At 38.1% G+C, this 72,089-nt stretch overlaps 1 protein-coding gene across 1 annotated transcript; it reads left to right on the top strand.

Annotated features, from left to right (window-relative positions):
* The first annotated feature begins 16,417 nt into the window (after positions 1-16,417).
* LOC129737907 (leucine-rich repeat-containing G-protein coupled receptor 4) lies at positions 16,418-45,228 on the top strand. Its single transcript, XM_055729074.1, has 3 exons — positions 16,418-16,471; positions 20,065-20,550; positions 44,369-45,228. The coding sequence occupies exons 1-3, from the start codon at positions 16,418-16,420 to the stop codon at positions 45,125-45,127; spliced, it is 1,299 nt and encodes a 432-aa protein (XP_055585049.1). The 3' UTR covers positions 45,128-45,228.
* The last annotated feature ends 26,861 nt before the right edge of the window (positions 45,229-72,089 follow it).

Below are 72,089 nucleotides of genomic sequence, written 5' to 3'. Positions count from 1 at the left end.
TTCTAAGGAGTGTGAAAATCGCATGTTTTTAGAAAATTAAAAATAACTGAGGAAACCAATAATTTTTTTAACTACGCCAATTTGATGCCCCAGCATTCTTAAAACTTTTGAGGCATAAAGGATGCGATTAACTGTGAACATAAGTTTTTTAGAAGCCATTGAAGTTGAAAATTGTTGCATGTTGCCCCAGTTGACGGTACTTGTTATTTTTCCGCGAGTATCCGAGCTGGGCAAATTCAGCCAATTTTATCCTAAAACCTTGCAAAATTAGGGCATATTGTTTTAAAGTTTTCTCAAAAATCTGGCCAATATGCAGGCAATTTTTGGAATTATTACATTAATATTATGAAGAAAAACACATGGAAAACTGTTTTTTTATAAACACATCAGTAGATTCAGAATCATATTTAGCTTCCAACAAATCGTGAATGTTTATTTTGACAAAATTTGTTGAAAAAAAGGATCTGGACACAAGATACATAATTCTAGGAACTCAACTGAAATTTTCGTTTGACTTTGCAAATAGGATTCGAAAATCTGGTCAAAATCCGGTAAGCTTATTCTAACTTTATTGAGATTATTATTATCAACAAGTGAGAAATTTTTTGAAAAACTATTGTAAAATTGTGGACCTGGAATGAGATTTTTAGGTTATGGAGTCGAGATTGTTACACTATTGTTACTCTTGAATCATTTTCGTTGTTCATCAACAATTGATTAGATTTCAGATTTTATGTTCTTGAAAATAAAATTCACTTGGCATTTTTCGACCTTCATGGGGGGGGTTTAACCCCCAAAACCCCCCCCCCGTTCCTACGGCCATGTCAGAATCTATCATCTTATATGGGAACTGGAATCAAAATCTGACATTTCAAAATCTTAATCCGAAAAATGAATTTATGTTTTGAATCTGAAGGATCATAAAGAAATACATGACATTTAGTCAATCCTGTCTTGAGCAAAAGAATCTTTTTATTAGGTTTTGACTGGATTTGGGATCATTCAATCCCAGGCAATCATTATGAAGTGGTATGATACGAACAACGTTCAGGCTGAGGCCAAAGACATGAAGCTAGCATGCGTAAACTCGATCGAAAAGCATTCTGTTATGAAAAATACCAAAAAAATAGAAAAAAAAGTTGCATGAAGAACTTCACTGAAAGTTTAACCCCCTAAAACCGAACCCCGCAGCCTCTAGACGGGGGTTATGAAAATCAACATTAAACCAAATCCATTCATTATTTTTTTTGGGCACCTGTCTGACAAGCAGTTGTCAGAAGCTACAGTTACTTAATTAGTTAAAAAAAAAACGTAATAAAACTAGGAATGGACCTAATTTTTAGAAAAATTATTAATTTCTCTTCTTCGGAAACTCTTGGTCCATGTGATTTTGGATCTTAAAAATAATTGACAGTAAAGTCTAAGGGTTACAGCTGGAGATGTGCCGAACACCGGCCGGCCAAATTGCTCAAAATTTAAGGTATTTTAAATGGCAAAACTTGCAGCCAGAGTGTTGTTTTAGTCCAATGTACCCTGTTTAAATACCGATTCCGGGAGAACTCAGTTTCGTAATTTTTTCCCCTCCCAGGGGAAATGCTTTTCCTGACTGTCCGTTCTAAGCCGCCCTACCCGTTTTTGTAGGTAAGGTACCAACATTGTTTCATTGCTCTTTATGGAAAAGATATGTTCCATGCTTTGCGCCCCCCCCCCCCTCCACCCTCCCTCGATTCCATGATTTTTGCTCACCGTTATCTTTCGTTGGCCTCTGGAATGAATTTATATATGTATGCTTCATCAAAAAACAACAATCATTCAAATATTTGTTTTAAGATATAACCTACAGATTGTAAGGTTATAAATAGGTACGGCACAAAAAAAGACAATTCGCTTGTCGCTAATTAGTCCGCAAACTTTTTGTTAGCGAAAATCCGGATAAATCTAAGTAGAATTCGGTGATAATTAAAAAAAAAACTAAAAGACAGTGACTGCCAAAAAATTGTTATTTTTTATGGAAACACGCCAACAACGTTCACGTCTCTTTCAAACTCCCAAAAGAAAAAAAATACAAATTGGACAAAAACAAGCACAGATATTTAAGATAAGTTAACCAACGTTAATTAATTTTGTAAATTTTATTTTTCGGCATATCGGTGAAAAGTAGTTCTGAAATTGATAAAGATGGATAGAGAAGTGAGGAGAAAATTTACGGATGTTGAAAAGAGCGAAAGAGCATTTTTGCGAGGAAACTTATTAACGTACACCAGTGGTTTTCAAACTTTTTTCTCTCAGCGCCCCCTTTTGAAAAATTGTCGAGCTAAACGCCCCCCTGGGCAAATTTTAGAAAATCTTTAAAAAATGTTAATCTTAATCGTTGAAAAACCATTAGCTTTCAGCTATATGTTGTTGCAAGATTTTACTCAAAATTAATTCCAATTTATATGAGGCCTCCAAACATAACATACGCGTTTTTCTAGAAATAAGCTTTTATGCACTCATACTCTTTTTCTCTAAGGGCATCATATTGCTTAAAACCTCCAGTAAACAGTTAATTCCATGTTAAGTTTCCTCGACAAATTTCTATAGTCAACATTGATTTGAATTATTGAATACAAACGGATTACTGTTAAGCTGGTGGAATAACGTAAAAAAAGTATTTTTTCTTGATATCTGAATTTCAATCCTTTTCAATTTATGCAGAATTCACGGTTCTTTAAGTTTAAATTAGATTCTACTAACTGAATTGCGTCAATGTTAGTGATACTAATATACTAATAAGAACTTATAATAAAAATTCCCTTTCCTGATTTTTTTTTTCATTTTTTCTTTCAAAAAAATATATCATTAAATCATAAATTACGCCTTTTAACTTAGATTTTTTCGAAGGTTTAGCAGATTTTTAAGACAATACATTTTAAAGATTATCAAGCTTTCTAAAATTAATTAAAAATCAAGCCATTTAAAATTTATCCTTTTCAGCATAACCCAAAATAATCTAACAAAACCATCATGTAAGAGCGTATACAAAATCTGTGACAATTAAAAAAAAATATTTTAAATGCATTTTTAGACATTAATTGACATTATTGAGATAAAGGATCAAACATTTGCTTGCAGCTTTGTGAAATTATAGATATTTTAGTCTTGAACTTGATGTTTAGTTCTTTAACGTAATTTCGTTGTTTTGCATTGAATTTACTCATTGTTATTTCAAATCAACGTTGTTCTGTGATTTGTGAAAATGGAAATTACGACCTCACCGCCCCCTTGAGCCCTTACACCGCCCCCCAAACTTCAAAATTGAGCTCACCGCCCCCCTGGAAGCTCTCAACGCCCTCAAGGGGGCGGTAGGGACCACTTTGAAAACCACTGACGTACACCATACTTTACCCTGCAACATTTCATTATTTAGGAGAAGTAGTACCGGGATAGAAGTGGCACTACCTTAACCTATACAATGAAATCTGGTTGGTCCGAAGTCTACATGTGGTGAACACGTATACTCCGGACGGGCAGTATACGTGTTCACCACATGTAGACTTCGGACCAACCAGATTTCATTGTATAGGTTAAGGTAGTGCCACTTCTATCCCGGTACTACTTCTCCTAAATAATGAAATGTTGCAGGGTAAAGTATGGTGTACGTTAATAAGTTTCCTCGCAAAAATGCTCTTTCGCTCTTTTCAACATCTGTGAATTTTCTCCTCACTTCTCTATCCATCTTTATCAATTTCAGAACTCCTTTTCACCGATATGCTGAAAAATAAAATTTACAAGCACAGATAAATAGAGTCTAATTTAAACCTTAGTTTGCTTTATTAATCCACTTTACCTTGAAAACCCGGGATGTCCGAATAAATCCGGGGAATCTCGAATGCATACCCTACAATAAATAATACATAACTTTCTCTTATTTATTTAAAAAATTAAACATTCCCAGAGATTTCAGCGAGTCAAGTATTATGTTCTGATAAGGAAGTAGTCTCTCGTCATTTAAAAAAAACATGCAACGGTTATTACGGAGGATAGATTCACTGTCCCTAAGATAAGTCTAAACTAAAAACAATTCAGAAATTATCAGTTTTGGAAAGAAAACCTGCAAAAATTTGAAAAAATTAAAAAAGAGGAGAAAAAAATTAAAAATCTCTTAAAATGGGAAATTTTTTAAGGGCTTTGTTGGGAATTAAATTAATAAAACCAGGCCATCTAGAATGCTCACTTTATGAGCATAAGTATGCGTATAAATAATGCAAAATTAATGTTAGTTTTTCGATCATTATTGAAATTTACGTTGATTAATGCACTCTATTCATTTTAATTTAAAAAAAAAGCCCGAATTTCATTCTTTTGATTATGATGTACTTTTTTAAAATTATTTTGTGCTCAAGAGAAGTACCCCAAATTTCGCATACCATTTGCTTAATGAACATTCTAATCGCGGTACCCACGTTTACATCATCACACGGTTAAGCAAGACTACTTAAATTGGGTTCGTAGTAACACAATAGTGTTGCCAGATATTCTGGGAAAGAGTTTCAAAGTACTCATTCAGAAATGAGTACTTTCCCGGTTAGGGAAGATGATAATGGAGAGTGAGACAATATCAATCGCTAATGAATTGTATAGTTATGTAATGACTAGACTGACGAAACATGAATACCTAAAGATAACTCTATTCCTCCTTTGAAACCTGCGTTTTCAACAGGTTATGGGCCAAGATACGTCTGGATTGGAAATTTTCGAGTTAGTTCGAGAGGGATACTCTCAAGTATTTAACTTGCGTTAGCAAGTGGACCAGCCAACAGCCAGAGGACTACCAGACAACCAGCCAGCGCCGAGACCGCCAGCGGTCGAGCCCAGGAAGGTTCGCGGATTGATGCCGTCACGAGCCACACTCCGGTCAGCATGCGTGAGCTCACGTCAGACGGCCGGGAGGAGTGCTTGAATCCGCAACTAGGCAGCGCGAAAGTCGGAAGGTTCACCTTGAAGAACACCCCGAAATACTGGATGGAGCTGTTAGCCGAGAGGGTTACTCTCGTACTCTGGTTGTGCGCTGCTTTTAGCATGCCCGAGCACAGCTGGAAGCAATTTCTGGATTCCTCGAGGAGGTGGTTTGGGCTATGGATAGTTGTCAGTGACTTCAACCACTCCATGCTGCTGAATCTTGAGGTTTCTCAGTGTCATCGGAATTCTACGATGATGGCTAAAAAAAGTTTGTTCCTCTGGGGTTACCAGAAAAAAGCCTGCTAGAAGTTGCTAGAAGTTGGTCTTCGATAAAACCAGCGTTTTTTAGCCAGTGCGTGGCGGTGCTGCGCCAGAGAAGGGCATCGAGAAGCCTGTCGAGGACCCACAAGAGGCCATCACATTTGAGCGGTTAGTCGATGTGTATGAGCCAGAACAACAGCCAACATCCGAGCAGCCAGTCGATGTGCGAGCACCCGAAAACACATTTGAGCGGTCAGCCGATGTACCAACAACAGAAATCACATCTGAGCGGTTAGTCGATGTGCCTGCTGATCCCGATCACACTTTGGTTGTTGGCGATCACGGCGAGAGCGATTACGAGAGCGAAATTCCAGGATGATGACGATGATAACCTATATTCCCTCACCCCTGAACCGGCCCTGAGACGAAGTCAGTGAACAAGAGGAACTAGACAGCGCTACGTGGCTAACGTAGCCGCTGTTGTTGATGAAGAGCTACCTCAGAACATCACTAAATTAAAGCAATTGGGACGATTGGGATTCCTGGAGGGTCGCCATCGACGAGGATATGACAGTCTGCAATATCTGGCGACATCTTCGAGACCAGATATCTGTGCTGCGGCTAGCGCACTAAGCAAGTACCAGGCCAGACCGGCTGATGAGCATTGACAAGGCCTGAAGCGTATTTTGCGATGCCTTCGAGGCACGGCCGATAAGGCGTTGGTATTTCGCAGAAACGCAAAATCGGAACCATTCATCGGATATGCCGATGTAGATTTTGCCAACGTATCTGTATCAGGCAACACTTATATAATCTTCGGGAATCTAGTTTCGTGGTCAACGAAACGTCAGCAGACGGTCAGTCTGTTGTCGACCGAAGCTGAGATGGGAGCCTTTTGTCATGCAGTCAAGAAAGGTTTGTGGTTAACAAACTTCCTGGATTAATTGGGTGTGGTTAGCTTTCACGTTAATGGAGGACTACATTCCTTACATCCAGTATCCTGAAGAGGCGCAAACCCATGAGCGGATGAAGCATCTGGACGTTAAGTATGCTTTCATCAGGAACATCATAAGAAGCGGTCAGCTATCTTTGCGACACATCTCCACTGAGGATCAGCCAGCTGATGCGTTCACGAAGGCGTTACCAAGGGCGTGACACGCAAAGCTGTTCAGCATTCTCAATCTACGAAATGAGGGGAGGTGTTGATAATTGCGGTTTCAGCCTATTTCGGATCCTTAGCGCTCCCACATTGCTATCAATTGCAGCAGATTCAAAACGATATTTGTTTTGGTTCTCTGCATGCTTTGTGACCAATTCGCAATCGAGAACAATAGATCAATGATTGCTGATGACAGGTGATGATGGTAAACGCGGTACACAATTTACATCATCACACGGTTAAGCGAGACTACTCAAATTGGGTTCATGGTAATACAATAGTGTTGCCAGATATTCTGGGTAAGAGTATCTGTTTTGACCGTTTTCCGAGGTTTCGGATTATAATTAAAAAACTGAGTTTTGGTTCTACTTTCGTTTACTGAGGCGTTAAAAAACTTTACAGGATGCAATATGATAGTAACTTTATTGCAACAGAAGACGGGAATCATTCAAACTACGGGATCGAAAAAACAACTGTTCGCGACCGTTCTTAGTGACCAAAAGTACCTAAGACTCGACAAGGGGGATGCGCGCAATAGATGTGGCGAAATTTGGTGTGGCGCTATTCGCTATTACACCCAGAACTTCGGTGTCTAAAAATTTGTGCGAACATACCGGCCGCCTTGAAATACTAGGGAATTTCAAAAAAAACTATGTACAACAAATCTACACTTTTGAGATTCACACGGCTGCCTGTTGGATACTGGGATGGTTGATACTGCGCAGACTGCTACTTATACAGGAACAGGACAGGAAGTTCCAGCTCGACGATCCGACACCTGTTCAGAAAAAACGGATAAATGTCCGAACTGGACGTTGGAATTTGACGGGTACTTAACAGATGGCGGTGGTGGGGTGACAGGTCCGACCCGTCCGATCGCGACCGCGTCACCCCCGATTGCTTTAGAGCTGGATCTCTGCTCAGACAGATGGCGTCTGGATGCACTTCTGCAACTGATGAAGTGATGCAAAAAACTGGATGAAACGCTACCGGTCTACACCGGAAGCACTTATGGCTTGGAGATGATGATGATGATGATGATGATGGGATAACTAATAAGCTGGTTTCCGCCGTTGTTGCTTTGTACGACGAGCTCATGATGATCACAGGATAGGGAGTTCCAGCACGACGACCGCAACCTAAGACGTTAAAACGGGTAAGTGTCCGTGATGGACTTTGGTATTGAAAGGGTACTTAACTAAGGTTAACGGTGGGGTGACAGGTCCGACCCGTCCGATCGCAACCGCGTCACCCCTGAAGGCTTTGGTGCTGGAACCCTGCTCAGACTGGCGTTGTCTGTTTGCCTCTTCGCAAATGGTGAGACGACGGAACTGAATGGAATTGTTACCGATGTGCCGGCCCAGGGAAGCTTGCTCGATGACTGCGCTGAATTTTCGATGCTGTGTTGACTTTGCATCCCACAAACGGTGACCTCCGGCAAGACGATACCGGGCCAAGTGAAGAACTGGCTTACATGCTGGATCAACATCGACGGAAGGCAAACGACGAACGGGAACGATACGAGATTTTGGAGGAATATCTTCAACAGGAAAACAACCAGACAGGTAAGATGAAGGTGTGTTGCAGCTGCTGTCCTTTGGTAATTGAACCTCAAACTCGATGCACTGAATGAATCCAAATAGAAGAGAGCACGATCGTCTACAAGATGCTCGAGTTGTGATGACAGAACTTCAGCTGAATTCGAGTTAAACTTTTTCAACATAAATCCACTGGTTGCTGCTAACTCGACCATCTCAAGGGATGACTTTGTCGCATCTTCGACTAAATTCGCTTTTAACGAATTGTCGACATACATGTCGTGCTTCAAAGACGACGCTGCTCTCGGATAAAGCTCATCTCCTCCTTCTGCTCCGGCTCTTAAACGTCTGGTGAACTGGTTTTGAATCACTGCAGCTGAACACGCTGTAACTGCCAGTGGATGGGAATTCTCTCGATCGGGAACAGCCACAATCCAACCAAAAACTGAATTCTGGAGGCTGGGACCATCATCTGACACCTTGAAACGACCTTCAGTGAGGATGTCGAAAAAGTACTCAGCACCAATGATGAGATCAATATGTCCTGGTTCGTGGAAATTGGGATCAGCAAGCAGTACATTGGTTGGAAAACTATAGGGAACACGGCTGGCTGACAGGGTCGTTGTGATCTCCGGAAGCACGTTAAACGTCATCGGAGAAACGAAGGTTGAAATCCCTGAACAACGGGGAAGAACTGATGCCAAAACTTGCTTTTTTGTGATCACTGTAGAACCACCGATCCCCTGAACGGTGACATTTTCGGCGGAACTTCGAAGGTTCAATCCTTGACAGAATGCGGTGGTCATAAAGTTCAACTGGGACCCGGAGTCTAGCAAGGCTCTGGCAGACCGAATGTTTCCTGACTGGTCTTGGATGCTTACGACGGCCGTCGACAGCACTACTTGGCGTGATGGTGTGTGTGTTTGTGGGGGCATTGCGATTGTGTGTGGTGTGACTTCAGAGAAGTTTGCAGAGTAGTCTGGCATTAGTGTAACCGGAAACGATGTGGATGTTTGTGGGCTGGAAAGTGGAATGGTGGAAGGGATCGGTTGGGATGATGGTGACGGTGGTGGAGATTGCGGAGCTTGACGTACGGACGGCGGCGAATTCCTACGGATTTGCGAGACGGAGGATATAGGATCTGGATGCAGCAACGAATGGTGACGCGATCCGCAGTGATGACAGGAGCCTTTGCTGCAGACACGAACCATATGACCGGGGGATAAACAGTTCAGGCACAGTCGGGCCCTTTTCACTGTTTCACTGCGTTCTTCGACTGTAAACTTCAGGAATTTCAAACACTGGAAGGCAGAATGGAATTGTCCACCGCAAAATGGACACCTGGGAGAAGACTGAGTACTGGCATAGCTCACTCCGAATCTTGACCGTTTGACTTGGGAATCCGCAGCCGTGGGTTGATGCGCTAGTGTTTGTAGAATTGAACAGTGGCCTTTCAAAAAACGCATCAATTCATGTAACTTTGGCACCTCTCGGGAGTTGTGGTGGGTTTCCCAATGTCTCAATGTCGATGGATCCAATCGAGCACAGACCATGTGGACAAGCAATGTGCTCCAGCCTTCGGAAGATTCACCAATCTTTCCCAACATTTGAAGATTTTTCTCAAAATCGCCAATCAGCTTACTCAGCCCGTCGTAGCTTTCTTTGCGCATGGCCTCGACATTGAACAGGGCATCGACGTAAGTCTTTACAATCAACTTGCGATTCTCATACCGATTTTTCAGAGCCGCCCAGGCTACTTCGTAGTTGGCTGCCGTAATTTCAATTGAGCTCACTTCCTGAAGCGCATGCCCCGTCAGCGCGGAGCGTAGGTAGGTGAACTTGTCTATCGCGGTCAGTTGGTTATTCGAATTTATGAGGCTGTCAAATGTATCGTGAAATGTAATCCAGAGTTTGAGTTCTCCACCGAAACTTGGCAGACGAATCTCGGGCAGCTTTACTCGAGCCAAACTCGCAGAAGGTCTGATCGAATCCTGGGAACTGGTAGTTGAAGTCTGTCCATCATTTTCCGCTCTGCTGGCTAACGACTGGAGGCGTAACAGCTCACCCTTCAGGTTACAGTAATCGTCCTCTTTTTCCGTGGTAATGTGGTAATTATCCTCAGCTCGTGCGTTGATCAGCGACAGCTCTTCGTCAGGATCATCCACCCCGGTCACCTGGTCGGTCTGCAGCTCGATTTCTGCACGCACTAACTGAAACTGCTTGAACGCATCGTCCAGGCGTTCAATGCGTACACCGATCAGTTCACTACGCACAGCACTTGTGTTCGCATTCGAAATAAACCGTCGCACTGTCTCAAAAGTGCGACACAGGTTGGCCTCTAGCTTGTAGAGTTCTCTCAAATCGCGCATAATTACCACTTATCACTTAACACTTCTAGCAGTTTCAGTTAGGCGGCTACCACTTTGCACTTTTTTGTTCACTTTTTCCACTATGACAGACCGAAATCGACTCGACGTCTCGCAAAAAGTTGACAGCTCAACGCAATCAAACTGGCTGATCACAGGGCCAAATATCAGCAAGATTCAAACAACCGACCCACTTCAATTCGCACGGATAAAGGCTTTCAAAATTCCAACCACTTTATCCGGAAATCCTAGCGAAGTTAATGCCAGACTGTGGAGTTTCATGCAACTACCCTCCACAGACTCTCTGAACACACAAAAAAAATAGCAAAATGGTACTTATCTGCCCTCTTGGTTGGTAACTGTACTAGCCAGCGATGATCCGAACTGCAGCACAAGCCACACAGTATTGCAGCTTCAAAACAGCTGTTCACAACAGCACACTGTACGGGTTCGATCAAACCACACAGCGCTCGCCAGGAACTGTTGGTTTGAAACACAAAAAACGCACTTTTTTGACCAATTTTTGGCGGATTCTACCAAAGAAGCAGCGACAGATCGTGAGGGATATTTCACTTGCCACAATGGCTCACTTTGACACGGTTGATTTGCCTTTAATTAGGACTTCACACACTCGCCCACGGTGGGGAAAATGTTCGTCGATACAATCCACGGTATCAAGGCACAGCAGTTAATCAAAGAGCACTTAATTAGTGCGAAATTCACTTCACACGGGTGACGAATTTCACTGCACAGTTCAATTAAACCCAAGCCAAGCCACGGGACACGGACGCGCGCTATGCGAATCCTTTGTCCGTTGTTTCTTTTCACTGCACGACTATTGTTAAACTGCATTGATCTTACGGAACTATCGAGTCCCGTAATCCGGCTTTCCGAAGGACCAAATGTTTTGACCGTTTTCCGAGGTTTCGGATTATAATTAAAAAACTGAGTTTTGGTTCTACTTTCGTTTACTGAGGCGTTAAAAAACTTTACAGGATGCAATATGATAGTAACTTTATTGCAACAGAAGACGGGAATCATTCAAACTACGGGATCGAAAAAACAACTGTTCGCGACCGTTCTTAGTGACCAAAAGTACCTAAGACTCGACAAGGGGGATGCGCGCAATAGATGTGGCGAAATTTGGTGTGGCGCTATTCGCTATTACACCCAGAACTTCGGTGTCTAAAAATTTGTGCGAACAGTATCAAAGTACTCATTTTGAAATGAGTATTTTTCCGGTTAGGGAAGATGATAAATGGAGAGTGAGACAATAGCAATCGCTAACTCTATTTAATTTTTTACCCTAGAGGAAGGCGCCTTTTTTGAAATTTCATAGATTATAAGTATAGATGTTAAAAAGGTGACTACAGGAAATTTGAATAAACACTTTATAATTCACCCCACTTGGAGAGTGAATAAAAATAGCTGTTAGAAGATTGATAGTAAAAATACTTACAACTTTCTTTTTGATTGAGTTTTGTTCTGTCGTGATCTGACGTGTGACGTGACGTGTTTGTCATTTTTAGTTTTCGCCAATAAGAGCGTTTTTCTCTTTTCCCCTATTCTCAACTTCTCTGAGACTTTTCATAAAATGTTATCTATATACAATATCACGTTTCTTAAAAAGTCCCGGAGAAGTTGAAATTGGGGAAAAAGAGAGAAACACTCTTAGGCCGGAACAAATATCAATTTCTTCTATTGTCAAACCACCCCCCCCCCCCCCCTTGAAAATTTCCAAAAAACCCGAAGGGGGGAATAAATGAAGTTTGAAGTATTTCATGGAATTTTTGGTAAATTTATCAAATATCGAATAGATTACTAATGCAAAAACCAAATTGTTCGAGATGGGAATTTATAACCTTTTATATTATTGTTTTATTCGATGATGATGATGATGATGATGATGATGATGATGATGATGATGATGATGATGATGATGATGATGATGATGATGATGATGATGATGATGATGATGGCCCTCCACTTTCCCCCGTACATGGGATCTTGGGCTGGATTATCTTGTAAGATATTTTGTACAGTCTCCTCATGTTTGGTCGATTTAAAAATAAAAACCTACTTGATTTATATGTTTTGTCCTGTTAGGGGAGATGAGGGCATAACGAGCACCCAGGGCACCCAGCACTACTCTTTTCTACGAAAGTACGTATTTTCTTAAATAAATTTTCATGAGGATTTGTTTCGTACTTCCTATAGTATTAATTTTTCACAAAAAAAGGAATCTCCTGATCATCTTTACAGAGATATTTTAAAAAAACTGGCTTGGTTCTCAAATGACGAAAATATTATAATTTTTGAACACCACGAAATAAGCTCTTATGATCTTAAAATAACCTTGGTCTATAATGTACGCACTGCAACATGATGTACACATTGTTTCTCAATTTTTACCATCATAAAATTTTTGATTTTTCACTTTTATCAATTGTAAAACACGTTTTTACTTAAATTTGTTGACTAGGGGCATATAGAACACCATATTATCGAGGCATAATGAGCCTTTTCTGCCGTAGAATCTAGCAGCGAATTAAAATTGATTTATAGCGCCACACCTTGACTAGTTTTCATCCGACGATTTAGCCTATTGGTAAGGTGTCGGAGAGGTAATCAAAAGACTAGCGTTAGATTTCTGTTCGAGGTGATTTTTTTCCATTTACAATTCATGATCGATTTTTTTATTGTTACATTATACGGCTAGTAGCATCATCCTCCGAACAAAGCACATAATGTATGAGCGTGCGTGAATTGTTTGTATTCTACAAACAGACCTAGATTATTTTTTGATGAATCTACGACTCACCTGACTTCATCGAATTGAATTCGCTGCTATAATCCCCGGCAGAAAACGCACATCTTGCCCTGATTAATGGTGCTCATACTGCCTCAGGGGGGGTTCTCATTATGCCTCCACAGTGGCTGGTTTTCAGCTTTTGGCAAAAAATTTTAAAATGCATTTTTTAACGTTTTCATCTAGTTTTTCACGTTTCAGCCCGTGAGGGAATAGGCTTTTCAAGTGTCTGAACACGAAACAATAATGTAACCTCCATATTATAGCTATTTTCTATGGTTAAATAACCGTTTTCCTTAAGGTGGCCATTATGCCCCCATCTCCCCTATATAGTATGTCATTTTGTTGCATACAAGCTTCCGTGCAATTTATTCCAATTTATTTGTTTTTTGCATTATTTTTTATTATCTCCCCCTCGCGATGTTCCAACTCCGAGTGACAAAAGAAGGATTTGAAATTTGTTCCAGCCTTATTGGCGAAAACCAAAAATTTTAGAAATATACATTCGTCACTATGGCAGATCACGGCAATGTTAAGGTCCACTAAATATAATTTATCAGAAATATTACGAAAAAAATCCGAAATCTGCACCGATTCTCCCCATTTTGCGGTATCAATCCAATTTCATGAAAATGAATAATCATTTTCCCTCTACTTACATGATCATGATTTTTTTGAACATCCAAAGGCTCGACGAAATTTACGGGTCAGCTAGATTAGATATAAAATATCTGATTGCTTTTTACAAATTAAATTCTAAAATCAGCATTGCATTTTAGTCCGCATGAATCACAGTCAACCTAATCCGAGTGAGTTTAATAAAAACCTGGCAAAATCCAGGCATTTCTTTTCAAAGATTTTCTCGAATCTCGGGCAATATCACGGTCACGGTCAATTCCAGGATAATACCCAGGGATAGTTGAAAAAGCCCTAAATGATGGAAGACTTGAACGTAGCAAATGTGCGTCGGAAATAATTTACGTTTCAAGTGTTTTTCTTTAGCTTCCGTTGTGATTTTTTTTTCTAATAACTTTTGGAATCAAACGCTCGGGTTTTCCCTACCCGGGCAAGTGTGGGGATATATTTAGATGGCCTATATTCGGAACAACCTAGAAATAAAAGGGGGAGTTCTGAAAATAGTAAAAATCCCATAATTTAATATGATCTGTTTGTATGAAGCGTTAAAAATGTTAAAAATGTCTTTGAAAACGCAATTTTCTGAATAATTTTTACATTGTACCCGTAAGTGTTTCAAATTATCCAAATCGACAGCGATTGAGGGGTAAATCTTTTTTTTTATGATACCACTTCGAAAGGTCACAAATTTGAACACATAAAAAGCAGAGCAAATCAAAATTGAAGCATCAATATAAACTTCGTTCACAAAAAGCAAAAAAAAAGTGGAATGAGCAGATATTTAATCCTATGGTTCCATTCAAATTTCCTTCTTTCTTGATTCTCCTATTTCCACTCGATAAGTAAAAAAAGTAAAATAAGGAAGAAAAGCAAAAAAAACGGTTCACACCAGAAGGGAAAACTGTTGCCCATGGCCAGGTATCGTTATTTTGCCCTGAATAATAAATGATCCAGAGCTAAATCGGATAGCCTTTTTATCGCCTTTATGAGGTGAATTTCTTCCTTCCTGGCTTCATTCATACTTTTCTGACTAACTTGGCATCTTTCGGGACGAGTGCCGGATCACTTTTCGGGAGTTTCTTGAAACTGATCTAAAGTGCTTAGGAAAAATGGTTGGCTGCTCTGGCACATTCTGGGCGGGGCAGCCAGTAGCAGCAGCATGATGGACATGAAGACCGTTTGGACGGTTGGAGAGCACACAAACCTTCCGACCTACACACATTTGGACTTGTGGATGTTTAAATGGAAAAAGGGTTTGACCGGTTGCTTAATGCAGTTCCACAGTTTGAAGGAGTCTGTAGCGAATTGGGACATTTTAAAGCTTTTTTAAGCAGTGGAAACTACTCTTACGATTGTAAATGTACTCTAATGTACACATTTAAAGGGACTTCATTCAACTGACAGCAAGTTTAATTTACGATAATGGAAATGAATCATTTTGAAATCCCATCGTATACGAGGAGAAAACGGAATGGAACGTTCTATGGCAAAAGCGTAAAGATCCGAGAAGGTTGTGACATTAGAAATTTGATTAACAAAATCTAAATGATTTGATTTAGATTTACTGTTTACTAATATGACTTATGATATTGAAGTGTTTGAGTAACTTACTCCTCTAATGCAGAGGTTGCAACAATAAACAGTTACTCTACAAATCGTGTGACCTACATCTTTTTTTTTGTTCGGATTTAAGCTGATAGCGTTGGAGATGAATGCTTAAATCTGATCAAAAAAGCTTAAAGCTGACCAAAAAAGCTTAAATCTAAGAGATGTTCTCAAAACGACTTTTATATGGTTTATTTAGATATAAAATATCTTATTTTGATTGCTTTTCACAAATTAAGTTTCAAATGAGCATTCAAGATTTTTGCCCGCACGAATCAGAGTCAACCAAATCCGAGTTTTAGAAAACCCCAAACCATCAAAAGTTCAGATAACATTCCTCTATCAGGTTTGATCTGCTCAATCGTGTATTGTACTATAACTTCTTTTGAGCTCAATTTTTGAGTGGCTAAACAAACATCAATGTTTGAAAGAAAGTTCGCATAAGTTGCAACATCTAACCAGCTTCAAAAAGCACTTTTATAAGCAGCACAAAAACAGAAAAAATCCTTTTTTGTTTCATCATATGCCGTTCTCAAGTTCACCAATTTGATTCATATTAATCAGCCATATTTGTTGTTACTAATTCACATTTCAAAAACATGTTCTTACCAAACCTCGAACCCGAGCCTACCGGGCTGTCGTTTTACAAGAAAATATATGTTTGTTCATGCACACATAGGTTGAAGTTCGAAACAAGTAGCATTAAGCTTATGATTCTACTTCAAAGCTCCTATATTGCGAAGTTGCTTTTGAACGCCCATTGGAACTTATTAAAAACGTGTTCGAACTAAGGCAAATCTATCTTATTTTGTATTTATAAAAGACGTTTAATTTATTCCGACGTTTCGGTGTTTATTGACACCATCATCAGGGATCCTACAATGTTATTTAATAATGAAGTGTATTGTTTGTGCTGATTGTCCGATTTTCAAAGCCTACTTACAAAGTTGTCGTTTATTAATTGTTTTTTTTTTGTAAAAATGTACTGTCCGAATAATTTTAAGCAGAATCAATTTCAAATTCAAAATTTTTCTTTTACCCCCATTCTGATACATGAGCAGCTAAATCGTGAATAGCAAAACAACTTTGTAGAAACCACATAATGCCAAAGTGGATTATCACAACCTTTTGGCTGGCTGAGGTTAAGGAGAAGCCGGTATGGATAACGACGATAGTGAGATTGAGACAGGGGCGGTCCTAGAGCTGGCTGGGGGGGGGGGGGTGATTTTCCAATTTTCAAAAATCAGTCAATATAAAGGGACGTTGATATCTGGTGAAAACACCATCATTAGAGTGAGTGAAAGGAGGGGGAGGGTTGGGGGTGGGAATGATCAGCTGCACACTGCTCTCCCTTTCCCCATGAATTTCACTGAACAACATGTATTTAAAAAAAAGTATGAATAAAGAAATGAATAATGAAAATTTTGTCAAAGTTTCTCTTTATACTCATTTCAATATCCTTCTACACAACTTACACATCCTTTTTTAAAACAACCAGCGAAACTATAATATCCTCTGCGAAAAAATGTTGACAATTTTTTTATTATTCGTAGGTATATCTGGTATTTTAAAATTGTCACTTTAAGAGCTCTTATAGAATTTCTCGTTATAAATGTATTTTTTCCAATGAAAAATAATACACACGTTGTTGAGAGATGAAAATGTAGAATTTATTTTTTCCTAAGCTTCTAAATATTAGCGCTCTGATATTTTATATTTATTCGGAAGTATTTTACTTTTCACCGATAAGGTCGTTAACAACAAACATAGCTAACGGGCATTAAATTCTTCATTGGGGTATTTTACTGAATGTTGATTTGGAAATTTAGTATTATTATCTACAAATTTGGAAACACAATATATAAAATCACCACTTAAAATAAAAATTAAAAAAGAAAATACGATTATCAAAATCATTTTCTGAATATGAAGCTTCTGGAGCCTAATTTAATTTAATTTGCTCAGCAGAATCGGTGACATATTTGCTGTAGATCTTGAAATCTTGAAAGATCTTTTGACTGTTTAGCATGATAGATTGCCTTGTTGCCGAAAAAATAGTGGAATGATAAGGGGATAATTTTTATTCACTAGGGAAAAATTTAAACCGAGGTAAATTGATTTTGGATGATTTTTGCGTCCCAAACTCGATTTTTTTAGTCAGATTTTTTTTTTCCCTTCTTATTTCCTGACATGTAGGAATTTTAAAACTAAACAGTTTAAAGTGAAATCGATCAATGATAATTGATTTAGTAACTAACCAACATAAACAACAAAAAATGTGTAAAATCTTTTCATTATCTTTTATTCATTAAACGATACAGATTAGAGGGAAGAATGCCAAAAAGGGATAGATTCCCTGAAAAAACAATACAGATATGTCTAGATAATTTTTGTATTTTACAAAATGGGGAAACATATTTACATCTATAATTTTTTCTCATGGTAAATTACTCACAGTCTTCATGAAAATTGATCATTAAACCTTTTTTTTCCAAATCTTTTTGATATTTTACACTTTTGCTAAGAAGTGCACAATTTTTTTCAATGTACTTTCAAAATTTATACCGGAAACAAGATCTGATAAAAAAAATACAAATTTGCATTTAGTGTTCCTAAATAAATCGATAGCAGTTTTCAAATTCGTCGCACCTCGGAAAATGTGAATTTCGTTTCCTTGCGTTAAAGTTTTGAATGCTGATTTTGGGTTCTGGATATGAATTTGAATCTCTATCGCCAACACCAATTCCTTCATATTGGAACAGCATTTATAAATACCTTTTTGTTCCTTTTGGGCTCTAAAAACTTATAGGGAACGCAAAAGTCATAACACATAATCTCATTTTTCAATTTATTGTTGTTGAAACCTCTTGAGAAGTTTTTGTTTTAAATTAAAACTCTTACTATGAATGTTTTATATTCGATTTCTGTTTGGCAGTACTTGTATTTTTTTTCATGGTCATTCATAATATGAATGTTTGATGTAATGCATTTCAAACAGAATTAAATAAAATCAGATCAGAAATTTAATTTTTTTTTAAATTCCATAATATAGGTTATTTATTTTAAGTTTATAATTCATATTCGAATGGTGGAAAATTAGGGGTGAAAAAACACGCGAAAGAGAATCTTTACTGTGATTCAGAATCTGAATTATTATTTTGCAATAAGTCATGAACTTCCTGTAAACGCAAGTGAAAATAGCACTACTTTAGATTTTAAAATGAGGTTAGCATTACACATCTGATATGACTTTATAAAGATTACAAATTCTCAATAAACCAGCTGTAAACAAAAGAAAAAAACAGAATTTTAAATTCAAATTTTTTTTTAAGAAGAGATTTCAGATAGTTATAAGTTTTTTATTCTTAAAGTAAAGTTTTATTTGAATGATTTTTCCTAGTTCTGAATAAAAATTTTCCATCGATTTAAAAAATATTTTTGAAACACAAAAAAATCCTAATGAGAAGCTTTTCGATGCTCAAAACTTCATCAAAAATGAATTTAATGCGGCATCAACACTTGTTGTTTATTACGATTTAATTGGTTTAGTGAAATATTGGTGACTAAAAGACAAAAAGGAAAATTAGAAAGTTAGACGGTCAATTGAAGTCATACGTTTTTTAATCGCCTACTGGAAAACTGGAGTGATCAGTTTGGATGGATAATTTGACTAAAATTAAAATTCTTATAATAAATCCAATTTACACTTGGAGGCCAAAGGTTTTTTTTTACTTCTTAGAACGACCAGGATCTGTTAATCCATTATACATGGTAGAAATTTCTAAAAATAAAAAAAATTTAAAATCACACGATTTCGTATGTTTATACTTTAATGATTTTTTTATTGTTTCCTTCTTAATCTGAGCAAGTAATAAAGAAACTGCATATTCAAGGCAATAAATGTATGACGACAGCAGAACAAATATTTCAAGTATTTCAGTGTTATAACCATATTCACCCCCCTATGTGACTTTTTCCATTTTGTCATTTCTTTAAAATTCAAACAAAAGAATTTAGAAGCTCTGAATTTGAAGCAAATATAAAATTTATTACGATTTGCTCGTGTTAATTTAGGCATATGGCGGAAATTAGTGATAATTTAAAAAAAAAGTTGTTCTTAGATTTCATTAATGATGAATGAAATCATGTTAATAAATGGTTCCATCAGAGACACCGTGTTCTACCTCGATTTTTATTTTGCCCGAATCCAACCATGGCCGAGTTAATTCAGCCAGCCTACTGGATATTTGTAACAATGAACAAAAGATTCTTAACATAAGTTTTTTTTATAAGACATCAAATTTAATTTGTTTCAAAAATTTAAGTGAATTGGGTCTACAATCAACGGTACTGACATTAATCACTGGTTTCAAAGTATCGTAACCAATCAGTTTTAGATAGTTTTGAATAGTAATTTTAAATTATAATTTTGAATGGTGAACCAGAGTTCACCATCCTCAATTCAGTTTTTTCTTTATCTGATTCAGATGTTGGGAAAGTTGAACGTCCAGCAATCCACGATGCTTTGATTCTTAGGTCATGTTACAAAACTTGATTCACTATTCGCTCAAACTTATCATCATAATAAAAACACTTCACTTAAGATTCACGAACCTTGAATCCATCCAAAATAGAAAGTTAAAATTTTCCATCCCAGTTAATGTGCTGAAGCGGAAAAATGAAAGAACCCCATAATGCTCAACCAAGCAAATAATTTTCTTTCATCCGTTCTCCATTGTCCGTCCACAGGTTATGTGTAACAGCGGCGAGCTTCGGGAAATTCCACTCAAATCGATGCCGGTAACAGTCGAGGCGCTTTCGTTGCAGAAAAACATCTTCCCCATCATCAAAAGCGACGCCTTCCTGGGGCTAAAGGCGCTCCGGAAGTTGTCTCTGGATCGAAACAACATCACCACCATCAAGCCGTTTGCCTTCCGGGGATTGCCCCGGTTGAGGGATCTCTCGATTCAGCACACCCCACTGGCCACGGTGGCATCGTTTGCCTTCGCCGGGCTGCAGAATGTGTCCCAGATCCAGCTGGCGCACAACAAAATCCTCCGAATCGAAGCGTACGGCTTTGCCGGATCCGCCGGGATTAGGTTGCTCAATCTGGCCGACAATCCAACGATTCTGGTCGACACCAATGCGTTCTCGAGCCTGAGCATGGTTGATCGGCTGATTCTGCCGTCCGGGATCCGCAACATCTCGCAGGATGCATTTTTTGCGCTCGATACGGTAAGTTTTACTTTTACAATTTACGGTTGCCTTCAAAAAAGCATGAAATCGCTCAAAGCAGCGCACAAACTTCCAACATAGACATACTGTCATTTCTTTCACAGTTGATATTTTTTAAAGAAACTTCCACTTAAGCTAGCTAAACTTATAAACAGTGTGCATTCATTACGTTTTGGACCTTCTGCGAAAACTAGTAAAAGGGATACAGCTATTTTAATAAACACAAAAAAATTGTGATTGCTTCACAAACTAAGCTGTAACTTTGTCAAATTTTACGTGTTTATTTCAAAATTTGGTGAGATAATGTTCAAAAGTACATTCCAGAACGTTTCCAAATAAAATCAATGTCAATGTCAATCAAAAAATTAAAGCGGTTTGACTATGAGGTTGGTTTCCTATATTCAAACGGCTTTAATTTTTGTTCGTGTTGATCAAATTTGATAAAATTTTACCAGATACTAGAATGTACTTTTTTACATTTCACCAAATTTTGAGATGAAACTATCAACTGTGGAAGAAATGGCAGTCTGTCAAAATTGAAAGTTTCTGCATTGCGCTGAGCGATTTCATCATTTTTTGAACGCAACTGGATGTATAAGACTGGTCCTTAGTTGTACGCGATGATTTTTATAAAAAAAAAATTATAACGTGGAACCTTCCAGATTGGTGCCATTAGGTGAAAAAAAAAATCTTTTTAAAGTTCCAGCTCAATGGAAAATCAACATACTGTCACTTTTTATGTTCTCAAATATGCCTCCAGTATGCTACAATCCGGCCGTGACCAAATTTCAAAGATGCCAAAAGTCAAATAATTCGGTTTAAGTTGAAACTTTCTCTTTATAAATTACATTAATCCTGAATTAAAATGAAGGACATGAAATCCAACAAAGTGCCTGGAATCGATTGCATTCCTGCTGAAATGTTCAAAGCTGATCCTGCCTTGTCAGCACATATGTTGCACCGTCTTTTCGCTGACATTTGGGATACTGCAACATTCCCAGCCGACTGGATGCAGGGTATCCTCGTAAAGGTCCCAAAGAAAGGAGACCTAACAGAGTGCGGTAACTGGCGTGGCATAACTTTGATCTGTACAACCCTTAAAGTACTCTGCAAAGTGATCCTGAACAGGATCCAGGAGAAAATCGACGCTACACTCCGACGGCAACAAGCTGGATTCCGATCCCGACGATCATGTGTGGACCACATCACAACGCTACGAATAATACTGGAACAAATCAACGAATTCCAGGACTCTCTTCTGTTGGTGTTCGTTGATTTCGAAAAAGCATTTGACCGACTGAACCACGAAAACATCTGGGCTGCTCTTAGACGACGAGAAGTCCCAGAGAAACTAGTCCATCTCATCGAAGCACAGTACGAGGCATTTTCGTGCAAGGTCTTGCACGACGGTGTCTTGTCCGAACCAATCCCGGTAACTGCTGTGAGACAAGGATGTATTTTGTCACCGCTGTGACACTGCTGTGACTTTTGTCGTCAATATCGGAAAGACCAAGTCGATGGAAATCAATACAGAAAATCGTTCCAATTTCGTGGTAGCTGGACAACAGGTTGAGACAGTGGAGTGCTTCCAGTATCTTGGTAGCCAGATTACGCCTGATGGTGGTACCAAGAAGGACATCGAAACCCAGATCAGAAAAGCCCGATTTGCGTTTGCGAGTCTCCGAAACATCTGGCGGCCACGCCAGATCTCTCTACGAACTAAGATCCGAATCTTCAACTCAAACGTCAAATCCGTATTGCTGTACAGGTGTGAAACTTGGTGCACATATGCGGTGACGACGCGAAAACTGCAAGTTTTTGTGAATCGCTGCCTGCGGAACATCGTTGCCTGCGGCGCTAGAAATCGAGATTCGGGAACGTAAGTGGAGATGGATTGGGCACACGCTGCGAAGAGATGAAAACGAGATTTGCAGAGAGGCGCTTGACTGGAATCCAGATGGGCATCGAAGAAGAGGCAGGCCCAAAAGCTCGTGCCGGCGAAGTCTAGCCGCTGAAATCCGCACAGTTGACGAGAACCTTGGCTGGCAGCAAGTGAAGACGCTGGCTCCGGATCGCCAGCAGTGGAGATCTTTTATCTCAGCCCTATGCGCCGGTCAATCGGCGCTGGACCCTTAGGTAGCTAGGTAGGTGAATTAAAATCTTACTTGTGAGTAATGATATGAGACATATGTTGACCTCAGTTGATATTCGTGGTGATCAAAATTCCGATAAAAACAGTGATACATAACAAATGCATATACATAATAGGGGATGACGAATTGCAACTTTTATCGAATTTCAAACGCCTGTAGCCCACACAGTTTATTTTTGGCCTAAACAAACATCAAATTTTGGCAGATTTTAAAAATGAGATTAAGATTATGGTACTGGGGATTTTTTTTTGAAACCAGCACCTCTGGCAAGCGAAATTTTCGAGCGAGAAAGATATCAATCATGTCAGGTCTAACAATGCTGGCAAATAGTGGTGCCAGTTGCATTGGTTGACTTTATTAAACATTTGCCATGATTCTTTCTCTTATATCTCACAGTAGGGTTGATAGTATTAATTTTTCATCAAAAAAGAAATCTCCGTATCATCTTTATATAAATATAAAAAACCAACAAGGTTCTCAAGTGACGAAAATATTATAATTTTCGAGAACCGGAAAATATGCTCTTATGGTCGTTAAATCATCTTGATCTTTAAGATACGCATTAAAACATGATATAAACATTGTTCCTTAATTATCACTAGCATTATTTTTTGATTTTTCTGTATAATCAATTTTAAAACCCGTTTTTTACTTTAACTTGTTGACTCAGGGCGTGTAGAGCGTCATTGATCGGGGCACGATGAGCATTTTCTGCCATAGAATCTAGCAGCGAATTCAATTCGATGAAGTCAACTGAATTATAGAGCCACAGCTTAACTACTCGCTAACTTTCAGCTACTCAGTTCAGAGTGGCGGTTACTCAGTTGTCGCCAAAACCGCACCTACTCAGTTCTTACTAAACGGCCTTTACTCAGAACTGACTACCCAAGCAACCAAAAGTCTCATATCTACTTAACTCGTGCCTCCAAAGTTCGAATTTCGCTGAACAAAGGATCCAAACGGGTTTTGGTGCCAAATTTTCTCGAATGTGAGCATGAAAGTTACAAAAGGTTCCTCAAAAAGCCTTCTATGGACTTGAAGTTCCAAAAAGTTCCTCAAATAGCTTTTTTGTGACATGTAAATCGTATCCACACAGCATAAAAGTTACAAATTAGGTCTCAAATAGTAATCTGTGGACTTCAAGTTTCAAGAAGTTCCTCAGATAGCTTTTTTGTGACATGTCAATCGACCCACACAGTATAGAAGTTACAAATTAGGTCTCAAATAGCCTTCTGTAAACTTCAAGTTCCAAGAAGATCCTTAAAAAGCTTTCTATGAACTTCAAGTTCCAAGAAGTTCCTCAAATAGCCTTTTTGTGACATGTCAATCGCATTATTCAGAATAAAAGTTACAAATTGGGTCTCTAATAGCCTTTTATGGACTCGAAGTTCCAAAAAAAATCCTCAAATAGCCTTTTTTGAGACATGTCCGCCATTTCATGAATATGAAATGTAAACGAACATCACAAAAGGGTATATAATAAATTAATCATTTTTGGAGCTTGGAAATTGCTGAAATGTATAATTTATATTGAAACTTCAACTCAGAACAACTTAATGTTAACTCGTAAATGATTGTTTTTGAAAGAGTAAATATTTTGACTTAATAAAATTTCGTCCAACTGTATTTACTTTCCACGAATTTATCACACATTGAAAATCAGTTGAAGCAATTCATTAATTTAATATCAAGAAAAACTCAAGAATTTGTATAATTTTTAGCTATAAACATGGAATTCCATTTTTTTAAAACCGATATTATTTTAACGGATGATTGATTGATACGCCCGTTTCGTAATGTTTCTTAGTCATAATCAACATGCGTCTTTGTTGCTGGCCGCTGGCTGCCCTTGCGGGTATTCTAAAAAGCTAATAACCACTTCGAATTTTAGCTGCTGGTAAGGCAACATCAAGGCGTGGCGTCGTGGCAGCGTGTTTGGCTATCATCTCGTAGGATCGGGTTCAAATCTGGTACCAGGACTAATTTTTTCCATAAGGTTGTTTAATTGCTTGAGTAAGCGATTCAAATAATTGTGTAGCAGAACTGGCGTGCATGCTGGCATGTGTCGAACAAAGATAAAAACAAAGCAATTAAGTAAGATGAATTGAAGGAGGTGATGGGAGGAATAAAGATGGATGCCAAGAAACCGGCAGCACCACATGGGCTGGTGGTGGTGACCAAAGCAAGAGAGGAGAGGAGAATAACTTTTTTTTGTTTTTGCTGATTAAACGTTTACTTGTGGGCTGAATAGAAGGCCGTTCAAATCTGTAATGGAACTTCAAAGTTTCAATAAGAACTTAAATTTTGGGCTGAATAAAACGAACTTCAGCACATTGATTATGCTGATTAAGTTGTGTTCGACCTTTTTAACGAGACTTTTGGTTGCTTGGGTAACAGCCCTTTTCGGGACAACTGAGTCATGGTTATTCAGAATGCGCGAATAATTCTGAAGCGGTTTATGACCGCTTTTTTCATGCTAGAATAACAAAAACCTGTATTATTATTCAGACAAATGATGGATTTGTTGATTGTTGAATAATAAAAGTCAAAATATTGTTCATACACCTTTATTTTAAAAAAAATACACAAACTTTTTGAAATTTGAAAAACTGATCAACATTTACTTAGTTGTCGCCTTCAAGCACTCGAGTTCTCTTAGTGCCGAATTTTCTGACGTCTGAGTAATGTTTCCGCTGATATCTGAGTTCGTTAAGAACAGCTGTCGGCTGCTTCATACATGTGGCGACGTCTGAGTAAAAGGTAGCCGGGCTCTGAGTATTTCAAATTTAGCGAGTAATTTACATCTGACGATTTAGCCTATTGGTTAGGTGTCAGAGAGGTATTCAAAAGACTCGTGCTCGATTCCTGGTCAAGGTGATTTTTTTTTGTCATTTTTTTTTTTTTTTTTTTTTTTTAAGAGCAGGGAAAAGCCCCTGGGAGTTGGCTTCCTATAGGTACCATTCTCCCAAAGGCATAAAACCTCCTCACTATTTATTCATTTTTTTACGCATCTTTTCAAAGTTATTTACAAAATTCAAATTTAACATAATTTCTTTGCTTCACTATTATACAGTTTTTTTTCGGCTGTGATGACTTTGTGGAGGAGGTTGGTGGCGGGGGTTTTGTGGCGGGTGGTGGCTGGTGGCTAGTGGAGACGGAATATAAAAGCAGAATGGTATTGTGGCGATTAGTGGCAGATATATACTATGTGAAGAATTTGACTTTCTCAGACCCCCAGTGAGATTACTTTCTGTTAAGGGGGCTTTTTAGGACTTGCTGGTCACATGTTTCACGACTTAGTTAGTTTTGATTCTAATTTATGCTATATAGTTTGTTAGGTTGGCTTTAAGGTAGGCTTTGACTTGACGTTTAAAGCTGGCCTTGTTTGTTACTAGCTTTAAATATGGTGGAAGGTTATTGTATTTCATCTTGCTGAAATACTCCGGGGATCTCTTCATCTTCTCGGTATTTGCTCTTCTATGCGTTAGATTTCCTCTCGATCTAGTGGGAAATCTGTGATTCAGCTGCTGGATCTGTTGATTGTAGTGGAACAGTGGATTGTGCAGCTTGTTGTGAATTTGTATGACACCTTGCAGCTCCCTTAATGCGGCGATTGGTAAAATGGATTGAGAGGCTTCTTGGAATAATTCGAGAGTGGAGAAAAGTCTTGGTCGTTTATACACCGCTTTTAAAGCTTAGTTCTTTTAGAAATGGGACAGTTACGAATGCCTGTATCTAAAAAACCATTCGGTTGAACGAAATACTTTCTATGAAGAAAAATAAGGTAATGTTATGATCTTTCATGAAAAAATTTGAAAAAAAATATTTACCGTTTTTTGTTAAAGAAATTTCTACTTTATTCTTGCTTTCTCCCATTGGCCGGCGCACACTTTTTTCAGTCATGGTATTGATCAGTTTCTCCAACTTACACTTCGAAAAATCTATATTTTAGGTGGCTTCACCCTCCTTCTTCAATTTCTGATACTTTTTGGTCCAATACTTCTCTGGAAACTGGAAACTGGAAGCATTTTAGTAAATACAGTTGTTTCGAAATGAACAAATTTGATTATTTTTGACCACATTTTTGAACGTTTTTTTTTCGGTACCGGTTTTACAGCTTAAGAGCTTTGGAACTATCAAAAAATGGTTGTTTGAGGCTGGATTTCAATGAGTCATCACTAGGCAACACTTTCAGCTTATCGGAGAAAATTGTTTTGGACATTTCAGCGATCTACCCTTAATTTTTCGTTTATTGAAAATTAAAAATGCTGGTATGAGACTTGACTTCCTTTATGATCCTTAACCGTTGTTGCCGATCATGTGCTTCTCTCCAATGCTTGATTTGAACTTTGTGGACATTATTGACAGTGTTTGCATACTTATCCACCACAAGAACTCAGTAATTCTTTGAATAATCAACGGTTTTGTCAGCTATCAATTTGATAATGACGTATTTTCAAGGAAACTGTGCAAAATTATTTTTTTCTTTTTCTCTTGCATCGTACATATCTCAAAAACGCGTAAATTTTAAATTTTGAAAAAAATAGGTCGGATAGTACTTTTTACAGGCAACAAAATGCTGTCAAAATTTTCAATATCAAATAACTAGTTAACGAGCTATTAGCAAATGAAAGTGTCCCATTTCTAAAAGAACTAAGCTTTAGGCATCGATTCTGCATGGTTTGGAGTGCTTTTATGTCCTTTTTTCTCGCAGCTCCCCAGATTGAGATCATGTATTGCAACTTTGCTTGCACGAATGCATGAAACAAACATGTTAATTGCGTTGTGGGTATAAAACTTTATATCTTCCAAAGGATGCTGTGTATGGCACTTAGATCTTTTCTTAGGCATTCTATATGCGCGTCCCATCTCATATGTTCGTCGAACTTAAGTCCCAGGTATTTAAATGTTTTGACTTGCTGTATTACAGTAGTGTTAACTTGGAGCTGATCGTGTTGTGTAGGCAAACGGTTGGTCGATTTAAAAATGACGTATTTGGTTTTATCCAGGTTGAGCGAGAGAAGGTTTGTATCGAAGTAGGCTTTAAGTTGTTCAAGATCCATTGACATCTGCGATATAATCCCGACATCGGAATGTTCGTACGACAGCGACGTATCATCCGCAAACAGTCTAGGTTTACCATGTAAGTTCAATTTGTGCAGGTCGTTTACATACAGGATAAACAAGAGAGGCCCTAGATTGCTACCTTGGGGGACTCCAACCGGTAGGTTCCCTAGGTCACTAGATGACTGGTTTATTTGGACGTATTGCTTCCTTCCGGCTAGATAACTAGCGAAGAGGGAGTTCGCATTTCCCCTGATTCCAAGTGTATCTAGTTTCCGAAGTAAAATTGCGTGGTCGATTGTGTCAAAAGCCTTCTTCAAGTCCAAAAATAACACCCCCATGAACTTCCGATTATCCAGGGCACTATGAATGGCATCTACTAGCTCGGTTGCTGCTGTTAGAGTGCTTGATCCTTCGCGAAAACCGTACTGGTAGCTATATAATAACTTATGCTATTTAAGGAATTGCGAGACGCGATCTGCTAACAGCTGTTCTAGAAGCTTACTAAACACCGATAATATCGAGATGGGTCGATAGTTGCTACAGTCTGTCCTTTTTCCTGCTTTGTAAATCGGTAGAACTCGTGCTGTTTTCAGGAATTCTGGGAATTCACCGTTCTGGATACAGTCGTTGAAGATGTTCCTTATTAAAGGAGCCAAAATTGTATGATTCGCCTTGACAAATTGCGCTGGAATTCCATCTGGTCCTGGACTCTTTGATGAATCAAGCTTACTTATTTTAAGAATAACTTCTTCTTCTGTAGCTGGTCGAAAGTATATACTATTACTGCTGCGATCACAACGTTGTTCATTGCTATTAATATTTCTGGGAATGGTGGCAGCGAGCTGAGTTCCAATGTTGCAAAAGTACTGATTGAACGCATTGGAGACTGTTTTACCTTCCTCTGTAACAACTCCATTCAATTCTATCTTTATCGTTTCTTTTTGCGAATCACTTGATCTTATCAGGTTGTTCAAATTCTTCCAGATTTGCTTCTGATTAGATTTTTGAAAGAGTTTGTTGTAGTAGTTTTTCTTTGCTTCAGCCTTAGCACGATTAAGTTTTTTTGATACTTCTATCAAAGCAAACTTAAATTCGTCGTTAGTCGGGTGTTTCTTACAACGTGCAATGACTTTCTCTTTGATTCGCATAATCTTCCACACGTCTAACGACATCCATGGGCAAAAGCCCTTGATTTTGGCTTCAGCAGATACTGTTATTGAGAATCTTTCCTTAAGTTTCCTGTACAATGTGCTGAGCTTCTCTAGTTTTCCCGTAGGATTGATCGCCTCTAGGTTGTTAAACTCTGCTCGAAAGGCTTCATTTATTCTTTCATGCTGTACAATAACTTTTTCAAGCTTACGATGTTCTACATGTTTTTTCATGTTTATTGTTGTCAACACCAGGTTATGGTCACTTATATCGAATGGAACTGTTTCATTCAAAGTTTGCTCTACTATCGAATCTGAACAGACTACATGATCAAGTATGTTACAACTTGCTGGGCGAGTTACATACGTATTGGACACTGTACATCCGTAACATCTCAGAAGATCTACATAACTTTCGACTACGGGACAACCTGTTCTGTTTATTGGGATATTGACATCGCCTAGCATTAAAAACTGAGAATTTGGCTTCAGGGATGCAAGAACGGATTCAAGTTTATTGAGAAAGAACTGTGCATTTTGAGAAGGGGGTCGATAAACTGCATGGACATCAATTGGTACGCCGCCCGGTTGAAGACGCAAGTGAATGTAATGGAAGCCATCAACGTGTAAGTTCTCAATTTCTGTGACGATAAGCGATTCTTTAACAAGCACAGCTAGTCCACCACTACTTGAATCAGGACGGCAGGAAAGGAAGCTGCGATATCTGTTTACAGTGGCAAAATGTTTTCTTTCCTCCTTTAACCATGTCTCTCCTAGCACCAGAACATCAATTGATGCTGGAAATTGTTCTAAAAACATTTTGATAGAATCCAACTTATTTGGATCATTCAGGCCTCTGACATTAAGTAGGAACAACCTTAGAAAATGACGATTATTTTTATTCCGGTTATTTTCATGTTAATAATCTAACGATTCATGTAGTATATTTTTATTATTATTATCCATTTTTATTATATAGTATAGGGTTCTACATAAAATACAATATTGATGATTTTTACATGTCTCTTGCTCCAATGTTGACACGTTTCGGCGAGGACATTTCCGGCATTGTGACTGATGTTTCCATGTCGAATGAGTGAGTTAGCGAACGTTTCTGGGTGGATTTGGCAAGCGCCATTATATCATTTCTGTTCCCAATCTGCTCTATTTTTGCCCCATCGTGGCGTTTAAACAGAATTTTGCCATCACGCCCGGGCCAAACGTATTTTATGCCGAGATCATTTTGCATGTTTTTTGTTTCAGACAGTAACTCCTTCCCGAAAGTAGTGAGTTCATCGCGAATTGTCACTCTGTTTGACGACCCAGCAAAAGCTTGATCGATCTTAGCAGCCTGCAAAACTCCGTGCTCACGCTTTTTTTTGAATAACAAGCTCCTTGGTTGATGTACGCTCGAAAGTTACTAAGAGCGGAGCCGTCCTACTCGATGAATTCTTGCTCACCAATCTTCTCGCCTCGGTAACGTCACCATCCATCAGGGAACAGCCTACTGCAGCAGCAAATTTTCTAACCGTATCCAGAGCGTTCTCCTGGGGGATCATTGGCAATCCAAGCACGATCGCATTCTTTTCCAAAGCAGACCTGTTTGCCTTATCTAGCTCCATTTCTAGTCTCTCAACTTTACTAGACAAGTCATAGTGTTTTTGTTGCCAGACACTAACGGTAGTTTTCAAATTTTCATTGTCGGCTTGAATGTCCCTGATAGCCTTTCCGATCGCTTTAAAATTTCCCCTCAGTTCTTCGAATTTGTAAGAAAGGAATTCCTGGGATTCTTCTATGTTCCTATTGGTCTCTACTAAGCTGTCGACAACTGCGCGAGTTTTCAAAAGTTCGTCACGAACTTCACTTCGAACCATAGACTGATCCTCCTTGATTCCTCGAACATACTCCGTTAGCTTCCGAATATCCTCGCTTACAGTATCAGCACGGTTTACTGCCTGTGTAACACGAGTAAACATATCGATGCACTCCGACGAACAGAAAAAAGGACTCTTCTTTGTTTTCGCAATACTATTGCCATATATTTTTTTGCACCTGAAGTGCACCGATCTATGACAGTGCACGCACTCGATCACTTTCGTGGTGTCTTGCACCAAACTTTCGCAAACGAAACAGAAAATATTTATTTCGTCTTCCATAATGTGATATCTTCACTTTGTGCGAAAACTTTTGAACGGCAGTGTGGATCTGATAAAATCAAAAACACCCGACTGAGTCAGATACCAGGAACGGTCACGGAGAGAAGCGAGTAGTGAGCGAAAGACCGGTGACAGAAATCGTTGTTGTGTTTAGGTAGTAAAGAAGAACGGAAAAAGAAATTTTTTCCGTTTTATACTGCACCAAGATCCGGAAATAAAGCTCCTGTGGAGTGTTGTGCCTCAGTACTCCAGATGCGGAAAGGACTCCAAGAGCTGCCAGTCAAGATTCGTTCGACCACAATACACCAGGTAAGTTTTTATACTTTAAATTGGGATATTTTTTAACGGAGCGTGAATCAAAACAAACTAGTTTTCTTGAACTTCTTCTTAGTGCATTACCATTCATGATCGATTATTTTGATCTTTGCATTATACAGATAGTATCACCCCCCAAACAAATCACCAGAAACATAATGTATGAGTGTATGTGAATTGTTTGTATTCTACAAACAGACATACATTTTTCTGTTATTGCTTTGTTTGATGGATCTAGGTACGACTCACTGTTCTGTGCAAAATGCATCTATGGTATGGTAACTGAAAAAAATCACCTCGACCAGATGAACCAGTATGCAAAAGACGGCGAGTTGCTCAATTTCCCCAAAAAGATAGAAGAACATGCTCTATTATGCCCCACCTAAGGGAATCGCTGATTCGCTATGTATTCCACGTAAATTTTGTGTAAAAAATGAGTGTACTTGTTGAAGAAAAGTGTTTTCTATAAATGCTTATGATTTTTTATTACTCAAATTCATTGAGTTGCTTTAAAAACTTGATTTTTAAAATTCATATTCAAAGCCACAGAACGGAACAGTGTTGCAAATATGCGCCGCTGTATATTCAATTCGCGCCTAGCAGCCGAACACGCCCGAAAGCAGCCGAAGACCGAAAACACACCAATACTTACAGACACTTTGACAATTTACGCTCAAAAAGTGGTTTTTAATTTTTTGTTCACTTTCAATGAAAATTGGCCGTTTTGAAAAATTAAAGGTTGATTCAGTATATTAAGACTGGCGCGTTATAACATGCGCATGGGCCGTGATAAAACATACCCATAAAGAGCTCAACTTAGCAAGTTCAGTATGATTTTTAAGCATAAAATAATAGTTTAGACTCTCCTCTATCGATGTGTCAGAAAATATTGTCTTATTCATGTTTCTCTGCTTGATGATACCTTATTGGAAGTGCTTTAAAATTTACATCGGAATGAAGAAAAACCTAAATTGTGAATTTCAAGCAATAATTCATACTTGCCATGGCCAATCACAGCATTTAAAACAAATTGATAAAATTTTGCAGCCTCAAAATGTTACAGATTCTTCAAAACACGAGTGGCGCGTATTAGCCACATGGGGCGTTATATGAACTTTTACCCTATAAAGAAAATTAGAAATGGGGATCAAGTATCCCCATTCTCCCTCCACTCATTCAACATTGATCAAAACAGTAAGTTTAAAAAAAACTCTTTAGAACTATTCACAATATGGCCAAAGTACAAATGCATTTTGAAGCAGACTCAATATAGGGGAAAAGTTCATTTAACGCCCCATGTGGCTAATACGCGCCACCTTTGTTTTGAGGAATCTGAAACATTTTAAGACTGCAAAATATTACTATTTTGTTTTAAATGAAAGTGCCCCTGTTTCGTGATAATTTCACAATTTAGGTTTTTCTTCATTTCGATCTAAATTTTAAAACACTTTCAATAAGGTGTCACCAAGCAGAGAAAAACGAATAAGACAATATTTTCTGACACATCGATAAAGGAGAATCTAAACTATGATTTTATGCTGAAAAATCATACTGAATTCGCTAAGGTATGCTTTTTATGGGTATGTTCTATCACGGCCCATGCGCTCGTTATAACGCGCCAATCGTAGTAGGCTGAAAATAGCGTTAATTTTTCAAAAAGGCCAATTTTCATTGAAAATGAACAAAAAGTCTAAAACCATATTTTGAGCGTTAATTCAGCCCAAAAAATATACTTTTAATTTTTTTTAAATTTTAATCAGTCCATTTTGATTTTCTTTTCAGCCAAAGTGTCTGTAAGTATTAGTGTGTTTTCGGTCTTCGGCTGCTAGGCGCGTATTGAATACACAGCGGCGCGTATTTGCAACACAGTTTTATTCTGTGGCTTTAAATATGGTTTTCAAAAATCAAGTTTTTGAAGGAACTATAGCAATTTGAGTAATAAAAAATCATAGGCATTTGTAGAAAACACTTTTCTTCAACGATTACACCCATTTCTAACAAAATTTGTACATGGAATACATAGAAAATCAGCGATTCGCTTAGGTGGCGCATAATAGGGCATGTTCCCCTAATGATGAATGATTAAATTGTAACTTTCTTTCTTTAACACTAAACATACCGACACTTTGTATATACCTATTCATACCGATTTCTTTAAAATTTATAGTTTTGAAAAGCCTATAATGTGACTCAAATATGTTTCTCAGACAATTTTCAGCTACAATCAATAATTTTGAAGTTATGTTAAGTCCAAGAAATTTTTTATGAAAAAACATGCTTCAGGAAAATTGCTATAAATCTGTTCATCAGTGCTCGAAAAAAATTTCACTTAGTGCATGAGAAAGCTAAAGTTAGAAGCTATATGTTGCACATACGGAAATTTTTATCAAATTTTTTTTAAGATCATGGCCACAAAAAATGTTAAAAAGTTGTGTAAAACCCGTACTTTTCAATCAAACAACCGCCAAAGCTGTTCCTGTTACAGTAGAAAAATTTCAAAAAATGAATTGGAAAGTTGACGTAATTTGTCACATTTTGGCATCTTTAGATTTTTCAAAATACGAAATACATAATTTATGACGAATTTTCAAAGGTAGCTGTTTTTCAAACATTTCATCAATTCGAATTTTTGATACAATTCCTACACCTAAATTCAGCTTTGCACTGGATTTTGAGTATGTTATCGTAAGGTTTAGGCAAAAAAATTATGTGCAATAGAAAGAAAATTTCATAACGGTTCTAGTGACATAACTACATTGGTGGTGCGATGCTTGACAAAAATATAATAAATATATTTCTGAAAGTGAAACCAGAAAATTTGAGCGAATGCTCGTTTATTTTTTCGTTTCCTTTCACCCATCTTCGTGTGCAAAATAGCTATGAGATATTACCACCCACTGCGCCCGTCTACCAAGCAAAAATTTGCGCTGACTTTTCAAAATTCAGAAACTACCTCACTGTTTTATTTATCATATTTTTGTCAAGCATTGCACTGCCAATGCAGTTACATCACTAGAACCGGTATGAAATTTTCTTTCTTTTGCATATAATTTTATTGCCTAAACCTTACGATAACATACTCAAAATCCAGTGCAAAGCTGAATTTAGGTGTAGGAATTGTATCAAAAATCCGAATTGATGAAATGTTTGAAAAACCGCTACCTTTGAAAATTCGTCATAAATTATGTATTTCGTATTTTGAAAAATCTAAAGATGCCAAAATGTGACAAATTACGTCAACTTTCCAATTCATTTTTTGAAATTTTTCTACTGTAACAGGAACAGCTTTGGCGGTTGTTTGATTAAAAAGTACGGGTTTTACACAACTTTTTAACATTTTTTGTGGCCATGATCTTAAAAAAAATTTGATAAAAATTTCCGTATGTGCAACATATAGCTTCTAACTTTAGCTTTCTCATGCACTAAGTGAAATTTTTTTCGAGCACTGATGAACAGATTTATAGCAATTTTCCTGAAGCATGTTTTTTCATAAAAAATTTCTTGGACTTAACATAACTTCAAAATTATTGATTGTAGCTGAAAATTGTCTGAGAAACATATTTGAGTCACATTATAGGCTTTTCAAAACTATAAATTTTAAAGAAATCGGTTGAGAAACAAGAAAGTTTTAGCGAAAACAGTGTAAACCGTCATTTGACCGCTCGCGGTATGAATAGGTATACCACATGCGTTATTCGAAAACCACAACACTTAGAAAAATTTAAAAAACGCAAAAATACTTGCATTTTGGAAATAAAAATGTCTTGTCGTTAAATTTGCAAAAAAAAAATTATATAAGGTGTAATCATCATTCAAAGTTCAAAAACCGTCATTTGACCGCCTCCGGTACGTTCAGTGTTCTCAAAACGGCATTCTGTTTACAATAGATATACAGGGTCCGGCAATGGAAGTGTTACATTGAAATAAACATATAAATTGATTAAAACAACAACTTTTTATTTCAAATTCATTCATTTTCTCTTGAAAACAAATTACTTTTTCAAAATTCACTGGTAAAGTTCGACTTGAGTTTAACCACTCGCCGCAGACGGTCGAAGAACGCATCGTATTTATGAGGCCCGCAGTTGTTCTTGTGGTATTTTATCCCAGGCTGCCACGAGATGTCGCTTCAGTACCTCCACACCTTCATGATTCTTATAGCAGACTTCGGCCTCTAACATACTCCAAACAGCGAAGTCCATAGAGTTCAGGTCTAGCGAACTCGCCGGCCACTCGGAGCTCGAAATGAGCCCTGGAAAATGTGGCGCAATCCAAAGTTGAGTTTTCTTCGCTTTGTGAACCGGCGCCGAGTCCTGTTGGAAAACCCAATCCCTGGAACCAAAGTGTAGACGTGCCCACGGTTCGATACATTCTGTAGAACTAGTTTCCGATATGTATATTGGTTGATCATCACTCCTTTAGTGTAAAAAACCAGCGGAGTCCGGCCACCACGGGGGATTCCGGCCCAAACCATCACCGATGCTAGTTTCTGTCGCCGGTGGCCGTCAGCAAGTCGGCATGGCTTCGTGAATTGTCTGGCAACCAAACTCTGTCGTTCTGCTTATTCACGAACTGCTGTACGGTGAAGAGTTTCTCGTCGGTAAACACGGTATTCTTCAACCTTTCTTCCGCGGCCCTCTTCAGCAGCGCCTTCACTCTTTTTACCCGTTCTTGTTTCTGGTTCACTCTTTTTAACCGTTCTTTTTTCTGATTCACCGTAAGGTCTTCGACCTTTTGGATCTTGTAGGGCTTGGTCTGAGGTTTATCTTTCAGGCCCGACGGAGACTTCGATCGGATATGTTGAGATCCTCTGTCAATTTAGTGGAACTATGACGAGGATTTTTCTTAAGGCGCTTCTTGACGATCTTCGCCATGGCAGGTAGGTCGGCGTCCCTCACCATACCGTTTCTTGGCACTTCCAGTCTCCAAGTGTCTTTTAACTGTACGGTATACAAAACTTCTGCACACACTTATATCGGAAAGCTCACGAACTACGTCCTTCTGCCGTTTGCCAGATAGGAACAGGGTTACCTACGTTTCTGTTCGAGATCCATTTTTCTGGATAACACCTGATTACAAAAGTAACACTTACAATCAATGATAGCTAAGAATTAATGTAAACAAAACGACGAAGGGTCGTTCAATACTGTTTCGTGTGCAACAAAATAATTACTTTTGAAGTAATGTAGCAGTTCCAATTTTTATGTCGTAATTTATACCTTTTTGCGAAAATATTTGGTTAAGAATGAATAATGATTTTCGAATCACAGGGAAATAAAGGGTATCCACGATGAAATTTCCACACAATGAAATTGTTCTAACTTTTGACCCGTTGGATAGAATTTGATGAAAATTTTGGTGGATTTAGTTCATGGTACATTGTTTACATCCTGCAACTTTTAAAGTCCTGTGATCAAAACTCGCTGAAATGGAGTTCCATCGCTAAAACGTTGGGAATCGCGAATTCCACGGTGTCGCGAGGAACGATTGACCACCGATCGGAAGTCCAGAAGTGAAGAAAAAAGTATTCCGTACAACACCAAAAATCACAACCGCGTAGTTGGGGCCTTCAACCGAGATGTTCGACGTTCGAGATGTGACTAAGAAGCTGCACCTGAGCCGAAGTTTTGTCCAGGAGGCCAAAAGTAAGGCTGGGCTTCGAACGTTCAAGGTACAAGAGGCCCCTAATCGCGACGAGAAGCAGAACAAGTCCGCCAAAACCCGTGCCAGGAAGTTGTACCTCAACATGCTGACGAAAGTTGAATGCTGCATCATAAACGACGAAACATAAGTGAAGGCCGACTTCAAATAGATCCCCGACAACCTGTTTTTCACGGCCAAGGATAAGTTCAGCGTTCCAAAGCATGTCTGCACTCAGGAGATGTCCAAATTTGAGAATAAATTCCTGGTTTGGCAAGCCATTTGCACGTGCGGAAAGCGGAGTGCACCTTTCGTGACCCAGAACACGATGAACGGACAGGTGTACATGAAAGAGTGCCTCCAGAAGCGGCTGCTTCCTCTCCTGTAGGCCCACAACGTCCCAACAATCTTCTGGCCGGATTTGGCCTCATGCCACTACTCCAAGGACGTGCTGAAGTGGTATGCGAACAATAAGGTCAATTTCGTGCCGAAAATATTCAACACTCCGGAGCTCCACCCCATCGAGAAGTGCTGGGAGATTATGAAGCAGCACCTTGAACGACCCAAGGTAGTGAAGACAGTCGAGGAATTGAAGAAAGTGTGGGTTTATATGCAAAAATCGGTTGATTCACAGGTTGTGCAGAATCTTATGGCCAGGCCGGGGTTAAGGCCAAGGTGTGAGCATTTGCGTATGGAGTGTAAATAAAATACGAATAAAATGGTAAAATGCAGTTAAATAGTTATTTTTCAATCCCTGAAAATTTGATGGCAATCGGATGAAAACTCGAATTTTGCGAATCAGTTTTATGTCTGGCAATTTCATCGTGGACACCCTTAGCTGAATTCATATGAAGTTCGAATGGCAACCATCTCGAAGTGGTCGAGTGTTTAGCGTGGTACGACGGTAGTCGCTGGTCCACTGATGGCATGTATTTGATGCCCATCTAGGTGGTAAATGGTAATCTTAAGTTGTCCACGTAATTTATTCAGTCTGTAATCGGCTAAGAAGGTGTATGTCTTTTCCCCCCTGAAACACCGTACCGGAATCCAGGGTAAGATTAATCACTTTTTTCAAAACGTTTCGTTCAACAAAAAAAAGTAGTTCTTTTACATTCAACAACCCGTTTGCATCTAAATGCTTTTTGGTTTCATCAGGAGAGCTGTTTGTTGGCGAGCCTTGGAAAAAATAGATATTTAAATATTTTTGAGGTTATATTGGCTTTCGGTCTTTTGGAAACAATAAAATTATGTGTTCTTCATCCGACGTTTCGCGTTATATTAATTCTTCTTCTAGGATCTATAATAAAAATAGCATTGTAGCATAAACATATTTTATAAATTCATCGTTTTAAAAGACGTTGACTGACTCGGACATACGTAATATCGTCCGATGTAGATATATCCGCTCCTAAAGCGTTCATCAACCGTCAGTTTTATGGCCATAATTTGAATTCAAAATTTTATATCGGTTCTGTAGTGAGGAAGAATGGGTGCGACTTGCATGCCCAACGGTGCGATCTTGGCCTGGGCGTCGGTGGTTTGTCCTAAAAAAGCGCAAAAACGACCGGTACACAACCAGGTCCCGACAACGCTTTTTTTTCTTCAGATTTAAGTTTTTTTTGCCTTGAGAGCATAGGAGATGGAAGCTCATATCTGAAGAGAAAGCTTAAATCTGAGGCAACGTTGTACAATCCGTGTGGAGCACATCTCTCAGATTTAAAATTTTTTCCTCAGATTTATGCTTTTTTCTTCAGATTTGAGCTATCATCTCCTATGCTCTCAAGGCAAAAAAGCTTAAATCTTAAGAAAAAAGCTTTAAATAGAGATTCACCAACCCTAATTTTAAACATGTTAGTCATACGATACATAGACAAATCCTGCCACATGGATTATATAAAGTTGCCGGGACCTGATGAGGTCGCTCGCCCATCTGTGTCGTTCTGGATGTTTGTTGTATTTTGAGTACTCTGGATGTGGCATATCTCAAGTACCTCGAGATGCTTGCGGTGCTTGTTGGAAAACGTTGCCTGTTCGAAGCCAAACATGTGCCCCTGGTCCTTTATGTGAAGAACACAAAAAGTGATTTTATTTTTTCCAAAAGACCGAAAGCCAACATAACCTCAAAAATCACTTCCGGTCGAATAACAAAGTTTTTATAGATTTTGAAATTACATTTTTACTAACAGAATTTTTTTTTAATAAAAACCTGTAATGTTCCGCTAGGTATTCCGGAGTAGCAAAGGACAAGTAAAACACGCCTAGTCTGATTGCCAGTCTAAGTACGAATAATCTTTTATTAGAGAACCTACATCTAGCACATACATCTACGGCTTACGACTTTGGTAGTGCAGTCCAAGGTGCGTATATTTAATAGGTGTTATATTCAATGAGTCCAAGATACTACAAAACCAAATTTGGCCTATTTGATACTCAGTTAATAGGCTTTCAAACGTGGAAAACAGTTTTCAAAAATTCAAACTATAGACTGAGTTATTGTGATAATGTGCAAAAATTAATTGTAAGTCAAAGTTACCCCAGTCATCAAAGTTATCCCGTTTTACGGTATCAAATTACTAGGGAATGTTCTCGATTAATCGTCCTGTATCATAGAAGGATTTCCGCTGTCAACCGTTTTTCGGCTCGCATTTTTCAGGTTCCTCCTTTTATGCAGGAAGTCACGTATGATTTCCGTTTGTATAGATCAGTGTTCGGCACAAAAACGCTAATCCGCTAATCGCTAATTAGTCCGCTAACTTTCGGTTAGCGAATTTATCTTCTCGCTAAATTTTTCTTCAGCTATCGGATAAGAAAGTTCCGCTTATGTTGAGTTCCCCTAACTGAAGAACGCTACCTCTTTGAAGTGTTAATTGGGCCATAGATCATAAATTTAGCTTCATTCAGGTTTGAAGTTTTGAATCCGATCAGGTATTTAAATTTTCGTTCAAGATTGATTTCAGAAGCTATTCGATCTCGATTTTGACTGGAATCATAGCAATAAGCGTTTTTTGAATCGTCTTCACTTGAATTTATGTTTGAAGCATAAGCCTTCTTTGAATATAGAAGAGATGAAAAAGTTGCGAAAAATTGAAATTTTCAGAACAAAATAAGTCAATAAATCAATAAATCTTTGGAGTTTTAATGTCAAAAAAGATGAAAAACTATATCTACCTAAAGATAATCTTTACATTAACTGATGTAAAAAAAATTCTTTTCACTCTCCACCAAATACGCTAACTAAAACTAAAATTAGACTGACGCAACTGATATGGACAGAAATATTGCAAAATAACTTCGAAAACTTTCCCTATTGATATCCTTTAACAACTATTCTAGTCAATATTATAGTTAAAGATGGCTGCAAAATTTGTGTTTCGCTTATCTTTTTCAAAAATTTTTACTATCGATCAGCGATTAGCGCTTATTTATAGATCGATAACTTTTACGCAACATTGATCGGTTTAAATTAGCGATCGCTAACTTTGACCGAGTTAGCGATCTTATTAGCGCCGCTAACTTTTCAGTTAGCGATGCCGAACAATGGTATAGATCAGGGGTGAGCAACCTTTTGAAACCACGGGCCAATTCAAATTTGAAATCTTGTCGGTGGGCCGCACTTAAAATAACTTTTTTTTTATAATTAATAGATCTTCACGTCATTTTTTATAACTACAAATATTTGGCGAAATCAAATCTGAAAAAGAAAAGATAAAACGAATTCAAACAGAAATTCAACACGACCCGATATTGAAAAGGTACATCAAAAAATCTTTGTCCTTTTTAAATTCTCTCAATTTTTTAATTATACTTCTTGGCGAACATTCATTCTTACAACATTCTTGTTGAAATCGATGGTACTATTTGTCATCACTTTCATTCAAAAATCTTCAGGAACTTACCACAGTGATAAGTAAGAGTGTGAAAAATATATATTTGAAGCGTTGGTCGTTGAATCGCTACTTGACTTTCTGTGATTTTTTTTTCCACAATTCAAACGTGTCCTGAAAGCCTAGATTTTTTTTTCCGTTGAAAATAAGATTTTTAAATTGATGTTCTGCATTGGGTCATTGCATTGGGATGTTGAGCAAGGTCGTCGAAATCACGGAAAAATTTTCATTTTTAAATATGTTAAGCAACTATTTCAAAACTACCTTCTTGATTCTAAAATGTTTATCCAGATTTTTATAATTTTTAACCTTATTAAGATATTATAGGGGTAGGATTCCTGAAGCTATATTACGACTTCGGTAATGTGGAATGCGAATCATAAGTGACGTTACTCAATTTATCGATGTTTGTTATTAATTTTCTATCAAATTTCTGAAAAAAAAAACAACATCACATAATCATCAAAGACCTTTTAAGTCGAATCAGAGAATTTCAGATATCTATTGCTTTTTTCAAGAACTAATAATTTTTGTCGGTAGCTTTGATGCCGGCTGATTCATATGGAATCTAAAATCGCTCACCTAAACTTTGTTATTAAACTTTCGAAGTTTTCTTCAATATTCAGAAATCAAAAAAACAAAATTTCTCAAGATTTTAATTTTAATCTCTTTCCAGTAACAGAATGAGCCTTTTAAATTAATTTGATGTAACAATTTTAAAAAAAAATTTTGCTAAGCGTAATTTTTATCATACAACTTTATTTACGCTTGGAACGAAAATAATGACTGCACTAAAGGACTTCAAAATTCCTTTGATCATGTGAGCTTCCGATTTTTTGCTGCTTCTCCGACTCACTTCAATAGATTTTGTTTTTCAAAGCGTTAGGAGTTAAATAATTAGGAAAAGTATAACCTGAGTAAAGAAAAAAACTCCAATATAACGTTATGCCAATATAGAATATTGCATTCATGCCTTGAACAGAACATAATAAATGCTTGAAATGCCAGAAAAAAGTTAATAATCTGAATGATTGTGGGGCAAATGAAGATAAGTGCATATTTGATCAAGTCATATAAATTTTCCCAACAGTCCATTGTAGAAAAAAGTTAAGGCATAAAAATTTGAAAAAAGCTTCGCGGGCCGCACAAAAGGGCCTCGCGGGCCACATGCGGCCCGCGGGCCGCGCGTTGCTCACCCCTGGTATAGATGAATATCGAAGATAGATCACCCTTGATAGCAAAAGTCAAAGGAAACAACAAGAAAATTTGCTACTAATTTTGTTATTCACGCCATAAGAATCTTCCCTAGAGACGAGCCATCAATCAATAGGTTCCATTAGGAAAACCAGTAAAAAAGGGAGTCTTCGTGTTGTCTTTAAAACATGAAGTGATAAATGACTATTATCGAAAATTTCAATTTGTTCATTTTCAAGGATGCGACCAGGATTCAGCTGAAATAGCGATGATGCTGGTAGCCAAGCTGAAAGAAACGATTTTCCCGAAGGATCCAGTACCGGGAATTTGACTAAAAATCTACCCGGTCGAGTAATTAGCATTCGCAGCATTCGTTGTTGCATCATCTTAACAGGTAGCATGTATTTTTTTTTGTTTAACTAAATTTCAATTGACTAAAAAAATAACATCTCAACGTTTTTTAAGGGAAAATACCCGAGAAACTTAAACAGACATCAGGACCAGCAGATATGTATTAATTATTGACCATGCATTCATTAATAAATGTGCATTTGATTTAAAATTGGTTTGTTTCTACGAAATAAATCACAAATCTCCATGTAAATTTCGAAAGAAAGTAGTTCCGAATCAACGGGATAATTTCTAAAACTTCTTGCAACCCACAGGAGAAAACGGATTTGAAGATCAATTGAACAGTTGTTTTTCTGTGGTGTTTCGTTCTCCTGAGATTGTCCTATAATTTTCAGCTGTTAAACATACAGGAAGAACTCGTCCCGACCACACAGGCGAAAAGATTAAGTGTGAAAGGAATTGAAATACATTTGAACTTAAATATGTAAAAATTTTAATTTATAGAAAAAATGTTAGTGAAAGTTTATAAGTAGTTTGTTCACTAATCTTCAAAAAAAAGTTGTGCTAGACCTCCCGATTGATTTTTTTCGTGAATAGTGCGTTGGATAGGAAAGAGTCTCCTCTAACAAATTTTCAGAGATGCCGATTTTTTCCTTCTTAAAATCGATCTAAAAAAATGGCCGTGGCTTGATTTATCTTGCTTTTTCTAATAAAATTTTTCATCCATCATCAATAAGTTACATAAACGTCATGTTATTTGCGGAAGTTTAAAACTGGCAATGGGTTCATCTGTAGATCTTTCTCAAAAAGAAGGACAGCTAATAAGCTTTTTCATGAATAAATTAAGTAAAGCTGCGGTGTTTTGTGGAAATTAAGAAACTTAGTGCCCCAACATGTTCTTTTAAAGTTTTACTATGCATTTATTCAGTCTCATCTAAACTATCTTATTTTGATATGGGGAAGAGCCTCCTTGTCACATCTTCAAAAACTTCAGACCCTACAGAATAGATGTTTGAAAAACATCTTCAGACTACCCCTGCTTTTTCCAACCCAACAGCTATACTCTCTGGGAACGCACAACATTCTTCCAATAACCGAACTCTGTAATTTGCAAACCGTTATATATGTTCATGATAATATACACTCGAGTAGCAATAACCAAAACCTAAATTTTACTACGGGATTAAGAACCCACAATACCCGTCAAAATAATTACTTGCAACGAAGCCGATCCATGACATCTTTAGGGCAAAAAAGAATTTCTTTTATAGGACCTACAATATACAACGCTTTACCTACTGAAATAAAGACCATCAACAACCGTTCCATGTTTAAAGTCAAAGTAGTACAGTTATTAAAAGAAAAATTGAATCGTTAAAAAAGTCGATCAACAACCAGTTTTTTTTAATCAAATTTTGCTTGTTTTTGAAGCATCGTAGTTTTCTTTTGTCGTATTTTTAACTATTAATAAGTAAACTTAAGTAAATCTAGCATAATATTTAATTAGTTAACATTATTAAAAAAAAGAAATGGATCTCTTTAAAGGAAATTTTCTTCCATTGAGATCCTTATCGTAATCTTGTTTAATTATAGCATACATTTCCTCGCAGTAAATAATAAACTTTTGTGTTCTCAGCATGATTAAAATTTTGTTCGCGTTGAAGTTTCTTTGTTTTGCTACCAGACGTGCTGAGAACAGTAGCGTCCATTACCAGGGGGCTCAATTGAGCCTTTTGGTGTGGGGGAGTGTGGTGGGCCGCTACAAAAAAAAAAAAAAAAAAGCTCATCCAATCATTCTTGTTCCAGAATTAGCAATTCATAATTCAACCTTACAAAATTCCGACCAACAGCATATCGTTCGCTCTAAAGGTATATCCTCTAATGAACAATTTTTCGACTTCTCATTACAGGTCGGCCACCTCAAGCTCTCATTCATGGATCTCTCGGAAGTGAGCCCGTTCACGTTTCGCGGACTGACCAACGTGAAGATCCTGTCGCTGCAGGAATCCGACCTCGGGGTCATCAGTGCCAACGCCTTCGACGGGCTGAACCACGTCGATACGCTCAACATACTGAACAACAAGATTGACGCCATCCAGGAGCTCAACATCACCCACTCGCACCACATCAGGACGCTCAAGCTGGTGGGTAATCACCTGCTGGAAACGCCCGAAGCCGGCAGTATAATCCTGGAGGGCATCGGGACGCTACATGTGACAGGTAATTACTTTCCCTGTGGATGTCACATCCACACCCTGCTCGATAGCCCCCTGGCCAATGGGACCTATGGGCAGGGAGAAGGGTTCCTGTCGAAAAACTACTGCATATCGCCGCTGGAGGTGAACGGGATGCAGATGAGCCAAATCGACATCTTTGCCATCGGCCGGTGCCATGAGCAGGTCACGAGAGAGAATCTGGAAGCGTCCAGTGCATCCCATTTGCCCCTGCCGACGGACGATCTGCTGAGGCTCCTTGGTCGCCGGAGATCCAACCAAAGGCAGCGTCAGTGGCAAAATCAGCAGCAACAGCAGATTCCGGCGGCCGGCAGTGGACACTGTTGGTGGTTCTGGGCCAGCAGCAATCGGATTAATTATTCAGCTGTCGCACTGCACCTCTACGCGGTCGTCCTGTTAGGATACTTTAAATATTTTAGACTCAAAATTAGTTGAATCAGCTCTAGGAGCTCCTGTTGACACACAGATTTCGTTGTATCTTGGTTTATTTATGAATTCATTAGTCAACATCTAGTCCAATTGGGTTCTAGCGGAAACTGGCAGAGACCAAAACTAACTAGCAACAGAAAAGGTAAAAAAGAATCTTAACTAAAACTAAAATAGCTAAAGCAGTTTTTGTACGCCACAACACACGGGAGGTGGCTTGTTTGTTACACAAACCAGAATTTAGGTGATAAAATGTATATTGTACAGGGGTATAACTATTCCCAGCTAATTAGACAAAACATTGCGCAGGAAGACAGAAGAGCATTTTCCCCAAAGGGTTACCACTAGTAGCATTACATGAGTGAAATTTCGTCGTTCCGCTCTCGACTCTCAACTGGCACACCGTGGTTTGTGGCAGCTTTTTTGCCAACGGGTACAGCATCCGGCAATTCCATCCAAAAACTTCACCGAATAGTTCGGTCGGTAGCAACTAATGGCGCACCAAAATCTGAAAAACTAACGATGCGTCGACGAGTTTTTTTCATCCTGTTATTATAACTGAATGTTAGAGTTGAATTCATTCGAGAAGGAATGGGTGCGATGGTAAATTTTAATGGCCGCGTAACGCTGTAGTATCGTTGCTGCATTTCAAATTTGAGCATTATTAAATTCCACGGTAGCGCTTTTTTTTCAAACTCAAGCACAATTGTGTTCCACATGATTACGATATGTATTATACATGTTAATTAGACACGCGAATGAACGCCACGCCGCCAGAGCAAAACGAAATGATTCTAAATTTGTAGGATTATGATTCGGTCCGCAACGCCAAATTGTCAATTCAAAAAACGAGGTAATCTTTTGTTACCTTACAACCGTGCAATTAAACAGAACATATCAATTGCATTTGAAAGCAAGGCATACAATCTACCATTGAAGCAGTTGCGTTTTACAATTTTTGAATTCATGTGGGTTCGTTGGTGGCAGGAAGTCCTTTAAATTTGTCCCTTTTAAACCCAACTCCCCTTTTAGATGGGATTTACTCAAATCTGCATAAAACCAAAGCCCGTTGATAATTTAACTTATTTTTTCTAATATGTTTCAAAGTATGTTGTTCTATCAATTTGTTCCCATCGCAGTCATTTTAAAAGCAACTGTGACAACAGCGAAGTGAAGCTGTAAAGCTATAGATAACTTAAAACACTACCATTTCTTTCTCAACCCAACAGCATTTTAGGCGTTTTCTAGTTTTTCAATGTTTTTAAATAATTTCTTCACTAGCATAACGAGAAATGATAATAAAAAAAACAGAATCTAGGCTAGATCTAGGAATTTGAACCAAAAACAGTTCACTCATTCAGAAATATTAATTTTTTGATCAATCAAACACTTTTTTCAGTTTTAAGTCGTAGATGGCAGTACTCTCTTGCTTTTAAACGAAATTGAGACACATTTTCGACTATTTGTGATTCATTAGTGTGCTGGGTGATTTTGGTCTAGAAATAAGTTCTTGGTATCGCATAAACGCCTTGGAAATTCTAAGATCACTAAACCAAACAGTTAGAATTGCATTAAGGCCACTAAATAGGGAAGTTTTTGGCCCGATAATCAGAATTATGTTGTACTTTCCGAGGGTGTTTGATGGACCACATGGCTAACAGTATTCTTGGTATGATTTGCTATTTGATCGGAAGTTGAAATAAGCAGAAACATCGACGGTCGTATATTCTTATGCCGGTAAATTTTAGCAAATCCAGAAAAGCCTTCGTGAGCTTGATAAAAACTGTGTTGGAAAACTGCATCGAAATGATGAAGATGGGCCTAAATTCCCAGGAAACATGAAATCGTATCGGAAATGATAACTTAAGTCGTTTTCAATGGCGTTGGAAATCGCAATTCCAACTACATAGTGAAAAAATCGTATAAAATGTCGCCTTAAGTCAGTTGAAATCGGATGCAATAGAAAGTCCGTCTTGTTTGTAAACTTTGGAATAGTTTTGCTCCCGCGCGGGCTTCAAGTGAGTAATTCATCGTCATATTCTCTCTGCAACTACCAGTGCATTCAGATGGGAACTGAGCAATATTGACCAATGAGAAAACTGGGAAATATTGTCGCTGGCTACCATCGTTGTCAGATCTACGGATTTCTCTGTAGTTCTACGGATTTCAAAGTATTTCTAATGAGCTTCGGATCGATGCTCAAAATCTTCAACAGAAAATCTTATCTCACCACATCAGTGTTCCGAAAATCACTCATTTTCAATGAATGTTCCTTTTTTTCTGGGAATTTAACATTTTGATGCCATTCTTCCCTAAAACGAATGTTCCTGATTGCACTTTGCAACTGAACGTACAGCGATCGGGTTTTGTTATTGATTGCTACTGGACCTATCCGATCATCGTTCGTTCTATTCATCGCTAAAATATAGATGCTCGCACGATGCTAGCTGTCAAAACAGTGCAGCACCATCATCAAATTGGAATCTCACAAATGAGCGATGCATACGGCGAATAATATTGGTCTAGGATCAGGAGTGAATGGTTCAGGCAGTGAGTGACTAATACATGCAACCGATCATTAGCAAATGTTGTTTGATTTTAAACATAGCCAATTGATTTATTTATTTGATTTTACTGCGTTTCTTTACACCAGTAAGAATAAAATCAAATTGTAGTTGTGTTTGTGAGGGAAAGTTGTTAACTTTCGCCGTGTTTTCAATTTCAAATAAACCAGGCGGTTACTGAGTGATTGACATTAAGAATGGATCAGTTTGTATCTCATACCGTATTCGTTTTCACCACCAGAAAGTGTTGCACCATCCACGCTGAAAACGAGCATGAATCGAGTTTTGCACTCACCTTTGTTGGTGTGCGTGAAATCGGCAGTGTCAACAGAAAATATCAAGCTGTCAAAAATCCTTTACAGCTGATATTTGTTTTCGTTTGATTTCGAAAATTGAAATCAAATTTACTTTAGTTGATCACTGTCTAGCAAATAAGGGACCATTCAAATATTAAGTAACACTTTAAAGGGGGAGGGGGTATAGAAGCTTGTTACGCTTTGTGGATTTTGCTTAGAAATTCTGAGGCAAATGTGTTACGTAGGGGGGAGGGGGGGTTGAAAATGCTCGAAAATTGCGTTACGTAATATTTGAACGGCCCCTAACATGAAAATTTTAACATAAATTTACGTATTATGTTGAATTGAGAAGATTTCAAATTTATTTTGCTTGGTATATTCGCCTCTGGCTCTGATTATAACTGCAATACCGGCTGATTCTGGGCGGCCTATGTTTGCTGCTGCTGGACTGCAGTTACCCCAGCTTGAAGGTTCCGGTATTTTGAACGTTTATTCCTCGCAAATCTCATCTTCGTTCGAGTACCTATTTCTGTTTTCAGATTACAAAATAAAATTCTTGGAAGTCAAAATGGCGCACTTGGATCGCGGAAGTCGGGGGAGAAAATTTTGCTAACAGATCGAAACGAACGAAAACCAAGCTCCCAATGCGGGTGTAGTCTCGAACTACCGTTTTTGAAGAGCAACGGGTGGGAATCCGGGACTTGGCGCAACCGAGCATCGTCACCCTAGGGCACAGCTCGAAGCTGGCTTGTAGCAGAGTAGCTTCGATGCAGCTGAACGCTTCTTGCTGTGGAGACCAACTTATAGGACCCTCCCGAACAAGAAAACTTTTCGGTTTGGGCGATTCCACCAGATCTCTGGGTTGACCTTTTTGCACTCGGATTTGCTGCTCTTTTTAAGCATCGCCTGTAACCGATTGCAGCAAGCCTTCTGGGCACATTTCTTCTTGGGAGCGTTGTTTGTTTTGGAATGTGCCATCCAGGTGAAATCCTCCGCCTCTGTTGGAAACGGCACTGGTATTGAATCCGGAACAAGTTTCCGTTCTTCGGGATAATAAAGAGAAGAAAAATAGCACGAACGCTATTTTTGCGGTATAGAAATCAACCAACCAGCTGATATTTGTTTACATCGGAAAGCACGTGCTATCAAAATTCATGATAGTATTGGTGAGAGCGTAAGCAACACCGAATATTTTCAGAGTTTCCACCGTCCACTTTATAGTGCACTACCAGTGGACTTCTCATCGTGAAAACGAGCATGAAAACAGCAAAAAGTGCACTACCGGTAGTGCCCCGGTGCACCACCACACGAAAACGAATTCTCTATCACTCATTTCCGATATGCGATATTTGCAAAACCAACGATTCTGAATTATGCGACTCGGTTGGCATTGCTGAGTGGAACGTTGATCGAGATTGCATACCAGTCGGGCGAAGCAGTAGCGAGAGGCGCTTGATTGATTTTCGGAATACTGCACCACATCAAGCATCAATAAATAAACTTAAAATTTTTAAAAAGAACATTTTATCTCCATTCACATTGACGAGGGAGTCAATTGATTAGACACGACTCAAAACGATTTTCGTTTCAATGAAAAATGTCAAAAATCGGATCATCGGGTCATCGGGTCACCGACAAAATTTTTTATTTCTTGACGGAAATGAACCGGAAAATGCTCAAATTTCTGCCAAGCAAAAATATGTGTTACTGTATTTTTTTCTTTGACTCCTTCTAAACAGTCCGTGCTTCAGAAAACAATGATACAGTAGTTTTTCGATTTTATCACGTTAAAAAAAATTTCACCGTGAGTATGGCGAAACCGTGAATTTGGGATTTTTTTTGTCTTTAATCAAAAATGTATATTGTTTTCAGAAGTGAAAACATTTTATTTAAACAAATTTTGATCATGAGATGTAGTTATCAAATTAACTTAAACACAGTCCAAATTATTCTTGTCTATAGCAATTTTGAGATTTTTTTATATTGAAGTAAAATCTGTAGAATATCAATTTGATACTGTAAATCTTATAAAAGTGAATTATTTAGTTTTTATGGAAACTTAACAGTCATTATCTCTTATGACAATTTTGAAAAAAAAAACTTAAAGAAAACTGCTTCAAAAAATTATCTTCTGCTAATTTAAAATTTCAATATTTCAATCTTCACATATTTGGTTTACTAAAAAGTTTACCTTTTCGAAAAATGTTTTAGAATTTGCTCAACTCAAACTTTAAAATGTATTTCTCCAATTTTGCTTATGGGCAGGTAATCATTTCTTTTTCATATGTAGAAAATCAGAAATCTTAGCCCTTTCAATTTATTTTAAGGCAAAAGTAGCAGAATTTCATTTTGAAAATCCAAAATTATCCATTCAGACAATACTAAAGGCTGCCGAATCGGGATTGCGCACGCCACCCTTTCAAATTAATAAGTTAAAAAAAGAAATCAAAGACACTTATCTCTTTTTTCAAAAATGCTTAAATGCTCCCAAATCTGTATATGATTCGCTCAACCAAAATAGTTTACTTTTTTAGAGCATCTCACCAAGCGCAAAAAAACACTAGCATTAACGGGACGTTAAAATACTTAAGTCGATTATTTCAAATGTTTGTAAAATCCAAATGACGATTTTAGAAACTATACAGCTTAAGTTAGCAGTCCTGGAAATGGTTTATGTCTGCTTCGGTGTTGTAATGGATTCCAGAATGTCCGGGAATCCAGCAAAACGTGAAATTATTGGCACATTTTTTTTTGAATAATTTCGTATCCAGGGGTGCCGATTTCGTGGGTTTTCCATAGCAAGCAATACAATTGCCGAGTCAACACTGCGAAGTTTCCAGTGGAACTGTTGTGGTGTAGAGCTAAAGTGATTGCAGCGGCTTCCGCTGAAAAAACCGAAATTTGTTCCCGAAGACTTCGCGCAATTTCCAAAGAATTACCATAAAGACCAGCGCCTTAGCTTAGCTTTGCCCTTAGGTTATCCACAAATTGTTACGTAAATTCCAATGTTCTGTTTTCAAAATTATTCTTTTTTTGCTTTTTGTTTTGTTCATTTGAATTCAATAGTATCAGAAGAAAAAAACAAATCAATTTCCTGTTCCGAAAAGCTTCCAATAGTTGCTAATTCCCCTCCACAGTTCCGATAAGCTTACAAGGCGCAGCACGCAAATGACTCCATTTCCCAAGTCAATCCGGAATTGAGCCGTTTTCAAACAACAGACATTCAAAAATGTTGGTAGATATATTAAAAGCCCAGCGTGCTTCCGTTTTGATCTGAACACTCGGAAAAATGTCCGTCAGTGGGTTCATCTTCTTACAGCATCCATCAGTATCAACATCATCAGTAGGGACGATATTTGTATACTGCTGCCGTTAATTGAGTTCACCTTTTCATCGCTGACCAATTAGAATCACCTGTGCGTATCGCTGTACGCCGAATTGATCCGTTTCCGGTAGAATGGCACAAACGCCATCCAGTAGTGCGAACACTCTGAAATGAAAGCTGCATAATGTCTCGTCGTTTTAGTCAGTTTTTCCGATGACGATGGTGCCACCCCGTCTACTTTCGGCAAAAGAACCATCAAAAACTATCAGAATAGCTGCCCTGGCGCTGCTGCTGGATGAAAACTCACCGTTGTTGGCTTTTCACAGAATCCCACTCACACTTTGTATAGCAACTAATTTCGGATGCATCTACTGTGCGTTGTATAAATTTAGTTTTTAATTAAATTGGATGCAGATTCCTGGTGGTTGCGGAGAATTTTTATTCTGTGGTGCGGTTGGAGTTGATTCTTTGTTTGCCCACTGGAATGGACCGCACCGGAAAATATCATCATCATCATCACCACAGCTGAAAGTATCCTAGGAATGAAGCACATTCAAATGCAACTTAACTATTTTGATTTTCATACTTAAATAAAAGCAGGAGCTTTACTATTCCCAAGCTAAGTATGTTTTTGTTTGAAAATTTCGATGCGAAAAGGAGCATATTTGGATAGCTAAGGGTGATTCAATAATAAACTTGGTAATAATTTTGAATTTTTAAGCAAGCACTGAATTCAGAAGTTCAGGTCCTATAATTGCAGGTTGTGTACATTATCGGCGTTTAGTAAATTTATGCCAAGCTTTTTGTACAACAATCGCGTAAGTGTTCTTGGGTACTACAAAATGCTGGAGACCTGGCATGAGCTTGAACTGATGCTCAACGCTGGGGCCGAAAATCTGAACCGAGGCATCAAAATAACCACTTAGTTACTTGACTTTTCATGATTTAGCGAGCAAAAAGGGAACTTCACACTTTGAGGACTGCGAAAAAAAAACTTAAACGAGGAAAGCAGAAATCCGGAATTCTATAACTCTGATACCACTGCACCAAATTCTACATTTTTAGAATCTTAAAGTGCTGCGTCTAATTTTATAGAAAAAAGTTTCACATTTATAACATTTGAGTTGTGCTTCCAAGCCAGGTTGGCAATGTGCCTGATTTTTCAGGATTTGCCTGATTTTTCGAGGCTCAGCCTGACAACCTGACAAACCATTAAATTTCCCTGATTTTTGAAAATATGCCTGATTAAATATGACGTAGCCCGATTTTTATTTAACCAGTTCCCTGATTTTTGAAAAAAAAAGTTGGCAATCCTGCTTCCAAGTGTAGCACACTCCCTGCAAGCGAAAAAACGATAATTCTGTTTATTTTTGGTCATCAATATGTTGAAAGATATTGACTCGATACTCACAAGATACGTTATTGATGCTTTATTCAATTTTCGATTTCATGAACAATAAAATTGTTAAGGCTCATTATAAAGGTAAGAATGTTTTATACGGATTTGTCAAAAAACAAAAATCCGTCAAAATCAAAATATTACATACCTACAAGCTTCGCAAAAGAAGGCGTTTGTTCCAAGAAAAAAAGTTTCCTAGAAAATTAAAAAAAAAACTATATTGCATTTCTTTGAAAAATGAAAACAAAAACCCAAAGTGGGTGAAGCGACTTTTTTACCTTTCGTATTTGTGATTAAACAAAAAACAATTTGTATAAAATAACTCGTTTTTTCAACTCTGTTCAATTTAGATTGTATGCAAATACAGTAGTTTTTCGATTTTATCACGGTCAAAAAAAATTTCACCGTGAATTTGGAGAAACCGAGAATTTGGCGGAACTAAAAATTAAACTGGATAAATGAATTTTTATTGTCTTCAATAAATAATTTCTAATGTTTTCTGTAGTGAAAATGTTTTGTATCAATAAATTTTGATCATAAGATGTAATTATCAAAGTTAACTAAACACAAAGGATACATTTCAGTTCAAATTATTCGGGATTGCACACGCCACACTATCAAATAAACAAATTAAAAAAAGAAATCGGAGACACCTACCTCTTTTAAAAAACGTTTAAATTCACTCACATCTTTATATGATTTTTAGAGTGGCTCACCTAGCATAAATAACAAGACTAGCATTTGCGTGACGTAAAAATACTTAAGTCGATTATTACAAATGATTTTAAAATGCAAATGACGATTTTAAAAACTACACAACTAAAGTAAAGTCTGCTTCATTTAATATTGAAACAAATTCTTTTCCTCATTGTGGCGCTCCTAGTGGACGGATTTGGAAACTTTTTTCACCCACGTGTCGGGAAATTCATTACCTTTCACCATGTATTTATGTCATAACACCAAACGATAGCATTTTGTAAACAACCGCCATGGAAGCCGAACGGAGAGATCAAATTGTGCACAGTTTTCTTGAAAATCCATTGTTGTCGGCATCGAAGCTAGCTAAACAGCTTAAAATGCCCAGAAATACCGTATGGCGTGTTATCAAGCAGTACAAGGAAACATTGACGACGGCTCGGAAGCCGCATTTGAAGCGTCGGAGTGGAACTGTCGACCGGAAACTGCGTGGGAAAGTCTTCAAGGCCGTCAAGAGGAATCCCAATCTTTCAGACCGCGATTTGGCCAATAAGTTCCAGGCCACTTACAGTACGGTGCGACGAATTCGTCTCCGGGAAGGAATAAGCTCATTCCGAGCCAGCCAACAGCCAAATCGGACGCTGAAGCAGAACAATGTGGCCAGAATCCGTGCTCGAAAGCTGTACGACCAAGTGCTGACCAAGTTCGACGGATGTAAAGTCTGCTTCATTTAATATTGGAACACAAACAATTGCATGTAGTTCAGTCATTTATTAACGAATTCATAATTTGTTTTTCATACAAATGTAGCATTTTCTTTACTCTTCATAAAAAAAAATTAAAAAAATTATTCATTGCTGTTTCGAAGAAATTCTCGTACTCGTTTGGTGTTATGACATAAATAAATGGTGAAAGGTAATGAATTTCCCGACACGTGGGTGAAAAAAGTTTCCAAATCCGTCCACTAGGAGCGCCACAATGAGCAAAAGAATTTGTTCCAATATTAAATGAAGCAGACTTTAAGCAGTTCAATGACATTTTCATACTATGGAATACTTTTATACCATAACATAAACCATAAAAAATATCATGAACAAAGATGCTCTGCGCTTTAGAAAGAAAACGAAGATCCCGGAAATGGATTCTGAATTAAATTTAAAAAAAGTGTGTTAAAGCCGAAACAATAACTGTTATAAAATCGAGCGTGAATTTGGCGAGTGTTGATAAAATCGAACAGTGATAAAATCGAAAAACTACTGTATTGGTATACAAGATTTGATTGAATTTATTCCAATTTATTGGTTTTTGATTTATTTTTTGCTATCCCCTCCGGTGTTCTCTCTTCCCTCTTGATGTTTGTTGTTGAAAAAGAAGTGCATATTTGATGAATTTTCAAAATATGAATAACGAGAAATGTAGAAATTTTAACGTTTAAGTCTTCAAGATGATTGAATTCAAATGCAAAAAGTTTAATAAAATGCTAAAAACATAAAATTGAAGCTTACAAATTTTGTAAGGTGACTTCAGTTCACAAATCTATTTTTTTTTTTCAAACTGAATGAATATTATTTACACGTCAAGTTTGTCAAAAAAAAATCCGAAATTATGACAATCAAATACATGTTTTTCTGTGATTTGAGCCCAACATTAAGGGATGGTTTTCTGTGATACTATTTCTTCGAATTTCATTAACAAAATTGAATAATCGAAGACACAAAATTGAAATGTATTTAAGTAATAAATCCAAATTCAAAGATGGCTTTTATTATTTTGAAAATGTGCAAAAACAACAAAAAAAACAGAAAAATACGGCGATCTTTGTATTGTATAACGAGAAAAGTTGATCAAACTTCTGTGAAATTACAGATTTTTCTGTAATTACGACAATCTTGGTTACAACTGTAACCTTCCTATGCGGTTATGTTCTATAAAGGACCCGAACTGTACCTTCTCGATGCGATATCTATCTCAGCCATATCTATCTTCTAGCGCCACGTTGAACATCATGCAGGATAGACCATCACGACAATTCACCCGAGATCCGCACACAGCACTGCGTTCCATCCATCGTCGCCTTGATCAGTCTGATCAGCTTCCCGGAAAAGCCATTCTCGTCCATGATTTTCCATAGCTCGTTACGGTCGATCGTGTCGTATGCGGCTTTGAAGTCGATGATTAGATGGTGCGTAGGGACTTGGTGTTCCCAGCATTTTTGGAGGATTTGCCGTAATGTGAATATCTGGTCCGCCGTAGACCGTCCCTCCATAAAGCCGGACTGATGACTTCCCACGAATCTGTTTGCTTGTGGCGTTAGGCGGCGGAGTAGGATTCGGGACAACACTTTGTAGGCGGCATTGAAGACAGTGATCGCTCGGTAGTTCTCACAGTCCTTCTTGTATATGGGGCATATTACCCCCTCCTTCCACTCCTCCGGTAGCTGTTCTATGTCTCAGATCCGGACTATCAACCGATGTAGGCAATCGGCCAACTTGTCCGGGCCCATTTTGATGAGTACTGCTGCGATACCATCCTTCCCAGCCGACTTGTTTCTGTTCAGCTGGCGAATGGCTTCCTTAGCTTCACTCATCGTTGGGAGTGGCTCCTCTACGTCGTTGGCTACGCCGGCGATGTACCTTCCCCCACCGTCTTGATCTCCTGCATGTGCGCCGTTCAGGTGTTCATGGAAGTGCTGCTTCCACCTTTTGATCATCTCACGATTGTCCGTCAGGATGCCTCCGTCCTTATCCCGGCACATTTCGGATTGCGTCACGAAGCCTTTGCGGGATGCGTTGAGTTTCTGATAGAATTTTCGTGTTTCTTGGGAACGATGCAGCTGCTCCAGCTCCTCGAGCTCCTCCTCCTCCAGGCGGCGCTTTTTCTCCTGGAAAATTCGTACCCGCTGCCTCTTCCGCTGTCGGTGATTTTCCAAATTTCGACGGGTGCCTCTTTGCACACGATGCTCTTCGTCCATCACCCTCCTACACTCCTCGTCGAACCAGTCGTTCCGTCGAGTTCGCTCCACATAACCGATGACGTTCTCCGCAGCACTGTTGATGGCTGTCTTGATGGTATCCCAACAGTCCTCGAGAGGGGCTTCGTCAAGCTCGCCCTCTGCCGGCAGCGCTGCTTCGACCGATTGCGCGTAGTCTGCCGCGACCTCAGGTTGCTTCAGTCGCGCGATATTTAACCGAGGCGGGCGCCAGTTTCGTGTAATGTTCACTACGGAGAGTTTTGGGCACATCTTCACCATCACCAGATAGTGATCCGACTCGATGTTGGCGCCTCGACAGGATCCGACGTCGATGATGTCCGAGAAGTGCCGGCTGTCAATCAAAACGTGGTCGATCTGTGATTGCGTTTGGTACGGTTATCTCCAAGTGTACTTGTGTGGGAGGCGGTGCTGGAAAAAGGTACAACGTACGGCCATTCGTTTGGAGGCGGTGAAATCAATAAGTCTGAGGCCGTTTTCGTTGGGCAGCTGGTGCGCGCTGAACCTTCCAATTGTCGGTTTGAATTCCTCCTCCTGGCCGACCTGAGCATTAAAATCCCCGATGACGATCTTGATATCATGTTTTGGACAACGGTCATATTCGTGAGGACTGTGCACGTTGATGATGCTGATGTTGAAGAACCGGCCCTTGATTTTCAACCGGCACATTCGTGAGTTGATCGGCCACCACCCGATCACGCGCTTTTGCATCTTTCCAATGCAATTTTATACAAAAACCTGGTAAAATCCGGGCATTTGATTTCAAAATTGACTACTAAAAGCCCGGGCTATATCCGGGCAAATTTTGTCAAAATTCAGAGATTACTTAATAACAATCAAGAACAAAAATAGAAAAAAAAATTTCATTAAAACTTTTCGACAGATTATAAATTGTCTTTAAGGTTGCCAAAATACTAATCTTGATTATTTTCGTTAAACTTGCTAAAAAAAATTTCGTTTTGGAGGCATAAATAAAAAAATTTTACAACACAGTTTGTTTTTTGTTTGGTTTGCCAAATAAAGTGAATAAATCCGGGCATTTTACGAAGAAATCCAGGCAACCAGGCCGGATCGGACTGTTCTGAAAATTTGTGTTGAAAATCCGGGCAAACCCGGATAAAACCGGGCAACCTGGCATCCTTATGTATGCAGCAACATTGTCAGTTTTTCGAATCTAAATGTTTTTGAAAAAAAAACGCAAGAAAGCAGTTTGGTCTTTACAAAAAGTTAATGTTATCGATGTTTCAAATCTGTTTTGCCAAATGACACCACATCGTTCGGATTCAGCAAACTTGATGCAAAATTTTAAAAAACCAAACACAACTTTGCTACTGCAGCTCAGGCCTGTTCTACAGCTATCAATCGATAATTATATTTGGCTTTTAAACCGTCAAACGGATGCAACGTTTGTATACCACAACACTTACCAATACACTTTTATTTTAAAATAATGTAGGCAATAAAGTTATCAATTAATGATAATAACAAAATGGCCAGGATCACCTTTTAAATCACGTTTCCATAAGCTGGAATATGATTGTTTTGCAACAGGCGCTTGTTTTTATCTAAATTTCTAGAATTGTTGTTGTATTTTTTTTACCCCTGAATGTATGCAACACCCTTATTCGTTTTCTTTAAAAACATTTTGGACAAAAGAAATGTAAAACTTAATTCGAACCAAACCAAAATTTTCTGCAATTGGTGTTTTATGCGTAATGACTTCACAAATATATCAAAAACTAGTAATTTTCAAACCTTTTGCATTTGATTTTTCCTCAAAAACAAAGTTTGTATCAACTTTCCCCTTATTCTTAGTGCATGTTTTTGTAAATTTTAAATACTGGTATGATTATCTATGGACATTAAGTTTTTAGAAGCCATTGAAATTGAAAAGTGTTGCATGATGCCCCAGCCGAAACTCTGATTAAAGGTTTCGTATTCAGTATGCTTTATTCGAACTTTATTTTGAGTTCTGAGCTATGAGTTTCAATTTGGGATTGAAATTAATTTTTAAACAAATAAAAACCTCTGATGAAGAAATCTCATTCTACTATTGAATTTCATTTAAGCATAATTCAAATATCTTTGACCCGATTTCCATTTATATCCGAAGAAGCGGAGCAAATTTTTGGGTTCGCTTCGGCAACATAAAGGTTGAAACCGTTCTCCGATTCACACTTCCAGATAGAAGAAACCCCTTGCCGTTTTCAGGCCCAGTCGAAAGGACCAAATTTTCTCGGAAGATGCTTCTCAAACCAGTTGCAATTCAGGGCAACAACAGAAGGCATATTTTGCGGTTGAGGTTAGCTTGCATTCGGTATTTTATCATGATGCTCACTAATTACCATGTTGTGGATTCCGGAAAAATAAATCAGGTTAAGTGCGAATGCATCCAGGAAATGGGATATATTTTAGACCTTCCATTTTATGTTTATACGAATATTTTTTTTCTCCAAAATAAGCCTATCTAAAGGGGAATGCGAGACTCGATAAGAAATATAGTTTAAATTTGTCGTTCACTATAGTGTGAAAAAAAAACTGATAAGTTTATTTCCATGTTTTGAAGACTGGACTCGATTGGAAAATCATTTCGAGCATTCTGTAAAAACAACAACATTTACACACGTTCATACTACCGTTTGTCGAGCCCGTGGGATTTAATATGCAAACCAGGCGGTTTAATGAATTTAATATGTTCGAACAATTTATTCATTTAATGAGCCACAAGAGGAAAACCCGTTCACGGTTGGTGACGGGAGCTGAATTAGCGCGGACTTGCGGAGGAAAAGGTCCTGAACCACCAACACCGGACGGGGCTGAGTATGAATGAGCTGATGGGGCTGGTTTTAGAATGAGGGACATTCCGAACATTTTCTGCAGCAAACATGCAAACGTTTCACATGTGGGTTGATGGTGGGTTCGAAATTTTTGCGAGTAGCTAGACTGCAACCAAATCTATCGGGTGGAATGATGATGGCTTCTGAGAAGGAAAAAAAAACAACGTTACATTATTTTGCGGTTTGTGCGGCCGGGCAGCCACAACGATTGCATTTACGTTTTGATGCGTCCATCGGCTGCTGGCTGGCTGCATGCTTCCAAACTGTTCCCTCAAATGGTTATGAAAGGCATTTCGCGCAAATGCCACAAATTAACAAGGCTTCGCGGTGCTTTTCATTAATGGAATTCATCTGATAATGATATGAACATCACGATGTGTGAGCATTTTTCGATGAGAAGTTTGACTGTGCTGGCAAATAGTGGCTTGAAAAATTTGACTGACAGTTACAAGAAAAGCTTCAAGATTTCAGGACATCTCTTGTTCATGAATAATCACGTCACGGAATGAACGCCTTCGTATGTGAAGCTTAATGCAGGTCTAAGGGTCCCATTTCCAGCAAAAGACTTTTGAGATACCGTCAACAGCATCACTTTTTTAATTTCAATGGCTTCTAAAAACATAATTTTCACAGATAATCATACCGCTTAGACATCAAAAATGTTGAGGTTGATGGGACTTCACATTGACGTAGTCAGAAAAAATATTGATTGTACCAGTTATTTTTAAAATTACAAAAACAAGCGTTTTTCACCCTACAAAGAAAAAGGGATAAATTGCCACACACTTTGTTTTTAATGTAGAATTAAATGGAAACGTTTGAAAATTTATAGTTTTTGATATATTTGTGATGTCATAACGCATAAAGCACTAATGCAGGAATTTTTGGTTTTGAACGAATTAAATTATAAATTTTTTCTCTTAAATTTTCTTTCAAAGATAACTCATAAGGGTGCTGCATATATGCATTTAGAGGTTAAAATACGTCAAAAAATCTACTAGCTTAGGGTTACCATATCCCGGAACATCAAATAGAGTACATTAAGATCATTTACCCAAAAAGTCAGGAGAAAAGATAAACAGTAGAACTCTGCTTATCCGAACTCCGGTTTCTGAGCTTCCGCGTTATTCCAGCCATCAAGTTGATACAAGATCCATATAATTATAGAGCTTCCCAAGCAATCAAAAGTCACATATTTACTTGAATGAAGGCATCGAAAGTTAAATATTGACTGACAAAGAGAATCAACTGCCCAATTCCCTCTAGTGATCACCGGGGTAATATTGACCAACAATAAATTTTTGCACATTTTCATCAATAACTCAGTCTATAGTTCGAATTTTTTTAAAACAGTTTTCGGCGATTGAGAGCCTATAAATTGAGTAAGCAAAATTTGATTTTTTCAAATTTTTTTTTCTATTAATAAAAATGTGATTTGAAAATCCTTAAATATCTATTTTTTCAGTAATAGTGCTATTTTTATAGTCATCTAGTGATAATTTTTTTTATATTTAAAAAACAAGGACATTTTTCAAGAGCCAAATGAATAGGAACCCTATCAAATGGTTAACTTTTAAGAAAAAATTAAAATGGAAATAGTGGGAAGGCCTAGAGAAATGTGTTGAAGGTAAAATTTCATTTGTATAGTTCTAACTAAACAGCAATTATTTTAATTTTTGCCCCTAATTGTATACACCAAAATAGTTTCTTTTTCTATTTTTAATGTTTTCAAAAGAAAACGTCAAAAAGCTAAGTGAAATTGATAAACTTGCATTTGTTTATATTATAAAGGTTTTCTGCAGCAGCCGAAAATGGAGAAGGAGCCTTCTTGATGTCCGCAACAAGCGAAGCGCAGACATTGCATCTGACCATCACCTCGTCCTTGGCGAAATACGACTGAGAGTTGCGCGTGTCCAACGGCACGAGGAGAAAGTCGGGTGTCGATACGACGTCCGCCGTTTAGAGAATCCAGAGGTGAAAAGGGCATACGTTGAACAGCTAGAATCCCGAGCTTCGGAATTGCCTACAGACGGAACAGTCGAAGAACAGTGGTGTGAAATCAAGAATGCTTTTATCACGACGAGCCATGGTACTCTCGGTAAAGTTCGTGGAAGAAGAAGTGAATGGATGTCGGATGAAACTTGGAGGAGGGTCGATGATCGGAGAAAGGCGAAAGTCGGAATTGAGCAGGCATGTACCGAGTCAGCCAAAGAAGCCGCCCGCTTACGATATGCGGAGCTGGAAAAGGCAGTTAAACGAGCTTGTAGACGAGACAAGAGAGCCTGGACAAACTTTCTAGCCGAAGAGGGAGAAAGAGCCGCCGCCAATGGAGATATCCGATTACTTTATGACATTTCTCGCCGCCTCAGTGGTGCAAGGACTAATGCAAGAATGCTGCTGAAAGACCGAGCAGGTCAGTTATTGACCGATCGAACAGATCAGCTCAAACGATGGACTGAGCACTTCGAACAACTCGATGCGATGACCAACAGAATCCGCAGCTCGAAGCGCCAACAGTAAGTAAGTCGCATAAATGGCGTCAACTCGGAAGCGCCTTCGCTGGCTGAAATAGAAGCGGCAATCAAAAACATGAAATCCAACAAAGCACCTGGGACCGATTGCATCCCTGCTGAAATGCTGAAAACCGACCCTGCCCTGTCAGCACAAATGTTGCACCGTCTTTTCGCTGACATTCCCGAAGAAAGGAGACCAGACAGAGTGCGGAATCTGGCGAGGCATAACGTTGATCTGTACAACCCTCAAAGTACTCCGCAAAGTGATCCTGAACAGGATCCAGGAGAAAATCGACGCTACACTCCAACGGCAACAAGCTGGATTCCGATCCGGACGATCATGTGCGGACCACATCACAACACTACGAATCATACTGAAACAAATCAACGAATTCCAGGACTCTCTTCTGCTGGTGTTCGTTGATTTCGAAAAAGCATTCGACCGACTTAACCATGAAAACATCTGGGCGGCTCTAAGGCGAAGAGGAGTACCAGAGAAACTAGTCCATTTCATCGAAGCACAATACGAGGCATTTACGTGCAAGGTCTTGCACGACGGTGTCTTGTCCGAACCAATCCCGGTAACTGCTGGAGTGAGACAAGGATGTATCTTATCACCGCTACTTTTTCTAATCGTAATGGATGAGATTCTGACTGGATCAATTGACTGTGCACCGAACCGAGGATTGCCGTGGAATCCTTTAAGGGGGGGGGGGGGGGGGGGGGGGGAGGTAGGGTCTAACGGGTATAAAAAAAACACCATTTTCTCGATTTTTTTTCTAGAGCTATCGTTTAAACAAATGTATTCAAATTTTTTGCATCATACAAAGCATTGTTAAAAAAACATTTAGTATTTTTTTGGTAGAATTGAAAAATGAGCCGGTAACGGAGCATTTTCGAGGACGCCGTTTAGAAAACAGGATTTGCGGTGGACACTGTATCTCAGCAGAGAATCATCTGAAGTCAAAAAATCAGAGCAAAATATTTTTAATATATGTTTTTCTAGACCCCAACGTTTTTATTTAATTAAAAAAATATTTTTATGAAATTTTTGTGGCCGTTTGAAGTAAAAACTACGATTTTTCACCTAAAAATCCGCCATTTTTCACCTCTAAAATCTCCCCAAAGTAAAAAAATCAAAAAAGAAAAACGTTGGGATCTGGTATTTTATATGTAGAAAATATGTTCCAAATTTGAAAGGAATCGGATAAGTAGTTTTCAAACGACGATGTCCACGGACTTTAAAAATGTGCTTTCGAGAAAAACGCGTTTGAAGTTTCTGCTCTTGCTTTCTTGCAGTATTAGATAGGAGGAGATAAAGGCCTATAACTTCTACAGTTTTGCTTCAATTGACTTGAAAGTTTGACACAACATTCTTGAAATGTTTTACAATAAGAAAATAAAAAAATAAAAAAAATCGATTTTTTGAAAGTGTTAGACCCTAACACCCCCCATCCCCCCCCTTAACAATGGAACAACTGAACGACCTTGACCTGGCGGACGATATTGTTTTGCTCGCCCAAACACAACCGGACATGCGGAGCAAACTCGACGACCTCACCGAAAGTTCCAAGGCAGCAGGTCTCAAAGTCAATGTCGGAAAGACCAAGTCGATGGAGATCAACGCAGGAAATCTTTCCAGTTTCATGGTAGCTGGGCAACAAGTTGAGAAAGTGGAGTGCTTCCAGTATCTTGGTAGCCAGATAACGCCTGATGGTGGCACCAGGAAAGACATCGAAATCCGTATCAGAAAGGCCCGATTTGCATTTACGAGTCTCCGAAACATCTGGCGGTCACGCCAGATCTTTCTACGAAGGAAAATCCGAATCTTCGACTCAAACGTCAAATCCGTATTTTTGTTAGGGTGCGAAACTTGGTGCACATATGCGGTGACGACGCGAAAACTGCAAGTATTTGTAAACCGCTGCCTGCGGAATATCATCCGCGCTTGGTGGCCTGGCAACTGGATCTTGAATGAGGAACTACATCGCCGGTGTCATCAAAGGGCGCTAGAAATCGAGATTCGGGAACATAAGTGGAGATGGATTGGGCACACGCTGCGAAAAGATGAAAATGAGATTTGCAGAGAGGCGCTAGATTGGAATCCAGTAGGACATCGAAGAAGAGGTAGACCCAGAAACTCGTGGCGGCGAAGCCTAGCCGCTGAAATCCGAACTGTCGACGAGAATCTTAACTGGGACCAGGTAAAGACGATGGCTCCGGATCGTCAACAGTGGAGGTCTTTTACCACGGCCCTATGCACCGGAGGATCGGCGCATCAAAGCAATGGAAAGATTCCTATTAATTCAACCACGGTAAATGAAAAATTCATATACCGGTATTTCGATAGCAACTTACTGCCTTCTTCAGTGAGCGTTTTCGATTGATCGATTTCAATCGAAAACGCTCACTGAAGAAGGTTGTAAGATGCTATCGAAATACCGGTATATGAACTTTTCATTTACCGTGGTTGAAATAAAAGGAATCTTTCGATTGCTTTGATTCAGTTGAACCATTCGACCAAGTAGGCTCACAACACAATAGAGTGAATGTAAAAAAGTCCATTTCCAAAAATGTTTTTTTTTTTGCGTTTACATTTTCTTTTCAATTATTATTTGAGATTTGTGCGCATTTAAGCATATTACCCAAATTGTGTACATATTGATTACTGTTTGCATACTCAAAGACGCTTATTGCGCTCACTTTATTACAACTAACATGCAGATTAATGGAAACAAGATGTCAGTTATTTGTTGTAAGCTGTAGGTACTCCTTTCGTAGTTCTTGCATTTTATGTGAAACAACTTCATAAAATGGAAGAAATACGTTGCATGGTCTAAACTCAAGTCTGATATTTGACCTACTGCTACTGCCAATAGAAGTTCCTTAGGGTCAATCTCAATTGACGATCGCATTAAAGCTCTTGTCTCGTGAGATGCTAACTTTTCAAGGAAATACATACACCGTTTGAATATTATCATAATCCTTGTTCAACTCGTCGCCAGATGGGGTATGTCGAGATTTGAAGTGCAATCAGATACACGGTATGTAATATCATCGGTAAAGGGTGATACGGTTAAAATTTGGTCAAGGGAAAACGCGTGTAAATCGGTAAAATCATTTATTTAAAAAATCAAATTTAATTTCTTTTTCACGTTTAATTAGTATAAAATTTAGGAAAAATATTCAATTAGGCTTCCGCTTTTCCAAATCCAAATTTCCGGACCTTACGCTTAACCCCTGCCATCAGATTTTGTACAGCCAGCTTCTTCACCGCAGAATGCCAGTTTGTCTTGAACTACTGCTCGTCCTTAGCAGTGTTTTTGGTCTTCTTTAGGTTCCGCTTGACAATAGCCCAGTATTTCTCAATTGGGCGGAGCTCTGGCGTGTTGGGAGGGTTCTTGTCCTTGGGAACTACCTGAACGTTGTTGGCGGCGTACTACTCCATGGCCTTTTTACCGTAATGGAAAGATGCCAAATTACGGAACAACCGTGTTTCTTCAGGAAAGACAGCAGACGTTTATTCAAACACTCTTTCACGAAAATTTCTTGGTTGACAGTCCCGGAAGCTATGAAAATGCTGCTTTTCAAGCCACAGGTACAGATAGCTTGCCAAACCGGATATTTTTTCGCGAACTTTGACAGTTTCATGTGCTTGAAAAAGCAGCTCCCGGAAGCTGCTTGTAGTCGGCTTTGACGTAGGTTTCGTCGTCCATTACCACGCAGTCAAACTTCGTCAGCATCGTCGTGTACAGCCTCCGGGATCGCGCTTTGGACGTCGTATTTTGTTTAATTATCATCGCGATTTGGAGTCACTACCTTCTTGTAAGTCGATAGTCCGGCTCGTTTTTTGGCTCGATGCACGGTTGTAGTCGATACACCCAGCTTATTTGCGGCATCTCGGAGAGAGAGGTTAGGGTTTCGCTTGAAACTACCGGCAACTCTCTTTGTCGTCTCAGCGGCTTCCGGTTTTCGTTTTCCCCCCGATCCAGACTTCCTGGCTGTCGACAAACGTTCCTCAAACACTTTTATTACATTTGTAACGGTTGATTTGGCAACTTTTAGCGATTTTGCCAGCTTTGCGTGCGAGAAGCGAGCAACATTTTGATACGCTGCTCTTCTTCCTTGGACGGCATTTTGACAACTGAAGAGTGAATTCCAAAATCAAAATAGGAGCAACATTCTACACACACACACACCTTCAAAATGAGGGGTGTTCAGGTTTTTTAAATGCAAAATTTAAAGAAATACGTATAGTTGATATTGACCAATTTTTGACCGTATCACCCTTTAAGCCACTTCAAGATGTTTAGGAAACGCTACAAATAACATTAATTTTTTCGACCGTTATTGATGTTTTGTAGTAATTTTGGCTATTTTCGGTCTAGAGATTCAATCAAACAACTTAGCTTTGAAATGCCCGACGTTTCGACAATTTTTGGTGGATTTTCTCAAGGGAACTGGAAGTTTATTATTTTTGAAACATTAGAATGAGCATTGTTAACATAATATCTAGTGTGAAATTACTTATCTGTCCTTTGTTTTGTCAATTTAAAAATTACAGTAATGACACCCTGTAATTCATGTCAAATAACGTTAATATTTTTTTTTATTTATTTACCATTATAAAACAGTTAAATACCTTAACACGTTCGTCGCCCAAAAAAAATCTCGGAGCGTAAAAGTAAAGTGAGAGGGCTCCAAATTTACAACGTGTGGCAAAACTAAGCGGCTATCTTGCGTAAGAGTGCCGCCACCCGTTTATGGGTCCCATGGTGACAAATGTGTTAAACAAACCCTCCATCATACTGCATAAAAACATTTTGATGTTTCATTACATTGGTTGATATCGAACAGATAGGTGAATTTCCCAATTAGGTCCATGAAAACTATTCGATTGACCAGATGCCTCGGAATCGAGCTACTTACATAGTCCAAAACACGTCCAGCCATCAAGGATCGAATCGTCAACCACGTGACATCCGAAATATCGTGTGTGTTTTTTTTTTCTCTATTTTTCATCGCTCAATGTCCACGTATCAAACTTCAAACAGTGTATTGAGCCACGAGTGCAAAAACGATACCCCGATCCAGCAAAAACAGCAGCAGAGTGTCACTTACAATAAAACCATTAGCACAAGTAATCGAATATACTTAACTTTGTCTCCAACTTCCTCCTGTTTTACTCACCAACCTCCTACCAGTACGTAATTCTTTTTTTATTACCTACCTCTAGTTGATCCCTCAGTTTTATGCAGTCGGTCACAACAATTTGACAGCTGATGTGCATGATACATAAATTTTCACTTCCATAAAATTATTCCCCTGTCAACGTTTTATGCATGGATTCTCGAGTGATATTATTTTATTTTGTTTTTCGTTTGTTGTTCCTTTTCCGTCGTCGTTGTGGTTGTTGTTTTCGTCGATTTCCGTTCCAAAAGCAAAGGGTTTCCGGTTAAATTTGTCAACATGATTCTGTGTTTAGCGTTGAGGAAAAATTTGCGCCATTATTTGCGACCGCTCCAACTAACCCAATTAAACGGGATGCCAGAGTTTGAGAGAGAGCCGAATCACTTGCTTTGAAAATCAAATAACAATTCCTGTCTGTGGGCAAAAAAGTGAAGCAATTAAATAATTGCAGATGATGGGGAAACACAGCAGGAAGCACGAAAACAAAATTGCTCAAACAGTTTAGTGAGAGAAAAAAAATCGGGAAGAAAGAGGCGCCAATGAGAAAGCCCTAAACCTAGATACAGAATATACTGACCGCAGAGGGCGCGCGTACTCAGAACGTGATACGGAAAATCTCAAGAGCCACACACGGATATGAAAAACATATCGTTCAACTTTGCAGACGTTGCATTGTTTGTTATTGGAGTTCCGGTTGTATTCGATATATTAAAATTGTTTTTGTTTGGCTGTCGGTTGTTGTCGTTATTTTTTTTTGTACTGTTTCTATTCTCTCCGATGCATAGTCGGGTTTCATATTTTATCGCACGTTTTCCGGAAACTGTAAGTCAGAGTGGAATACAAATGAACTCACTGTACGGTCGATAATGGCGAACATCAAAAAATTAAAGAGGGGGGAAGCGAGCACCCATAAACACACATCTAGAGAGAACAATTTATATTATCAAAAAAAAAAAAAAATTCCAATACGGTTAAAACGCGAAGCTTGCGGGAAAGCGATATCCGTTTGTGGATGCGGGTTTCCTCTATTGTTTCGATATTCACCTTTTTTTTTTGGTTTACGTTTGTTTTCTGCTTGCCTCCATCGGATTTAAGAGTGTTAAATTTGTGGGAGCGATCCAGCGCTTTTGGTCAGTTTCGACAACTGCAATCGACTTAATTGCTTTTTCAATATAGCGCCACAATGCACTTCCGGTGCTTCTAAGCGATTTCCGGGCGCACTGGAATGGCCGTTGAACATTGCTGCAATAAATAAGAGATATGTTCAGAACATTATTTTGTTCGAATTCAATTAATAAAGATGTCTAATAATGCTGAAACAAATATCAATTTCTTCTTTTGTCACCCCCCTACCCCTTCGAAATTTCCAAATAAAGATTGAAGCAATGGTCCGAAAATCAATCAAAACAAACACTCAGGATGCGTTTCCTGTTGGAAACATTCCGATTGTATAATGGGATAGCGCCTCTCGCTACTGCTTCGCCTGGCTGGTATGCAATCTCGATCAGCGCTCCTATCAGCTATGCAAACCGAGTCGCATCATTCAGAATCATCGGTTCAGCAAACATCGCATATCGGAGATGAGTGAGATACAAACTGATCCATTCTGAATGTAGCTCACTCAGTATCTGCCTGAATTATATGAAATTCAAAATTATTTTTTGCAGGACGAGAAAAATCAAACAGTTGTGCGGGACACCATAAATTCTCAGTAGTTTTAACGTGACGTACGACATTTTAATAAGAGAACTTGTAAAAATTGAAAAACACGGCGAAAGTTAACATCTTTCCCTCACAAACACAACTGCAATTTGATTTTGATCATACTGATGTTAAAAAACGTTATAACAACAAATAAATTTATTAATTTGCTTTATATCAAATCAAACAAAATACGCTAATGATCGGCTTCATATATCATTCACTCACTGCCTGATCCATTCACTCCTGATCGAAGACCAACAAGATTCGCCATATGCATTGCGCATTGGTGATATTCCAATTTGATGATGGTGCTGCACTGTTTTGACAGCAAGCATCGTGCGAGGTGATCTGTATTTTAGCGATGAATTGAACGATCGATGATCGGGTAGGTCCAGTAGCAATCAATAACGAAACCCGACCGCTGTACGTTCAGGTGCGAAGTGCAATCAGAAACATTCATTGAAAATGAGTGATATTCAGAACACTGGTTTGAAGTATTTAATGTAAATTACGAAACAAAGTTCAAATATCTGAAAGATTATAAGATCAAAAAATATATTTTGGGAAGTAGCATGGAAGAGATTTTATTGAATTTTTCAATAAAAAATAATATAATTTCTGGGTTTTGTGCAAGGATGTAGTATGCAAGTTTGTTGCATACAAGTTTTCGTGCAATTTATGTTAGATTATTTGTATTTCAAATTATTCAGAAATCAGTATTCAGTATTCAGAATCAGAATTCAGAATCAGAATTCAGAATCAGAATTCAGAATCAGAATTCAGAATCAGAATTCAGAATCAGAATTCAGAATCAGAATTCAGAATCAGAATTCAGAATCAGAATTCAGAATCAGAATTCAGAATCAGAATTCAGAATCAGAATTCAGAATCAGAATTCAGAATCAGAATTCAGAATCAGAATTCAGAATCAGAATTCAGAATCAGAATTCAGAATCAGAATTCAGAATCAGAATTCAGAATCAGAATTCAGAATCAGAATTCAGAATCAGAATTCAGAATCAGAATTCAGAATCAGAATTCAGAATCAGAATTCAGAATCAGAATTCAGAATCAGAATTCAGAATCAGAATTCAGAATCAGAATTCAGAATCAGAATTCAGAATCAGAATTCAGAATCAGAATTCAGAATCAGAATTCAGAATCAGAATTCAGAATCAGAATTCAGAATCAGAATTCAGAATCAGAATTCAGAATCAGAATTCAGAATCAGAATTCAGAATCAGAATTCAGATTCAGAATTCAGAATCAGAATTCAGAATCAGAATTCAGAATCAGAATTCAGAATCAGAATTCAGAATCAGAATTCAGAATCAGAATTCAGAATCAGAATTCAGAATCAGAATTCAGAATCAGAATTCAGAATCTGAATTCAGAATCAGAATTCAGAATCAAAAAAATTAACTTTTTTTAACTTTTTTTCTTTAAATTTATTTTAAAAGAAATCAGAATTGGAATAAATCATTTACAGCAACTTATTATTATGCACAGTTTTATTGTTATTGTTTTTCCTATTCCATTTCTCGTGTTTCGCGGTTTTAATTGATATTTGAATCATTATCGGAAATTTTGAGAAAAATCGGATTTCGTTGAAGTATTTCAAAATATTTGTTTAGTGAAAATTGAAACCTTACGCACGCTCTTATTCGACAAATGACCTGCAGTCCATTGGACCACAAATAGCGAGTGATGTACATAGATGAGCGATGAGATTAATGCAAACAAAAAAAAACGCTTTATCATTTTCTAAGGTTAAGACAGGCAGAAGCAATACTGTTTTGCAGACAACAACAAAAAAAACGGTACAGGAATAAATGGAAACAAAAACAAAATACAAACAAACGCATCATAAAACATAGCTTATTGCCATTCGCGGAACCAAACATAAAATATGTCAAATTTATACAAGCACCACATGTCAATATACGAATATATACCAATTATCCTACGAAATTGAGAAATATGCAAAGAGCAAACCAAAAAAAAAAATCATCACCACATTCAAACCAAATCGCAGAAGCAACATAATGCAATTGTAAACTGACTGCTACACAAACTGTAAGTGTGATATAAATCAGAGAAAAACTGTGTAATTATTGTAAAGAGAAGATAGAAAAAAGTAGAACACAAATGTACAGAGAAACTCCATCATATCCTATTAATGAAGGTTCGGGGAAAAAAACATGCGGCAAAATATAATTATAAATTATACAAAAACACTCGACTCGGTGAGCTGTACGACTCAATAAAGGAAATGAAAATTAAACATAAATAAAAATATACACTGCCAAATAGGTAATGTAATCAACGATAGCAGAAAGATATTTAAATAAAAGTATAAATACATAAATGAAAGCATCCAAACGGTAAGACAGCATGCAAATGTGCCATGGTTCCCATTTTCAAAATGGATTGAATAATGCCATTTCATTTCTCGGATGTGGAAATACATTGCACCTCTTTCTTCTAACGAGCAGAAAGTAAACTCTGATTTGAGTTTTTTTTTAATTTGTTCCACATTCACTCAGTTCCGTTCGCTCAGCCGGTAGAATTCTTTTTCAATGCGTAATGCGTGAAATATTAATCAAAAAGGTTGGAATTCGTAATGGGGAAAACGGAAAAGTAACGGAAAGAGAAAAAAAAGAAGCATAATAACCGAGTGAAAATTCCAAACAAGGTAATAAATTTCGGACATGAATGTGAGCTCACCATTCACAGAGGCTCATTCGATATTTCTCATTGAACGCATTCCAAAGTGAATAATAAAAAAAATCTTAACCCTATCGACTGGCCAGTTATTAAATTTGTCCGAAATGTCCACTTTTATCTGAAAGGGCTGGAATGCATTTACTGGGCATGGAGCTCGTTTTTCTTGGGAAATAAATTACAGGAGTAGTGTTGGAAGAGGCTTATTATCACAATAATGGAATGAAATCATTGATGCTCTCAGGAGCCACCACAAACCTTTGTTCTGGAACTAATAGGCTTAAGAACTTTCCATAGCTTTTACCATTAATAGCTATTTTATCGGAAAAGGAGATAATTCATCTTCGCGGTAGGCCCTCAGCAAGAGATGATTGTTTTATTTATTTAAAACCTGTGATTTTTTTTTCTTCAATGGGGCCTAATTTAATGGTAATTCAAGGAAAAACAACAAAAATGACAAAACAGATAAAAATGACAAACATTTCTTCTTTCCGTCACTCATTGAATTTAAATCTGCGAATTGAGTTTCGTTTCGTTACAATAATTTAATTCAAAGGCGAAATTACCCAAAAGATTTGAGCTTTTATAAGAATGTGAATAATAAATGTTGTTCGTTTAATGGATGGATCCCCAGTTTTATAAATTGTCTTAAAAATAGTTTAATGCCAAAGTTTTCCTGGGAAATTATGAATTGGAAAAAAACGTTGAAGTTGGTTTAATTTTACCTAAACATT

Source organism: Uranotaenia lowii, chromosome 1, assembly GCF_029784155.1.
Source record: "Uranotaenia lowii strain MFRU-FL chromosome 1, ASM2978415v1, whole genome shotgun sequence".
In the NCBI taxonomy this organism is placed as follows: Eukaryota; Metazoa; Arthropoda; class Insecta; order Diptera; family Culicidae; genus Uranotaenia; species Uranotaenia lowii.
Note: the sequence above shows the minus strand (reverse complement) of the source record. Positions and strands in the feature narration are given on the sequence as shown.

Coding starts and splice junctions, on each gene's coding strand:
- LOC129737907 (XM_055729074.1), top strand. CDS start 16,418: ATGCCAAAGTGGATTATCACAACCTTTTGGCTGGCTGAGGTTAAGGAG. Junction 16,472..20,064: donor CTGAGGTTAAGGAGAAGCCG/GTATGGATAACG, acceptor GTCCGTCCACAG/GTTATGTGTAACAGCGGCGA. Junction 20,551..44,368: donor CATTTTTTGCGCTCGATACG/GTAAGTTTTACT, acceptor TTCTCATTACAG/GTCGGCCACCTCAAGCTCTC.